At 44.9% G+C, this 52,250-nt stretch overlaps 4 protein-coding genes across 5 annotated transcripts; 3 read left to right on the forward strand and 1 right to left on the reverse strand.

The window, feature by feature from the left end:
• Positions 1 to 3,214: 3,214 nt before the first annotated feature.
• Positions 3,215 to 11,702, reverse strand: tspan12 (tetraspanin 12). Of its 2 annotated transcripts, none has more exons than XM_063500676.1 (8): positions 11,552 to 11,702; positions 9,789 to 10,345; positions 9,252 to 9,334; positions 8,932 to 9,067; positions 7,669 to 7,734; positions 4,813 to 4,920; positions 4,590 to 4,733; positions 3,215 to 4,477 (listed from the first exon to the last, which is right to left on the reverse strand). In XM_063500676.1, exons 2-8 carry the CDS (start codon positions 9,936 to 9,938, stop codon positions 4,145 to 4,147), a joined length of 1,020 nt encoding a protein of 339 aa, XP_063356746.1. In that variant the 5' UTR covers positions 9,939 to 10,345; positions 11,552 to 11,702; the 3' UTR covers positions 3,215 to 4,144. The 2 variants fall into 2 exon arrangements, with proteins under 2 accessions (XP_063356746.1, XP_063356747.1); XM_063500677.1 differs by having other exon boundaries at positions 9,824 to 10,345; positions 11,552 to 11,701.
• ing3 (inhibitor of growth family, member 3) lies at positions 11,443 to 17,972 on the forward strand. Its single transcript, XM_063500675.1, has 12 exons — positions 11,443 to 11,570; positions 11,712 to 11,783; positions 13,762 to 13,862; positions 13,946 to 14,011; positions 14,674 to 14,770; positions 14,858 to 14,929; positions 15,609 to 15,725; positions 15,803 to 15,969; positions 16,511 to 16,704; positions 16,779 to 16,971; positions 17,068 to 17,106; positions 17,196 to 17,972. Exons 1-12 carry the CDS (start codon positions 11,543 to 11,545, stop codon positions 17,310 to 17,312), a joined length of 1,263 nt encoding a protein of 420 aa, XP_063356745.1. The 5' UTR covers positions 11,443 to 11,542; the 3' UTR covers positions 17,313 to 17,972.
• A 2,251-nt stretch (positions 17,973 to 20,223) lies between these two features.
• On the forward strand, positions 20,224 to 43,756 carry cped1 (cadherin-like and PC-esterase domain containing 1). Its single transcript, XM_063460481.1, has 21 exons — positions 20,224 to 20,988; positions 23,852 to 24,026; positions 25,870 to 25,964; positions 26,042 to 26,126; positions 26,314 to 26,383; positions 26,453 to 26,600; positions 26,742 to 26,875; positions 27,180 to 27,252; positions 27,790 to 27,948; positions 28,352 to 28,456; positions 28,537 to 28,640; positions 28,740 to 28,792; positions 29,449 to 29,635; positions 30,266 to 30,434; positions 41,199 to 41,298; positions 41,408 to 41,544; positions 41,652 to 41,872; positions 41,961 to 42,062; positions 42,318 to 42,405; positions 42,480 to 42,626; positions 42,716 to 43,756. The coding sequence occupies exons 1-21, from the start codon at positions 20,794 to 20,796 to the stop codon at positions 42,935 to 42,937; spliced, it is 2,769 nt and encodes a 922-aa protein (XP_063316551.1). The 5' UTR covers positions 20,224 to 20,793; the 3' UTR covers positions 42,938 to 43,756.
• A 739-nt stretch (positions 43,757 to 44,495) lies between these two features.
• On the forward strand, positions 44,496 to 50,350 carry wnt16 (wingless-type MMTV integration site family, member 16). The gene is made up of 4 exons (XM_063501012.1): positions 44,496 to 44,820; positions 45,795 to 46,021; positions 48,442 to 48,731; positions 48,810 to 50,350. The coding sequence occupies exons 1-4, from the start codon at positions 44,729 to 44,731 to the stop codon at positions 49,266 to 49,268; spliced, it is 1,068 nt and encodes a 355-aa protein (XP_063357082.1). The 5' UTR covers positions 44,496 to 44,728; the 3' UTR covers positions 49,269 to 50,350.
• The last annotated feature ends 1,900 nt before the right edge of the window (positions 50,351 to 52,250 follow it).

The following is a 52,250-nucleotide window of genomic DNA, read 5'->3' on the forward strand; positions in this document are numbered from 1 at the left end:
AGAGAGCAGGAAGCCGTCCAGGCTTTACTTCCTCCCAGCATCAACAAATGAGTTTTCTGGTTGTGCTGGAGACCTTTGTTTACCCCGCTGGGAGTCAGAGAGGAACACCATGTTGGAAAGTTACAGAGAAGCAGCTGAATCATGTTTCTGTCTGCAGCCCGAACCCTGCAGAGGATCTCTGAAGAATAAATATTATCAGATTCATACAACACATCATCTACTGAGCAAAGCTTTTATGTTCTCTCATGCACATCATCAGTCACTCAGTTTCTGTCTGCAGAAACCATCAGCATCACATACAAAAACTTATTATCTGTGCAAATTAGAGTTGATGCTTCAAACTGAACCTAAAGAAACCGTAAAAGTATTTGCAAATCTCAAACTCAAATTGTATTCACTCCAGAACATAGAAAACATATTTAAACATTAAATAAACGTTTAAACTGAAAAAGGTGGATACTGAAAAAATGCTGGAGGAACATTGTGTAACTAATCAGGTTAGTTGGCAGCAGGCCTGTAACATGACTCGGTCTAAAGGGCATCTTGGAGAGGCAGAGGATCACACATGTACGAAAAAATCTATGGAACATTTTCAGAATAATGTTTCTCACTGTGTACATCCTCTAGAACACTACATGACAACATCACAAGATTCAGATCATCTGGAGAAATCTCCTTGTGCAACTCAGTTCACCGTGCCTTCCACACATGCAGGTTAAAGCACCATCATGGCTCCATCATCAGTGCCTATGAGGCTGGCAGCTAGCACATCTGGAAAGGCTCCATCAGACCAGAACAGGTGCTCTCCTCAGCTGACAAACCATCACAGACTGATGTTAGAGAGGAAACATAGACCCGTCCTACTTCACAGATGTGTCGCTGCCATGAGACTCAACACAAGCTAATATTTTAATTAAAATGGTTCCTTTTCTCAGTTTAAACGTGTGATGTTTCTGTGTTGTGAATAAAATGAGTTCATGAGGTTTGAAAACCATCACATTCTGTTTGTATTTATGATTTAGACAGAAATACAAACAGACAGCATCCCAGCTGTTTGGAACTGGGGTCGAATAAATACATAAATGAAGCACGAACACTAACAGTGTGAGCGCTGCATACAGACTGTATGTAAACACATGGCTCCAGAGATCATGTGACACTGTACTCCCATGCAGAGTCAGAGAGCAGGAATCCAGAATATGTCCAGCTGTGGGAGGTCTGGGAACGACTCCCAAACATGGACAGCTGGGAAAGGTCATTTCTGTGACATCCTGTTTCTGCCATATCAGTAACATCAGTGCTGGAAGTGTAACTATCCGATCCTACCAACCAGAACTTAAACAGCATAAAAACCAAATTCCTCACACTGTGTTAGACTTCAGGGCCTGGTTTTTCTGAGTCCCAGTGTTTCCACTGCTGCTGTTCTACATCTGAAGCTGAGCTGAGTCACTGCGTCAAACCTAAATTAAATTTGAATAATAAATGATGTGCTGCCAGAGTTCCATTCTTAATATGGAACATCTTAAAAAAATCAAACATAATTTAGTGTTATTCAAAGTAACCATGACTATACAAGGCAGATGAGTGCAGGTTAAACAGGTGGGTGTGCGATGGACAGGTACAGAGCAGGTGATGGTTGGATTCAGCACCACATCACTTTTATACCAGCTTCAGACTGTCTGCAGCTGCAAACCAGCCACCACTGGAGCAACTGCTCCTCTATGAGCATCAGTTGCTCCACCCCAGCAGATCCTGTTCCCCCTGGAACTCACAGTCAGTCGTTACTGTGATGGCCAGCAGCAGCTGGAGGCTTCCTGAGGTTCAGACCAACCAGTTGTTTATTCAGTAATATTGAAAATCACAAAACTCTCTTACACTCAGGTGGCACATGGCCCCATATTAAACTAAACATAGAATCTAAAATGAGAGGCGATATTGCTATCCATCCCGTGGTGCCCCTGGAACCTTTAAAAAGGTACTCAGGATGCTGGGAGACTCTTTTGGCCTGAACACCTAGAGGAGATCTTCACTGAGGACTAAACACAGAAAATGATAAAAGATGACGGACGTCTCTGTGAGCGTGTTCTTTTATACAAACACTGAGTGATGCGTGTGTGCACGTGTACGGTTTAAAACAGGACCTGACGCATTTCTGAGTCTTCACACTGCACTGCTGACAATACTGCCTGCCCCTCAGAGCGACCCCTGCATTGTGTTGGAGGGACCCCTGCGTGGGGTCGGGATGCTTCTGCTGTCATATGTCCATAAATGCGCTGACTCAAGCTCCAGATATGAAGAGCTCCATGGTCATGGCCATCATGTCTGTGTGGTCACATGACCAAGTGTGAAAGGAACAGCTCTCCAGATGTGCCTTTCACACTTGGTCATGTGACCACACTGACACAAATGCTAGCCTATCCACAGCCTCACAGCAGGTTGTGAAACACACTGAATATAACCCACAGATTATTTCTCAGGGCCACAGGACAGACTGAATGATTTATGAGCCGGGCTTGTCTCTGTTTGAAGGGACAGGCTTGGGTTCAGGTGCGTAGGTTTGTGAGTAAATAGCTCAGACAAAGATGAAGTTCAGTTTGTCACACGCTGAATCACACGACTCATCAAACACAAGGAAACACGAGTTTGACGTGGTTTTGATCTGAGAGCGGTGTTCGATCCGAGACAGTCTCAGAGGACTGTGCGATAAGTGAAATGCTGTGAAACTACACAATGATCAGATGAGTGTACGATAAGCCGTGTGATATAAAAATAGACGTGGCGAGTAAAATGAGCCGGTCTGCCCTCACAGACGCTGGCAGCCTGAATGAAACAGCGCTGGAGAGTTGAGGCCAGAGCGCCGAGACTCAGCGACCTATTAATAAAGCATACAGTGGTAGTAGAGGTAGGATTTCATGCTCGCTGGATGTGGAGAGCTTTTCACTGCAAGCAGCTGACGCCCTGTATCCGTGTTACTGTCTCCGCTTTCTCCCAGCAGCTGCAGGAATGTCACAGGTTTCACTCCAAATCCAGAAGCTCCTCCCACATCGCCCCATCTCAATAATCTGAAATATCATCACAGCAAACAGTTTGTGAGAGTTAGGTCGTCCACAGATGCCCTCACCTGAGAATCAGAACAAAGCTGTGAGGTCATTTTAGTCCCAGCTGTTACAGTAAGGAGCCATTAAAGTGCAGAGGAGAAGCCATCCGTCTCAAACAGCTTTAATATTTTGTTTTATTCCAGTGAAAACGCTGTAATAACAAACAATAAATATCCAACACCATGCACAGACTCTCACACTTCCTGTGGGTGTACAGTCTCTCAGAGAGCTCCATAAATAATCCAATTCAAAAGTCATCTAATGTTCCAGTGGCTCCTGACACAGCTGTCAGGAAAACATCTGGAGTCCGTCTCCAGCCGGCTGTGTCCATATGTTTGGTCTCATTAGAGGCAGGGAGTCCAAACAGGAGGAAGTCTGTTCTCTAACATGTTCTCTGACTTCATCATCCCGAAGAACAAAATCAGCTCCTTTAGAGTTCACGATGTCTGACAGGAGCAGTCTCCTCTCTTCCTCACCTGTCTCACTTGTCTCCTCCAGACCTGCAGTAAGCCACCATTGAGTCCATCCTCAGTTTACAGTCTGTTCTTCAGATGACTCACAGTTCACAGAGAGAAGCACGAACAGAGCAGCAGCTACACCCATCACCATCATCATCAGATCAGCTGTCAGACTGTCAGAGTGGGAACGCCTTCACTCTGACCAACAGGAAGCTGAGAGGCTGCACACATGTACATCTGATATCAAACAATAATCCAGTGGTGCGGTTTAGAGGATGTGATAGAGCAAGACTGTAAAAATAAAAGATTATTTTCCTGTTTTCCTGTAGAAAAAGCACATGACCTGCCTTATTTAAACAGGAAGTCCAGAGTTTAACTTCCGGACTTCTTAAATTTTAACATAAAACTGATGATGCGTCCTCTCTATCAGCTACAGGCACGCGCTGACAAGCATTTTGTTCTGTGATGATTGGAGCTGCAGTGATGTCAGGAGGTCATCGGGGGGTGTGGCTTTGCTCTGACGCTGCCGGTGCTCGTGTTCTCACTGAGTAAAGGTTGTCTGGTGTTGGACAAGCCGGACGAAGCTTTTCAGGCGGCGGCGTGAAGTCGCTCCATCTCAAACTGATGTTTCGGTGTGGTGGCAGCCATGTTGGTGCAGCCTTTATTTGAGCGGCTGCAGCCCGACTTTAAAGCGTCCGCCGAGGCTGCCTGTACTGCTGTGTCAGGGTCGGGGTCATCCGGTGGCGGCAGTGTGGGCGAGTCCGGCTCTGGAGACTTCCGTCCATAATAAAGCGCCCAGAGGAGTGTGAGAGTGAGCGCCATGGCGATGATCTGAGCCACACCGATGGACACGCCCAGGAAACGCAACACCTGCAGCTGCTTCGTCCCACGGATGAAGGTGTAGATCTTTGGACCGCAGCCCTAAAACAAACACACAACACACATGTAAGAGGAGGAGGATTTAAGAGCAGCTGGGTCATCAGAGGGCGTGTCCTCTGATGTTTCTGTCCAGTGAGAAGCCGCTGTGGCTCACCTCTTGGTGGAGGTCGCTAAGGTCGTGGTAGTGGGCATGGCGAGCACAGCCTGGATACTGATTGGAGCAGCAGGAGTCAGGTGGCCACTCCATCTCAGTCATCTCCAGCCAATCAGTGAAGTAAATGACACCGCAGCATTTAAACTGAGGCCAGGTGAAGAAACATCTGTCAGTACACAGGTCACATGACCACACCGTGTGTGTGTGTGTGTGTGTGTGTTACCTCAGTCTGAAAGCTGTTCCAGGTGTGTGTGAGCCACTGGTAACGCTGCAGACCGTAGTTTGGCATTCGAGACTTCAGGCTGATCATGTCAGAGCGCTGCACTGAGGGCTACGCACACACACACACACATGCACACACACATGCATACACACACACACGCATACACACACACCATGTCAATTACAGTGAAACAAAAGTAAAAATAAGATCTTAAACGGGTGTAGCTCACTGCTGGAAACATTACAGCTTGTTCCTGATGGAGAAACATGAGTCACACAGCCGTGGCTCCTGATTGGTCAAAAACAGGAAACTGAAGTTCAGGTTTCTGAGGATCATGATGAAGGAAACAGAGCTGCGGTGTATTCTCCATCACGCTCCTTTCATAACATATGAACATATGTCAGCTGGTCATTCTGGGTTTGGACCCAGGCTTTGTGGTGGTCTTTGAAACAGTATTTAATGTTCTGTTGGTTGTCAGTTGGATCAGTGTGGTTCACTGCTGTGCTGAGCAAGCTAGAGTTTGGTTGTTTTCAGTGTTGGGGCCTATCGGAATGCCTGTACTGGTGTTACATATTTAAAATACAAAATATGAGTAACTGTATTCCATTACAGTTACCGTTTATATAGGTAATGATTAGAATACAGTTACGTTGTTTCATATGTTAGGCTATCCCCTCTTTATCCACTCTCTAATTTTGGTAATTAAACGCATTGCCAGAAAGGAGGCTCTAAGAGGCTCTAATGTAAGCGTCCTGTTAATGTTGGTGGTGTCACTGACACAATGGTCCCAGAGCAAGCACAACAGAGCCAGCAGTGCATGGGCAGAATGCATTTCTTACTTTGAAATTCCGACACCACTTCACATTTAAAGAAGAAAGGGATGGGCGAAATCTGACCGTGCAATGCAAACTCTATTTGCCAGCAACCAAGCTACTCTCAGTGTCAAAAGACTCCCCCTCCAACCTAAAGAAACATCCGGAAGTAAGTTCTTTTTTAAAAACTAACCTTAGCCTACTGCAACTACCTTGTTTTAGATGCGGTAGCTACCTGGGTTATGTGCCACTTCAGTATCTTCGATGCACTATTGCTGTGTGATTTATTACTTTACTGAAGGCTGCATTACAACTTGCTAGATGCTAATAATCATGTGCAGTTTTGAAAGCAGACAGAAAGAAAACATATTAGTCATACAGAAATAGTTTTCTACACGACATCCCTGCAAAAAGTGCAGCCTTACCTAATCTCCACCCTACTGTTACTCATTTTATACTAAGATTTAAAAATCTAGTTGGTATTGCTTTCAGAACTGCACATGATTATTTGCAGCTACCAGGTTGCTAATGCTATCCATCAAGTCTAACAGTCTGCAGTCTATGAACTAACCTCAGCTAACGCCAGCTAAGAATGTTAGCTCAGTGGCGAGTAGCCTTCAGTAATAGTAATAAATCACACAGCAACAGTACATTCATGTAGTTGTAAAAAGAATGACAATATATCAAGTAATCTAAGGTATTCAGAATACGTTACTCACATTGAGTAACTTAACAAAATACGTTACAAACTACATTTTGGGCCTATATTCTGTAATTTGTACTGGAATACATTTTACATGTAACCTTCCCAACACTGGCTGTTGTGTAGTTTATTCCTATGTGTACCCCGCTGTCTGAGCTATTTCACTTTTGTATGTGTGAGTCTGTCGCCTGTTTACTCGTTTTATCTTTGGTAGTCTGTTGTCAGCTGTGCTTTGTATTTACTTCCCCTGCCTCGTCCTGTGATTACTGCCAGCTGTTCCTTCTGCTGGCCTCATTACCTCCGGTATTTATCATCTCAGTCTACTCGTGTCCTTTGTCCAGTTCTTCTGCACTGTTTTGGCTTTTGTTTCGTTCTGATTTTACCTTCCTCCTCCTCTATACTGCAAAAATTCCAGCCACTTTCCACACGACAAACCCAAAACACACTACAGTGAGCCCGAGGCCTCACACACTCAGGACTTCAGGTTTTTACTGCAACCCCCCAAACAGGGACCAACCTGAGGTCCATGTGTGAGTGTCTGCTCGACTGATAAAGAAAAAAGAAAAACCTTCACTACGATACCCACAACCCCCTGCAGGCAGCTGATGCAGAGATAAACTGAGCATGAGGTCAGAGTTCAAAGCCTGGCTCAAACTGCTGTGCTTCAAAGACAGCATTCAAAATGAAACTTTATAAACAACAAACTAAAGAACATATTCTGTCACCCCTAAAATCTGATTGGGCTCATTTGAAAATGTTTGGAGATCACCTGAAACTTTGAGAACTTTGAGAAATCAGCAGGAAAAGCTCAGGCTGTAAGAAATGAGTCAGAAAGCGCTGCTCGAGGCTCTCTGAGCTCTCCCAGAGGAGCAAGCCTCCAATATTTATTTTGTTATCGTTAGCGTGAGTCTGACACTCACTGAAACTACGAACTACTGCAGGTAATGTACCCTGCAGTACTGGAGTAGATGTATTCGAGTACTTTGCAGGTGGGTGTGAGGTGACGGGCGTGTTGCGGCAGCGCTGAAAGAGGAGCCGGACAAGTCTGAGATTCCTGATTATTATTAGAGACAAGCCTGGAGTCCAGCCGGTGCATGAGGTGAGAAATGTTCCGTTTAGGACAGAAACACTTGCATGTGTGCGACACCACCGTAACTCCATACTGACAAACTCGTTACCATCACGATCAGTCAGTGAGAAAAAGCTGCAGAATTTCACATGAACAGAGGCTCAGTTATGAAACACGATTATAATTTTACCTGCTCTGATGGTTTGTTGGTTAAACACATTCACGTCTGACTACATGACACGTTCAGGGATTCAAAGCTTCAATGTTCTCACCTCCTCGTAGGTCCACACAGCACTGGCCAGCTCCACACAGAAGATCACCAACAGACTGCCGAAGTACTGAAACACAGGCGGAGACGAGTTTAGTCTGATAATCAACCTAAAACCTTTCTGTCAAAAAGGCATGAAGCTGACCTCGTCCTCTCCCTCAGTGACAGCCCCGAGGTGTCTGCAGCTCTTAACTCTGAGCAGCACAGTAATGTGTGATGTCTGAAGCTGGTTTTATCTCCTTGTCCACCTGAATAACCTACTCACTCACAAACATGAGAGACTTCTACTGTTATGTAATCTCACAGCTAACTGAGGTGTGTGTGTGTGTTGGAACTGGCTGAACGGGTTCCCATCATGCCCTGGGGCAGTCCCTGTAGCAGACTGAAGCTCCTCTCAGCAGCTCATCTTTCGGAGACAATCTTATCACCTGTTGGGAACAATGGGGCACCCAACACCTGGCCCCGCCTAATCAGAGCACAGAAAACAGGTGGTGTAGCTCAAACACACAGTTAGGTGGACAGTGTGACCTCTGTGGGCTCTACCTGAGAGTCCAGAGTAGGCTGTGTGTGTGACATCATACACCTGCACACCTGCTGACAGTGGTGGACTCTGGACTGAGCTCAATCCTCCCATATGGAAGTGTGTGAGGCGGGTGGAGCGTGTGGAGGTGGAGGCTGACCTCTTCACCTTGTTTAGCAGCTGGTGAGCAGATGATGCTCTGATAGGCTGCAGCAGAACCAGTTGATAAGAGATCAGTCTACCTGAGGAGTGTGTCATTATGATGAAGCTCAGGTGAGTCTGCCTCAGTGCTCATAGGGCTTCAGGTTCAGAGACATCAGCTCCAGGTTTCTGATGTTCCCACTTCACTGTGTACGCAAAATGCCACTGAACCTTAACCCCGCCACAGGAAGGTGGGAGCCACGGGTGCTTGTGTGATGATATCAGTCTCAGTGTAGACCTGTCACAGCTAACACACTGATCAACAGTCACGCCAACACACACTGACCAACAGTCATGCTAACATACAGGTAACACACTGACCAACAGTCAGAGCAGCTAACAATGTTTCCTCTGCTGGCTGACTCAAAACAGAGACGTCATCTGTGCTTTTCCAAATGTGTCAGAGCACTCAGAGACTGTTTCCTGTTAAATGTCAGCTGAATCCAGGACATGGACTTCCTGCTTCTGATTGTAAAATCTGAGATAAATGTCGTCTTTGGTTAAAGTAAAAATCCTGTCTGAAGTGTGTGATGTGAGCATTCGTACCCAGGAGAGCAGCAGCAGGTCACACCTGAGTGTGCCGCAGTACCCCACCATTGCCACGATGATGAGAAAGCAGCACACGGCAACAATGACGGGGTGAACAGCTGGAGAGTACGTGAGGACGGCAGCTTCCTCCAACCTGCATATACACACACACACACACGAATTAGCCTCCATGCTCCGAGCTTCACAAAAGCAGCTGTTTAGTTCACATCTGGTTCATCTATCAGAGACAAGGTGTGTCAGATAAAGATGATTAAAACTTTCAGGTGCTGTCACCTGGTTGGCTCTGATACCTGAGCTGCAAGCCAGGCCAGACTCACCTGGTGTGGGCCGTCAGGGTGAGGACAGTGTTGAGAGAGTCACGGATCCACGCTGCCACTCCCAGCACACATGCTGACATCAGCTGGACACACAGAAATAAACACATGGATATGTTTCTGCTGCCTATAATAACATCTGAGAATGTGAAGCAGGCAGCGAGGAACACCCGGCCTGCTTCACCCCAGCGCCGCCTGTCCCTGTACACAGAACTACCACTAAACACAGTACTCTGTACACAGAACTACCACTAAACATAATATTCTGTACACAAACTTGCCCCTAAACACAGCACTCTGTACACAGAACTACCACTAAACACAGTACTCTGTACACAGAACTACCACTAAACATAATATTCTGTACACAAACTTGCCCCTAAACACAGCACTCTGTACACAGAACTACCACTAAACACAGTACTCCATACAAAGAACTACCACTAGACACAGTACCTACAGTTACTACAGTAAAATACTGCATTGTTTGACTGCTTTAGTATAATGACTCAAACACACTGATCATGAAAGGGCAATTACACTCTTGTAGTCGTGCGCGTGCCCGCTCCTCTCACCCAGAACAGCAGGTTGAGCGCGTACAGCAGGCAGCGCAGACACCTCACCGCGTCCTCGCGAGCCATCCCGACCGGAGCTCCTCCGCGTGCCGCTCATCTGAGCCCGGGGCACCATGGCAACATGCTCGCTGCACGCACACTGCACGGAGCGCTCAGGAACTGCGCGTGCTCCGTGCGTGAAACCCGCATTCCGTCCCCGCGCGCCCTGGCCCGCTCGGTGACCAGCAGCAGGTGGTCCTCACTGCGCACGCTCCGAACCGGTCACCGCTGTCCGCACACCTCCGCACAGATCCAGACTGTCACCGGATACACGGATACACACACGCACACACAGCTCCGGCAGTCTGCTGCGTAACAATCCGAACCGTCCGCTCCTCTGCTCCTCCTGCTGCTCTTCTTCACTAATTAAAGCAGCAGCAGCTCCGCCTCCTCTCTCACAGCGTCCGGGGGGAGGACAGAGGAATGTGTCCGCCTCCAGCCGCACAACCGTGGGGTCAGCAGGCCGAGATTGAGAGGATGAAGCTGCAGGAAACACACACAGCGCTTGGAGTGTTTGTCCACATAGTTCTGGTCATAAACTCTTTGCAGTAGCACTTTTTGTCCCGAAATTATGTGGAAACTTACTTTAGGCTACCTTGTAATTATTTTCCACATACTTTCTGACTATTTGCACATATATTATTATGTTACACACGGGACTGCCGGACAGTGAACATAAACTCGTAGAAAGAAAAATGTATGACAAAAGAATGTGGACATAAACTTCCACGGAAATACAGTAAGACATGTCGTTTGTGTCTACATAATTTTGGCCATTTAGGCTGCTTGTTTGTTTTTCTGCTCACACTTGTGATCAAAATAATGTGAACGCATGTGACTGGCTATCTAAATGGTAAATGGATGGTTCTTATAACACTAATCTAAAGCAATATATATACCCCAAAGTATATAGACTAACACGTGCACTCATTTTACAGTTATTAAAATCACTGATAAGAACTTATAATTAATATATGATCATTAAAATAGAATCACTGCTCGGTTCATGAATAACTATAGTCACATGAAGTGGGATATGTTTAATTAACAGCTGAACATGTGTGAAAACACAAGCGTATGTGGACAGAAGTTACCACACAGCTTATATTGTTTGTCCACATACTTTAAATGTGTTAAATTAGTACCACAACGCACAAATCTAATATTTAATACATTAGCAAACATATCTGAACAGAAATGGTGAGATGGATATATTCTTGCTATCTCTTTAGTTGTTTCTGTCCACATATTCTTGTAGAAAAGTAAATATAATTTTCAGCTGGTCATTAATGCAATTTTTCAGGTAAAAAAATGTCCAAAAGCTTTGTGTAAATGTGCAGTCGAAATTAAATATTTTACAAGGCTTGATAAAAACAACCCTCTTGCTTTTTATTTCCAAATAAATAAATAAATAAATAAATAAATAAATAAATAAATAAATGATTACTATAGTGCATAAAAGACGTAAATAAGTGTAAATACAAATACAATTCCCATGATGCATCTGTCCTGTCAACGCCTGCCTGTATGTGAACCAATCAGAGCGCGGGCAGACGTTTGCGTCAGCATCCGTGACCTCCTTTTTTCTGGGTATTTTTTCTGAGCAGACGTTGGCAGGCGGCGCCATATTGAAAGCAGAGAATTGTCGGCGAAAACGACTGAAAGCTTAAATTAAACACGATGTTGTACCTGGAGGACTACCTGGAGAGTGAGTATGGGACTGCACCGAAGCGGCAGCGGTGTCACAGGGCTTTGCTGCGCGTTAAATAGGTGTTATTTTCCGGCCAGGTCGGCTCCGGCAGTTAGCCTAGCCGTGCTAGCAGGTAACCGCCTTTTCTTCTCCTGGCAGTGATCGAGCAGCTACCCATGGATCTCCGCGACAGGTTTACGGAAATGAGGGAGATGGACCTGCAGGTTCAGAGTACGTACAACCCCGCCGCCAACGGCGCCACACACCGGGGACACGCGCGCTGCGGCATGCACACATAGCGGCAGCCCTGCTGGGACTGTCCAAGCAACAGAGCCGCGTCCCGGCGCCGATGACCGCCCGATGGCGCTTACTTAATTAGCACATGTTAGCAGAGGCGGCTAACGGGCTGAAACCCAGTAGATACCAGCACGATACTGCAGCGCAGCATCCACCTGCAGGGTCACATCCACCCACAGGGCCCCCTCCCCTTTATTACTGCCGATCCGAAAGTTCACATTCATGCACATTAAAAGTCATGTTGCTAATAAAGCAACTTTAAAATGATTATCGCTGTTAGACGCTCACAGGAGGTCCTAATCACCATTTTAGCACTTTATAAATAAAAAATAATCAGTTTTCTTTGGTCTAAACTGAGATTATTTAATAGGATTTCTGTAAATATCTATTTTTTTTAGTTTAAATTAAAAAAAAGGTTTTAGTAAAATATGTTTTGATAAATTATGAAGTTGCTGAACAAACGAAATAATTTTGAACTGAAACTTAAAATGAAGGATTATTATAATAGTAATCATTTCCTCTAAAATATTTTGTTTCAATCACTGACACAAATTTAATTGGACTTAGAGTTAGATAAATTAAACCACTTTCTAAACGCTTGTGTGTGCAGCCAGAAAAAGAACAATGTTGTAACAATGGTATAAACGCGACTCTGAAAGGTGTAATAATAAATCAGTGTTAGGGATACTCTGAATGAGCCTGTGCTGGGCGCTAGTGCTGTGTGATACTGCAGATTTAAGTATTGATCCGATACCAAATAAATACAGGGCCAGTATTGCTGGACACTTTGCTGTCATTTTTCTATCTGTTTAAACCTCAGGATATTAACCCTTTAAGACCTACCATAGAACCAAGTCCGCCAGAGCTTATCTATATATTTTTAGATGGTGTAGTGCCATTTTTTGGGAGTATTTCAAGTTGCTATAGTAACTACATGAATTGCAAAAAAGTTCAATAAACTACAAAAAAAAAATGTAACATTGTTTTGGTTTTTTTTGTTTGTTTGTTTTTTACACATATTTCTAGTTAGAGAAATTTCAGGGGTATATCCCTCATAACTGTAAATGCAAAAAAGTTGCGCAAAATAGGTTCCAACCACAGGAAATCTATTTTGAGTGTATTCATAGTTTTATTTTTGACATACACAAATTTTTATATACTGTAGGAAAAATGAAAATAAATATTGTAATGCAAATTTGCAAAAAACAGCATGTACATCAACATGAACTATTTCCAGCAGTGTAATTTGAGTTCTAAGCATCCCAGAAACTGTACAGAAAGCCATAAACTTAAAAATGAATTTTAAAAACCACCAGCATATTCTATAGGAAAAAACTACATTTTCTGCGAAGATGACGCCACCTCCGGTTTCGGGCAGGTAATGGCGGATGCGCTGATTGGAATTAGCAAAGCATGTTTCTGGAATACTATGTTTTTGTTGCTGCAAATAGATGATGAAACCACTTCAGTTTTAGTCACATTGGTTCAGAGGCACAGATCTGTGACATAACAGGAGCACTCACTGAGTGAGAGCTGGGGAAATAAAGTTTTAATCAAACTTTATTTATACTGCACATTTATACTGCAGAGCGTATCCAATCACTAATCAACAAAATCTAACAAATATTATCCACACATGGCACACTTACTGCTGCAGGTTTCAGCTGGCAGGAAACACTCAGAAACAAATGACCTGAGGGAGTCACACTCAGGTTAGTGTGGACCAGGTGAGTCCTCAGCTCTGATTTCATTACAACTACAGTCCAAAGGTGATCCCCAGGCTCAGAATAAGTCTGCAGTTCACCAACAGAGAGGAAACACCTGAGGGAGGGCCGCAGTCAGACTTTACACACGTGATGGTAAAACGCTGAGTGCTGCGTTTTCTCACGTCCTTTCCTGTTTGTTCCTTCAGATGCCACGGATCAGCTGGAGCAGAAGGTCATCGAGTTCTTCGTCAACGCCAAGAAGAACAAACCAGAGTGGAGAGAGGAGCAGATGGAGGTCATTAAAAAGGTCAGAGGTGGCGGATTCTTCTTGTTTCAGTGTGTGTGTGTGTGTGTGTATCTATCTTGGGTTAAACCTGCGTGTGTTCTTAGGATTACTACAAAGCTCTGGAAGATGCAGATGAGAAAGTCCAGCTGGCCAATCAGATCTATGACCTGGTGAGTAAAGGTTTCCTTCAGGTGTCACTCAGGTGATCACAGAATGGTAAAGGTGCACATTTAGGCTTAAACGGCTTTAACGTGTAGAAATCTCAGAGGAACCCTCAGTTATTCCACACAGCCGCCACTAGATGGCAGAAAGAACCTTGAAGAGCCACTAAAAAAGCACAAGGAGTTACTTTTCCTGCAGTCTGAGAGCATGGTCCCTATCACTGAATGATACCAGCTAAACTCAGACCCTTCACTTATAAATCACTGATTGGTTAGATCGATCACTCATCTGTGAGATTTGATCAGTCAATGTTGATCAATGGTTATGAGAATTTGCATATTAATGGCCAAGGAACTGACCTTCCAGCCCATTGTTCCTTGAGTGGTGTTAGTTTCAGTCATAATGCAAATGTACTGTTTATGAGATTGGGGAAACCTGCAGTCAGCTGAGACTGAAGAAGTCACTTGAATGAGTGACGAAACATTTCTCCCATTGAAAATGCTACATCCAGATGAAAAGAATCAACTTTTGGGGGCATCTGTGAGATTATTAACACATCCAGACATCCATCAGCCCAACACTTAAAGATTCTTCATGTGTCACAGAAAAGCTGCTTGATTGGTTTAAAATTGGGTTTCGTTGTTGACCTCATTGATCCTCTGTGTCTCAGGTGGACCGACACCTGCGTAAACTGGACCAGGAACTGGCCAAGTTCAAGATGGAGCTGGAGGCTGACAACGCTGGCATCACTGAGATCCTTGAGAGACGTGAGTAGCTCTTTGGTTGTATTCGGCAGGGGAATGTTAGACTTCCTGTCACGTGTGCCTGACTTCCTGTCACATATCTGTGCTCAGGATCGTTGGAGATGGACAGCCCGTCTCAGCCTGTCAACAACCACCACGTTCACTCACACGCCGCCACAGAGAGTGAGTACACACCAACACCAGATCTGTTTGTTGTCTGCTGTCTGGATCAGCGCCTGCATCTTTCCTGATCCATACTGATTGACCACCTAATCCATGCACATGAATCCCTGAAAGTGTCTTCAGAGGCGTGTAGTCGTTCATCTGAGAAATAAAAATATTTTTTTGAGGATGATTAACAGTTGTTAAAATGTTAGAATACAGAAACATGCAGCGGTCATGCTGACGTAAACGAGGTGGGAGGTGTTCCCAATTGCTGATGTCACACATCACGCATCAACCTGAACTGCAGTGATAACCCGGGTCTTAGACCACACTAACCTCATTCTCTGGCTTCGTCCTCGTGCTGTTGTTAGCAACTTTTAAAAGTTTAGCGTCACGATACTTGTTCTCGTTAGACCTTACCTGCTGAGGTCATTCGGGATCATTTGAGTTGACGCAGGAGCTGTGACATAAGCACAGTGAGCCTCTCTGAGTCGTCCACACTGATTTAACCGACTGAAATCACCCACTCTTGGCCACACCACTGTTCACCATGGTAACAGCAGCAAACATAAACATGGTGTCAGATCCAAGCAGTGTGAACCTCAGATGAATTTGGGGCGAGACATGGTGATGGTATTGTGTTGTTTTCAGTTTGAAACAGGAAGTGTCATCTAACCGCATGTTTGTGTGCTCTCAGAGAGAAAATATAGCGCTCCGAGCCACCACACCACAGAACACGTCCCAGAGAAGAAGTTCAAGTCTGAAGCTCTGCTGTCCACGCTCACATCAGACGCCTCCAAAGAGAACACGCCAGGTAAGAGCCACGACCCTCACTAGAGCACTCTGACCGCCTGCCATGTGTTGCCTGTCTCACCTGTGTGTCCTCGGCAGGCTGCCGTACCAACAGCACGTCCTCGTCCACCAACAATGCGTACAGCGTCAACTCCTCCCAGCCTATGGCCTACAACCTGAGCTCGCTGTCCTCAGGGCCCGGAGCTGGAGCTGGAGCCGGCGCCATCACCATGGCTGCTGCCCAGGCGGTGCAGGCCACAGCTCAGGTGAGAGAACATCCAGTTAGAGAAGGGGTGGAGTTTCTCAGGTGTTTACACCTGCAGGCCAAACTTGTCATTTTGGATCAGTTAAAATCTTTTAAAGGTTCTTTGAAAAAAGCGACAGCGTCCAGAAACGTTTGTTCCACAGAGAACACATTCACAGCATGAGCAGCTGATCCGTCTCCATCACCTCTGAAGTCATCTGCAGACATCCTGTTCATCATCATCAGTGCCTCAGCTCTGCTGCTTTGCTGTGTTAGTTGGGTTTCTGGTATAACTCAAACCTGAAGTTTCAAGTAACTGTCAGTCTGAGATGAGCAGGTCAAAGAATTTTTAAATCAGACATCTTGAATCACATTTGGTTAGTTCAAGGACTGAAGGATGGTAGAAAATCTGACATCTGGCTACCGGATGTGCTTGTCTGTGTTACTGACAAACAAACAAAACAAACAAGCTTTATTATTTGTCACATACAGTATCATACAGAGTACAACATGCATGCATGCATGACCTAAACGTTTTACTGCTGATGTATCCATGTGAGCAGATGAAGGAGGGCCGGCGGACGTCCAGCCTCAAAGCGAGCTATGAGGCCATAAAAAACAACGACTTCCAGCTGGGCAGGGACTTCGCTCTGTCCCGGGACAGCACTGCCGGATACTCCTCCTCCGCCCTCGCCTCCACCCTCACCCAGACCCTCACCCCCAGCACCACCTCCGACTCTCGAGGACGCAAGTCCAAGTAAGACCACCATCTTGGCTGCTTGCCTCCAGCGCTCAGCATGGATAAACACTCATTCTTCTTCTGTTTTACAGGAGCAGCATTAAGTCTTCCAACCATCAGTCGTCTTCGTCGTCGTCCTCCTCCTCACTGTCGTCCTGTTCTTCGTCATCGGCGCTCGCTCAGGAGCTCTCCCAGCAGGCATCGGTGCTGCCCGAAGCCGAGGCCAACAGTCAGGTGGACTGGACCTACGACCCCAACGAGCCCCGATACTGCATCTGTAACCAGGTACACACACACATACACGCACACATCAGGTTCGCTGATGGACCAATCACTGACGAGGCCTCATAGACTGATGGTGACTCCTCTTCTGTGTTTCAGGTTTCTTATGGAGAGATGGTCGGCTGTGACAACACAGACGTGAGTCTTTTACCTTCAGGTTCTGACCCGTTTCCCATGGAAACGTGTGTCTGTGTGTATGTGCTGACCGTGTCTGTGTATGTCCTCAGTGTCCGATCGAGTGGTTCCACTACGGCTGTGTTGGCCTGACGGAGGCGCCGAAGGGGAAGTGGTACTGCCCTCAGTGCACAGCGGCCATGAAGAGGAGGGGCAGCCGCCACAAATAGACACACCTCCTTGTAACCTTCATTAGAGGCGGCTGAGGTCAGAGGTCACCAACAGCAAACTGCTGATCATCAGACACTGAGGATTTAAAGCCGTGTGGAGGAAGTGATGTCAGCTCTGAGAGAAATAAAACCTGGGTTCAGTCTAAGCCTAAAAACAACCACAGTCTCTGCCAAAACTAGTCTTTGTTATTCAGACTCAGTGAAGTTAATCCTGACATTTTAAACTGGTCAGAATAATTAATGAGTCTTTCTGTCAGAGCACAGATACTAACCCAGGTTTTATATTTGGTTAATCTGGGATTATACTTGGAATAGCCAAGTTTGTAAACCAGGTCTTTTTGTCTCCTTCCATTATATGCAGATTTTTCCCAGAGCTGAAATTATTTCCCATGAGGCCATGCTCCCCTCTCACTCATTTAAAACTACAAACAGGATGGGTTGTTGGACTACAACTATGGATGCCTGTTGGAGCCAAATTAGATGAGTCTCATTTGACCTCCATAGAAAGCCAGAATGTATTTTGTGTGTGTGTGTGTTGGTTTGTGTTGTGTTGTTTTGAGTGTGTGTGTGTGTGTGTGTGTGTTGGTTTGTGCCGTGTTGGTTTGCGTGTGTGTGACAAATGTTAAAATGAAGAGTCCAATAAAGCGATGTTTTGGTAAATCAGCTGGTGCGTTGTTGTTATTTGACCTAATGGGATCAACAGGAAGCGTTGATGGAAACAGTTTTCCTCTATTTTTGCTATGAGCGGCTGTCACAACTGTAAACATCTGGTGGGTGAGAACTTCAGGCTGCCACGTAGTGCCGTTTATTCACTAAATCTGTGTGTCTCTGAAGTCAGTGTACAAAGATTATCCGCAAGTTTCTAAGCCTGAAGACCAGAGGTGGGTCGAGTATCCAATAATTGTACTCAAGTAAGAGTAGCATTACTTTAAAATATTATTACTCAAGTAAAAGTGAAAAGTAGTCTTCAAAAAAGTTACTCAAGAGTAAAACAGTACTTGGTGAAAAGACTACTCAAGTAGCGAGTAACTGTTTGAAATGTCTGATTTATTTTTTAAATAAATGCTATCAGACAAAAATAAATATACAGATTTTAGTATTTTCAACAGGAATATATGTAAAAAGATCAACAAAATAAGGCACAACAATTCTAATTTCCAGATTTCAGTTTTTCACAGCATAAAGCTTTTTTCACCAATACCTACAGTAAATAATACAAATATATAAATGGTGCAAACAGTTTCCAGTGACAAGATATGCTGTGAACTTTATATTCATTTTTGCTCGAAATGGCACAGCAGCCTCAGAGAAAACAGAACGAGGCATCTTCAACATATGTACATACAAGGGAGCTCAGTTTACCATAAATTGTATGGGTGTGCATTTATTTCTGCATATTTAGCAAAAACGTGCCATTTCTTCACTCAGTGAAGTGATGGTAAGCTTCAGCAGCAGTTTGCTCTCAAGGTTCTTTCTGTGAAGCTGTAACTGTTTAGCAGTGAACAGGAGTCCTTCACAAGCTCCAGATGCAGGAAGAGCTGTATTGATTTTGATCGACAGCTTCTTGATGTGAGGAACGCCATGCAATAGATCCACACCTCCAGTGAATGGACATGAAAGGTACCTCTCCAGTTCCCCTGCTTCTGGCTTTCCTGACCCCATGGATCCATCATCTTAGTCGGTTAGGCTGCTGTTTGTGCTGGCCTCATCCAGCTCTGAGTCTAGGTGATGTCTGATGAAGTTGAGACCTGTGGAAAGATATATGGTTTTCAAAAGAATTAGGTCTGGTCATTATAGTGCTGTATACACTGCCAAGCTGCAGATGTTTGGCAAGAAGATTTGATCACACTGGAGATGTTTTACTAACTCTTGTAGAAAAACAAAATCTTGTCATTCATATCCCGCACAAACAGTTTGCAATGAATTCCAGATTAAGTTTAAAATAAGAATGCGTGCAAGGCTAAGTAGTGCTAGCCAATGGATCCTCCTGTTTGGCTGTTACTCTGGGAAAAGACGAGAAAGACAGTGATGGAAGCCGTGACTGGAGCTGCGATGTAGCCTATATAATATTTATATTGTACGAACGTGATAATTATGTATATTGTAATAACGTGATATTATATTGTTCAAACGTGAAAGGTATATTGTACTAACATGAAAAATATATTGTTAGAACAATATACTTTTCTATTTTTCTTTTGCCTGGGTGGCATTATTTTTTAAAAAGTAACGAGTCGAATTTTGCAAATGTAGCGGAGTAAAAGTACCGTTTCTTCTTCACAAATGTACTCAAGTAAAAGTAAAAAGTATTGTGCAAAAAAGGTACTTTAAAAGTACATTTTTTTCAAAAACTTACTCAGGTAAATGTAACGGAGTAAATGTAACTCGTTACTACCCACCTCTGCTGAAGACCACAGAGCCAGTTCACATCATTGCTTTATAGTTTGTTTTTATTAGTTGATGTAGCTGCAGTTCCTCTACCGTCCGGCAGAGGTCAGCCAGGAGACTCCCGGGTCAAAATAGCAGATAAATATGTTTACAGTTCTGCTCTCTGTGGATAATTTCCCTTTAATAGCTCTGGGGGTGGGGGATGGGGGTCCAGTTGGAATAGGAACGTTTAGCCAGCTGTAGTTCTGGGCCAGCCAGTCTTCCAGATTTTAGAGTAGAAAGATGCAGTTTGAAAGTTGTTGGTCAGCAGAAACAGTGAGAGCTTTTTAACTCACATAGTCACACATGTTCGCGCGCACGCACGCACGCACGCACGCATATATATATATATATATATATATATATATATATATATATATATATATATATATATATATATATATATATATGTGTGTGTGTGTGTGTGTATATATGTATATATATATATATATGTATATATCTCACACACGTACGTGGAGTGCGCGCGCCTGAAATATCTGGACTCGGAGTAGCTGACCTCCTGCAGACTCCTGGCAGAGAGGAGGAAAAGCAGCTTCCTCCTGTTTGTGTGCAGAAAAGTTGGAGGAGAGGACGGACCGAGGACCTGAAACCTGACCACGGAGCCTCCTCCTCCTGCTGCTGGCTTTAACTCAAACCAGATGGTGTCCCGCTACTCCACAGCAGCTCCAGCCTGATGCGTGGCTCCAGCACAGGAGGTAAAGCAGTTTAGACGGAGTAGGAGAAGCTAATGAGGGGAGGACGGCGCAGATTTGACTTCGAGGAGTCATACGGTGTCCATTTAAAGGAGTGAGCTCGGAGTTTGCGGAGTTCGTGGCTCCTCCGTCTGATCTCAGGTCCGCGCACGGCTCAGCAGCACGGCAGTCACGGCCTCTCTTGCGCGCGCACCCGTGTCTTCGGGACACGTAAAAGCAGGACTTTATTTTCTAATGAAGGCTTCAAACTGCGCATGCTCTGTGCTGACCTAAGCGGGCTCAGATGGAGCTGACGGAGGTGATGGAGGTGACGGAGGTACGGTGAAGCTCGCGCTCCGGTGATGCGGTGCGTCCTGCTGCTCCGCCGGCGCTCCGGCCCGCCCCTGCTGCTGCTCGCGCTCCTGCTCGCACTCTGTGTGTACCTGATGGTGGGGGACGAGCCGGTGCGGTCAGATGTGTGCTACAAGGTACCCTCGCTCCAGATGTTGACCCGCAGGTTCGTGTGCACTCTGGAGGCTCTGCAGAGACACGCACAGGTGAGCATACCTGCGTCACACCATGACGTCATTCTGAGTGGCCCACAGTGACCCCCACCAGCATCAGTTTAGTAAAGCTGCTCACCAAACTCAATTTAAAAAAAAAGCAAACATTTAAGGAGCAGCTGCACTGAGCCAGTGAGGGTCAGGCACCTGAGGGCTCCGCCCCACTATCCCATCACCAAACATCAGGCTGTTTTTATTATTTCCAGAGTCTTAGATGACCGTCACCTTTCAAACACTATATTTTTCACTCCAGTTAAACTCTGTCAAACTGTACTCCACTTTATCATGTGTCAGAGTTTAGTGAAAATCATATTGCTTTAAAACTTCCTCAAATGTGTTTCATGTTTAGATCTCTCCTAAGGCACTTTATTACTGTACTGTCTCATTGGTTCCACATAAACTTTATTATTGAACCCAAAATGACCCCAAAGCTCTGTTTTAACTAAAACACTTCAAATACATGTGAACGACCCTGAGACAGCAGAGTGGAGTGAACTCTTCTTAAAACGTTTTGATTTCTGAATGGACTTCTGAATGCATCCACTGGAGGAGGATTCCTGCTGGGCCGAGGCTCCTTCTGTCTCATTGTTGCTATATTTTTAGACACAGACGGATGAACGACTGTGAGCACAAGGGTTTTATTTTACCACGGGGTGACTGACAGCTGCATGGACCAATCAGAGCCAGCCAATCCAGTCGGCATGTGTTCTGGGTATTTTAAGTGTGTCCTGGTGCTTGGTGTCCCGATAGAAATATTTCTGCCACGAGGATCCAGTTTCTGACAGATAACAAGAGTGTAAACATACACACACACTCGCATGCACACACACACACACACGCACACACTCACAGTGTTTGGTTTGTTTTATGAGGGCTGTAAACTCCTGTCTGCTCATCTTTCACCTTTTACTGAGTGTCGTGTTCAGAGCTTAGAGGTCAGAGTTGGAGTAACGCTGAGGCTTTAATGAGCTTTCATTCCATCTTCATCTGAAAACTTGATAATGAGTTTAGATTTACACCACTCAAGAAGAGCTGTAACATCTTCATAATGCTGTGGCTCAGTAAAACTTTATCGATAAAGCATTTTGCCGACCCACAGGACGTGAACAGCTGAGAAGGAATTTATTATTGAGTCTTTATGCATGAAGACAAACAAACTTCATCAATACATCTGAACGGTCTTTATTAGCGTGTAAGACGTAAAAAAAAATCCTTTAAATAAAGGTTTGAATGTTGTATTTCTGCTGTGTGTGTTGTTCGACCTCCGCAGAATTAAAGCGACAGCAGGGGAGGGCTCACCGTGCAGGTCACCCTGAACACAATGGTCTCCACAGACTTCAGGGTACTTCTGAGTGTTCTTGCAGGGTTCCTGCTCTTTCAGAGTATTTTGGGGTCTTTCTCAGTCTCTCAGGAGGGTTCTGGGTCTTTCCTGAGTCTTTCAGGTTTTTCTGAATGCTACAGGTATTTTGTGGTATGTACTGGTGTCTGGGTGATGCAGGGCCTGATTATTCCACCTCTAGGAAATTTTAGGCTCTGTCTTTGTGTCTTCAGGGTTCTTTGGTGTGTCTGATGTTTGAGAGGCCGTCCCTGGTGTCTTCATGTGTTATGAAACCTTTTAAGGTCTTTTGGGAAGTTTCTGGGCTTTTCTTTGACCATTCTTCAGGGTCAGAGGTCGATGTTGTTCTCGTGTCAGCTGACTCTCAGCTGTTGGCCATCAGCTGTTCACTTCTCTGGTTCCTCCCCACAGCTTCCAGTCAGACGTGAGGATTTACTGCTGGGAGCAAATTCTCAACATCTATTTTAATCCAGTCTGACAGGAGCAGAGGACCAGGGCCATGACAAGAACACCATGTTACCTCATGAGCTCTCAGAGGTTTGAAAAGACTGACTAACCAGAAAATACAGTCCAGTCCATGGGTGATGGTCAGTGGGTCCTGAACGGGTTAACGTAATTGAAACAGTCTGATCCATCAGCTGGACTCTGATTGGCCGTTCGGACAGGTTAATTAAAAATGTGTGTTTGTTGTTTGGTTTAATATTTGCTATAATGACATAATTCAAACATATTTATGTGTAAAATCATTTCTCTCATTTCTCATCCTGTAGCAGTGAACACGCTGGGATCACAGATCACGTTAAACTGAGTGAGACATTAAAACCGGGGAGGGGGGTGTGATGAGGGTGTTTTGGGTCATGTGACTCGGTCCATCAGTCTGGAATGTGGGCTGGATGGTCTGATGGTGATCCTCCTGCTGAGTTAATCTGGAATTTTCTCTGTAAAAATCCCAGTTGATAAAGAACTGTCTGTGATCGATCTGTCTGGAGTCCAGACAGTGGAGCGTTGCTGCCTTGTTGTGTCAGCTGACAGGAAGCTGAAGGTGTTAGATTAAGCATAACAGGAAGCAGTGTGAGGCTGACATCACAGCCACTGACCCGACAGGAAAACAGCATCCCAGCCTCAGAGCTGCAGGCCTGAGCTGACTGCATTTATTCTTCTTTGGTGAGAAGAAACACCTGACAGGCTGAACGTGTGCAGACAGCCATCATCAGAGCGACAAGCTAACCTTAGTCTGAGGGCTAACACAGCTTCATGGTTTGAATGTTCATCTCTGAGTGCTCCATGAACTGGAGCTCCACCATGCCGGGTGTCATTCAGCTGTGTCAAACTCTCTTAAAGCTATCTCAAAAATGTTCTCCAAACCAATTTGTACATTTGTAAACTCTGTAACATTGTATTATTTAAAGAGTTTAGTCTGTTACTGTCTTGAAGCAACTGTAACCCACATAATTTCCTTAGGGATTAATAAAGTATTCTGATTCGCATTCTGATTCACACGAACTCCTGCCGCCCCCTCAGTTGCAGCTCTCGTCTCAGAGGACCCCCCACCGGTGCCGGGCCGTGGTTCTGACGGGGCGACACCCGACCTCAGACACCGAGGTCCAGCTGTACCAGAGAGTCCTGCAGCAGATGGACTACGAGGTCCACCTGTCCAGATACGCCGAGACCAGCAGCTTCCTGAGGAGCACGCAGGGTAAATATACATCTGAGGGGGTGCTGTGCTGGCTTCAGGTGCTGCTGGGAAAATAAACACTCACACACACACACACACACACACACACACACACACACACACACACACACACACACACACACACACACACACACACACACACACACACACACACACACACACACACACAGTCTCTGTATATCAAGCATGTAAACAGTGTGAGCCGCTCAGACGGCCCCGCCCTGCTGGAGCTTTAAACAGCGACATGAGCGAGCAGAGGTCAGGGTTTCCTGTGGGTGGAGGAGGGTGGAGACTTCCTGTGAAAGCAGATGGACCTCAGCGAGTGTTTGTGGAAAATCACTTCAGTAGTGCATGCCACGGCAGAGAATCATGAGCACACACAAGACCGAAAAATGGCCTCCATCTGTGTTACCACAGAGGGGCTTCCATGCTTCCTGTCACTCTGGGTTTAACCCCGCCCACTTAGCCTCAAAAAAAACAGACCAGAGGGTCATCCAGCTGCTGATGTCAAATTCAGAGATGATTTATCGACAGCACTGAACATCATGAACAATTCAGGGAGATGTGAGGGTAGCAATAATAATGCAGATTTATTCACATGTTCATTACCACATCAACTGAATCCTGTGGAGGCAAAGAGATCTGAACCTCTGATTGGATGATTCTATCAGAACACCCTTCATCAAAGATTCATCACCATGTTTCCTTTCATTACACTATATGTTTGTTGTAAGGTCAGTGTTAGGAAACATTATATCAGTATCATCAGAGGCCTTGTTTACACCATCTCTGTAAGAATATGTTGGCTTTAGTCATGTGTTATTATTTATTAATTACATAATAACCTAGCCTCTACCTGAACCTGTAGATCAGAGTAATAAAGGCTTCACTGATTGGCTTATGTGATCAGTGGCAGGTACATTATTGTGTTGTCTGTGTCCCCCTATGTTTGAGGAGCAGTGAGACAGTAAAGCTTGAGGTTTAAGGAGAAGCTGAGAGAAACCTGAGAACACGAAGTGAAGCTTTCTGCAGACCGAGGACGACAGGAAGCTGGAACGGGAAGTTCCTTTAGCTCATGTTTGGTCATAAAACAACAGAGAAAGAGATGAAGCAGAAGCTCAACTCGTCTTCACTGTAGGGGGATGGATGGATGGATGGACGAATGGATGGATAGACAGAAGGACAGATGGAGGGATGGATGGATGGATGGATGGATGGATGGATGGATGGATGCATCCATCCATCCATCCATCCATCCCCCTACAGTGAAGACGAGTCTTCTGCTTCGTCTCTTTCTCTGTTGTTTTATGACCAAACATGGATGGATGGACAGATGGACAGATGGATGGACGAATGGATGGATAGACAGAAGGACAGATGGATGGATGGATGGATGGACCTACACTTTACATCATGTTTAAATCTGTGTGTTATTGGTTCACAGCCTGAGGATGGTCCCACTGTTGAAGTAAAGTTGTCTGTGTTGAACATCCTGCTTCGTTCTCTTTCTGCTGAAACCAAACAGCTCCAGCCAAAAGCCCACCGCAGAGCGTTTCCTGTCAACAATCACTTCCACATGTTCCCGTTTTCTTTGTGTAAAACAAGTAGAAAAGGCCTCCGGTGGTTTTGGATTCTGTGGTCTTTCACAGTTAAAGGTGCAGAGTTTGGGGCGAGCTGGGACTCGTGCAGGTGGCTCTTTTATTTTCTCTGAAAGTGTGAAGAAGACGATGTCCCTCACAGGCTGCCGTTGATCTGAGTCTACCTGACTGACGTGATTTGTCGCTTTGTGAATAAAACTCCACTGAACTACAGGTGAGGCTTTTGTGTGTTTCCATGGTTACAGGCATTGGTGGGTGGAGCCTCCTGCTGTGCCTCAGCACGTCAGAGCAGAGCTGTCTGAGGAGGATCTCCTTCTCTCACCTGCAGCGTCATCAGACGGTGAGCTTCTCCTGTCCTGTCTGTGTCAACTGACGGCATGTTTGATGACATAACAGCTAAACTGTGTGTGTGCTCAGGTGAACCTGCTGCCCGGGCTGATAGAGGCATTTTCAAACGTAGGTGGAGGTCTGTGTCACTTCTATACACACTTCCAGCTGACAGGTAAGTCTGCAGCAGGTAAATCAAATCAGCTTATTGAGCTTGATTAAATGTGATAGATCAGCTGATTGTGGCCTAAGTCGCATGATCTGTGCTCATCCAACATTAGACATTACTGCCAAATAAGAGCACTGCCTGGAACTGAGCTTTAATGTGAAGGTCTCAGCTAACCTCTTACTGTTTCTCTCAGAGTCTAGTTTACCCATGAACCCTCATGCCTGTGGATCGACCAATCAGAAGGTGCAGATTCCTCGTGACAGGTTTGTATGTGACCAGCTGACAGGAAGTTGTCTGAGTTCTGTGAGGTAACGTTTCTTGTTTCTCTAAAGTTTCCCTGACAGCCAAGCCCCGCCTCCTGCTCTGGTTGCCATGGTGAATGTTTATGTCCTGGTAACCTCAGTGACCCCGCTGACTTCTTTCCTGCATGACATCAGCGTGGTAATGACCATTCAGCATCCGAGGGGCCGACCTGTGAAGGTAAAACATGTTCCTGTGTAGGACTTGCTAACACTTCACTGCTAACACATCCTCTTTCACTTGCAAATCAGTTTCCCATTGGGGACGATAAATTATCATTGACCACTGCTGTTAGCCTTTAGCTCCTCCTCTTCCTGTCAGCTCAGGGACTTCCTGCTGCAGCACCTCGATCCAGCAGCCTCCCATCAGGCTTTGAGGCAGGTGAAGCAGGTGATAAGTAAAGTGCTGCAGGCGGCTGCAGCGTCGACCAATAAGAAGCAGCGAACCATAAGCAGGTGAATTCTAAGCTGAAACTCTTAACTTTACTTCCTGTTTCACAATCCAGATTCAGTACACACCTGTCTGTCTGCAATTGCTTCAAACTGCAGCTAAAAGTAGGAAGGTAGAAAGAAATGAAGGTAGAAAAGTAGGGAGCAAGTAAGAAAATGAGGTGGGTAGAAAGGATGGTGCAGTGTCTGGGTGTCTGTTTTGGTTTCAGCTGAAGACTTGAAAATGCCTCAGACTGGATCTGTCATGTCTACTGAGCGTGTGCAGTCTGCGCCCACTGGTGGCTCACATTGTCACTACTGTGTGTTTCAGGTGTGTGTTGTGCTTCCAGCTGCTCACCTTTACTTTGTTCTTCAGCGGCTCTGTCACACCTGTGGTAGTCCAGGTAAGAGTTTGACCATTAACTTTTCAAGTTCAGCTCAGCCTTCCAGCTGGTCTTCAGAGAAGTTCTGCCTCCTCTGGGTGAAAGGGCTCAAACTCATGAAGAAGAGAAGAAGCTTCAAGCTGCTGAGACACCTGGAGGTTGAGTTACATCAGGGGTGGGCCACTCCAGGCCTTGAGGGCTAGTGTCCTTCAGGTTTTAGATGTGTCCTTGATCCAACACAGCTGATTTAAATGGCTAAATGACCTCCTCGACATGTCTTGAAGTTCAGAGGCCTGGTAATGAACTAATCATTTGATTCAGGTGTGTTGATCAAGGGTGATATCTAAAACCTGCAGGACACCGGCCCTCGAGGCCTGGAGTTGCCCACCCTTGAGTTACATGATGACCCAGCAGAGCATCCATCTCTGACTGGACCTGAGAATAACCACACTTTACTGGACCTCAAACATACAACCAGCCTGAGCTGTTCAGGTGAATGACCAGCAGAGGGCGCCTTGACCTCAGCTGCTCTATGATTGGTCTGCCTCTCCTTTTCAGGTGGACACACAGTTAAACGTTTCAGCTCTGAGCAACGATGCCTTCGACCAACAGATCACCAAAGACCTGATCCTGGAGGACATGCTGCACTTCCTGCTGCCGCCGCTCTCATACCTGTCCTCACACACACACCTGTCCTCGGAGAGGGAGGGGAGCCAGGTGAGTAGCGTGTTGTCATTAAAGGAGTAGGAGTTTTCCATGTCAGGAAAAAAATGAATGAATAAGTAATAATTCATGAATAATAAATGCAAAAGATAACAATAAATAATCAATAAATTCTCAATAAAATGTGTAGAAAAAGAATAAATATTTTAATAAACTAATAAAAAGCGTATTTTTTGAATAATTAACCAAAACAAATAAAATGAAATAAATAAAAGCATTAGAAACACTGAGTTTAAAATGAATTAAACCTGATGGACATCCTACAGACATTTATTTGATTCATAAATAAAAAATAAGATTCTGTTTGTTTTTATTAATAAATAAAAAAATTAAATGTCACCCACCTGACTCTGTGTGTGTGTGTGTGTGTGTGTGTGTGTGTGTGTGTGTGTGTCAGTATGGTGGCTGTACAGGGACACTTGGCGTCTGTTTGTCTGAAGACGAGTTTCTTCTTCTGCTGCACTTTCAGTTGCTGATGAAGACCTCATCAGCGTTTCAGCCGGTTAGTTAAGCCCCGCCTCCTTCATCATCTTCTTCTTCAGCAGTGTTAACTGTGTGTGTCTGCCTTGTTTGTCCCCATAGCTCTATCCCAGTGTTTCCTCCTCCTCATCCTTGCCTCGTGGCCTCTCTGACCTCCTGACCCAGATCGAAGGTTTCTACAAGCTGAAAACAAACAGGAGCTGCAGGTAAGAGGCTCACAGGTGTGAGAGGCTCACAGGTGTGAGATGATCCATTGTGTGTGAACTTAGACGTTCACTGAAGGGTTATGTCTGATGTTCCCACAGGACAGACGAACCGCCCAGTCAGCAGCCAGCTCTGTCTTCCTCACAGGACGAAGGTGAGATGTGGATTTTAGACCTGTCCTGACATCTGGAAACACATGTGGTCACATGATGCTGCTCAATCTATACAGCCTGTTCTAGGTGTCACAAGGCAGCAGGCAGGTACACCTGTAGAGGCACGCGGTCTGTCACAGGGCTAACACAGACAGCCATTCACACCTACACCTGTGAGAGAAGCACAGGAAGAATGTGCTCATCGCTGGTCCTGGTACTGCTCATATCTGTCCCACTAATGTAGATATGGACTGACTCACTTGTGCCTCCTGGTGGCGGTAGGACGAATGGCATTTGTTTGCAGATGGAAAAGCATCAGCTCACTGACGGTTATCTGCTTTAACGTACAGGTGGAAGTGAAGCTGTGGTTAGTGGATGCAGTTTGCAGAGGTTTTCTGATCCATGCAGCCAAAGTGTGATCACAGCATCCGCAAAGTTTTTTTCTTTAACGGAGTTCCAGCTTCAGCCTTAGAGGATGATGCTTGGTTTCTACCTGAGGAAACAGGAGATGGTTTTACCCCCAAACAGGTTCAGGGGCTTCCTAGGCGGGATTTGCTCAGTACTCTACTGTGAAAGCTCTGTTCATTGGTGGTGGGTGTCATGGGTGAAGTGAAGTAGAACCTCGAGATCGAACGTCATGCTGATTCTTCTGTTTCAGGTCTCTGTGTGGACCCCCACCTTCGACAGATCTACACAGACCCCGCCCTCATTCTGAACCCCCCGTTCCATCCCCTGGTGAAGGAGTACCGCGCAGAGGTGACCTTTGACACCATGACAGTTCGGATCCGGCCGGAGCCTGTCAGCTCGGCCTGCAGGATCCACCTGGATGAACACCGAGGACCCAGGTGAGACCAGGACTGTAAAAACTAACAGGTTACAGCAGAGAACGTGAAGAACTACAATTGCCAGACTTCCTGGTCCTTAGAAGGTGCAGTCGAGATAGTCCTGAATGAAAGGAACCTCGAAATGTGACATTTGATTGGACAGCATGTTTAAGCAGGAGCCGAGACAACAGATGTACTTCCTTTATTAGATTCTTTATTAGATTCTTTTAACACGTTTCTATTGAAGTAAAATCAGAGCATGAACTGCTTTATAGCATTCGCCATTTTGATTTGGGGCATGAAGCAAGCAGCAGCCTGCTGACAGCAACCAGCTACTACTACTTCTCTTCTGGGCTTTAACTATGCTGCTAACGTCTGCTGGAGTCATGGTTTGGAAACAGGTGCCATCAAGGGAGGACTCCCTGTCGTGCATTAGCATTATGCTGGGCTTTTGTAAGGAAAAAGGAAGGGACACAAGAGTTGTTTTATTTCAGTTTAGATTTGTGATCCATGCTGGATTTATGAAACTCCAATAAAATGTGAATCTGGCTTTGTAGCTCCATTTGCTCCTTTTCACAGAGGATAACCTAAAAGCACCTCCTTGCAGCCACTTTTACAACAGCAGGATTAACAAGAAGTTTCTTCCTTCAGGATGGCGAACTACCCGGTTGGCCTCGGCAACAGCAAGATCAGCATCCTGGTGATGGATAGCAGCAACCCGGAGCCTGTTATCATGTCCATCTACACTGTCCACGTTTACAGGGAGAGTCGGCCCAGTCTTCCCATGTTTGGATATCACGTGATGTGCAGCTTTGTGCAGGTAGGAGCTTTTCTGTTAGCTGGTGGACTTTGCTGTTTCAATGAGGTTGAAGGCATCAGTTATATCCAATGTTCCCTCTAAGCTGCGCGCGTGCGCAATTGCGCACTGCTGGCATGGTCTCTGCGCAGAAAAAATCTGCGTTGCGCACAAAAAAAAATTCTAACCTGAATTGAAATTAAAGTAAATACGTTAACAATTGTGTTTTGCAGTGTTAGTCAGTAAGTGACTGGCTGCTCCCGTATGGGATTAGAACGATGCCACCTTATCCCATAGTTCAGCCAATCACGCGATTCACATTCGTATATACGCAGCTAATCAACGTCGTTGACAGGCTATGACAGCGTCCTTATGCGCCGACACCTGTGTTTTAGCTAGCAAAGCGGCGTGGCTGATGTGGAGTGAAGCCACATTAATGACAACGTGTACAACCATTGGAGATGTGAGCAGGACAGACGGAACAATTGACGGAAAAAGTGTGGACTTTATACTAGTTTTTAAATTGTGTTGATAGGCCACGTAAAACCAGAGTTTTTGCAAATGTTTGGTTTTCTTCCTGAATACTATCGTTGTTTATATTTACTGCGGGAAGAAACGGGAAGAAACGGTAAAAACGGCGTTTTATAAGGAAAACGCTCGAAAGCACTCTCCGCCTGTGAGCAAAGATGAAACCAAAACACCCCCCACCCTTTCCTATTGGTCGAAAAATGTACCATGTCGACCAATCAAAAAATGATATGGCAACATGGCATTTAGTTGTTTAGGAAGGGGGGAAGTTTTAGGAGTGACGGCGGTTTTGAGATGTGAGAGATTTGCGACGTTTAGCGCAAATCTTGTGTAGTTAGTGTGTAGTGTAGTCAATAGTTTTGTTGTGTGTGTCAGAACAATGAGGCGACTGCTGAATGTTACAGGTGTTACAGGAGTGATACATCACCTGTTGTCAGGCCTGCAAGTATCAGGCTGTTGTTCTCCTTTATCTCACAGTGGACAGAAATTATTTTTTGGAGTGGCACAAATAATTTGTGTGGCATCAGATTTGATGCAGAACACCTGATTGTTGTGTAAATAGTTTGAAATGTTTATTTAAAAAAACGCCTTGGCAGCATTTTTAGGTAAACAGCTGCAAAAAACTTTGTTGTTTGCATAACTCAGTAACTTTTTTGAAGAAGTAACTATGTAATTAATTGCCCAACATTGGTCATTATATACTGTATTTCGCAGACAGAGAGTTACAGGACTCTCTCCCAGACCACAGACTCATAATACAAGTCAGAGCTTTATAAAAAAAGAAAGAAAGAAGAAAGTTGTGTTTTCAAAATTGGAGTTCAAGTTATTTTTACTTCCAGTAGTGTTAACATACTACACAGGTCATGAACAAGATTTTTTTTAATTTTCATTGTAATTTGGCTAAAGCAGTTAATTAAAAGTAGTCTAACATAAATGTAAATGCTGTAATTTGATGATTTTAATAAACCATGTAACTTGGATGGATTCGATGCTGGTGTGACCACAGTGCACACGTCTGCTGTTGCTCACAGTGGTCCAAGGGACCGCTCAGGGAGTTTGTGCGTTCGCTCAGACACATGAAAAATTAGAGGGAACATTGGTTATATCATCAGTCTGACCAGGTCTGCTGAAGCTGCTCTCATCACGTTAGTCGCCAAAGATGAAGCTAACAGAGGACACAAAGCTGTTTTCGGACTTCCTGTTTCAGAATCCCGGAAGAGCCCCGAAATGTTACGTTACCCTGAAAAATCCAGACGATAACAATAAGGCCTAATTCCCACCAGGCTTCCCACTCTGTGATAGTTTGATTGAATAATCTCTGAAAGCTAAATGGTGAGAAACACAGCAGCAAGCTCTTCGATGCTGTTGATGGAAATGGAAACAACCAATCAGGAAACTTCAGTAAGCTTTGTAAACAGGATGTTCATCATTTACAGCGAAATGCACAAATTCTGGTCCAATTACAGCAACGTCTTGCCACATTCTGGCTGAAGCAGACTGTGTGGAGTGAGGAGGTGGACCCAAGTGCAGAGAACACAAAGCGTGGAAACAAACTTGATATTAACTGAAAGCGAGCTGTTTGTTAAAGGCTGGTTTTAAAACTACCAAACAAGGGGAAAAGGCAAAACTAAACACTAACCTGAACTGGGTGAACTAAGGCTAAACATTAAAAAACTCTGAACATAAACATGAAAACCTGACATGAAAAACCTTAAACGCGACAACTTGGCATGTAGACCTGGGAACATGGCATGACAGCAGACGATCAGACGAGGAATGAATGAAAACACACACACTAAATGCACACAGGAGGTTATCAGGGGAAGTGGAAACAGATGGGGAAACAGCTGACTGGAATGAACATAATGACAACTAGGGATGGGTACCGGTATCGGTTCTGACATAAACGGTAGTAACCAGACCGAAAAGCAGTGCACATTTCGGTGCTTTATTTCGGTGCTTTTTTTCCTGAGATGTCATACACTTTGGATTCTAGCCAATCATTTTACCTTTCCCAGGATAGTAGGCGGGCCCAGGTACGTATGTTCTTTTAGAGCAGAGCTACAGATTAAAAATGCCCAAGGCGAAGTGGTCAAAAGTCTGGCTGTACTTCACAGCAAAAGATGCACACTCAGCAGCCTGCAACAAGTGCTTTAAGGTGATACTGTGGAAAGGAGGTAATGCCTCGAATCTGATGAAACACCTGGCGATGCATAGCGTTTTTTTAAAAGCCGAGAAATGCACCCTATTTAATAGCTTGCTGCGAGACCTCACACCAAGCACATCTACTGCGGGTGTGGTGCTTGTTATCGGACCCAGAGTTAGCAACATCCCCCAAGAACCCGAAGAGTAGAGTCCTGGCCCCTAGCCCTGCCAGTGTAGCAGAAATGATGACAGATGATGATGTCAGCAGCAGCCGTTCTTCTCTGGGTGAGTAGCTTAATGTTGTTCGTGTGTAATTTACGTTGAGTAGGCTAACCACGTTATTAAATTAATGCACGTAAGGTGAACTAGCAAACACCGTCGTAGTTACATGCGGCTGTCTTCTTGTTTGATAGAGTGAAACCATATATGCCCTATAGCTGCAGAAAAGGCTAACATTGTTATCTTTTTACAAAAAAACAGCTAAACATGAGAGGTTTTAGGACAAAGTTTGTGTTTGCCATTGTTTAAGCACCGGTTCGAGCACCGTTTAAGCACCGGCACCATTTCAAAAGTACCGGTTTGACACAGGTATCGGATAAAACCTAAACGATACCCATCCCTAATGACAACACAGGGGAAGTGAAACTAAACACAATGAACATGGGACACCAGACCTCTTCAAAATAAAACAGGAAACATAATGAGACACAGACACAACACAAGCTTGGACACACAGACATGAAACGCACGAAGGGCGAGGGAAACGTAAACACACCGGGTGAAGACACTAGGGTAATCTAATAAACAATGAACTATAACAGCAACCTAGGCATAATAAAAATGAACTTATATAACCTAATGAACTTAAACATAAACCATAAACATCAAAATATATTAAAACTCAAAATGCTGAGTCAAATGACCCAGGATAGGGACACATGTATTTGTTGTTTATTATTTTGTGTTGATTATTACATCAGCTTCACGGACATATAGAATTCACTGCTGTCTCCATAATTATTTTATTTCATTCTGCCTTCAATGATGCTTCACCCCTCCATTATAAGAATTATATGATTTGGGGGTTTGTCCGGGATTTTGTAAAACAAGGTTGGAACAGGTTTATTTTGTGTGTTACGTTTGATTTCAAACCTTCTGCTTACTCCAGTTACAAATGTGAGTTGTTGCCTGGATGTTTGAGCCCTTTTTGAGTTTCCAGTGTTTGCACAGGTAGGACAGGTGAGTGTCTGCCTGAGCTCTGCTGGGTTGTTTGTAGGCTCTTTTTGTTATCTTTTATCTGGTTTTTAGAGTAAGTCAGGGCACAGATAAGGTGAAGAGATGAGTTTGGCAGGATCTGCTGGTCATTTATTGCTTTTGTAACTATGATTATCAGAGAGCAACACAGCAGAGCAGGCCTGGCACAGAAAACTCTGTCTGTCTTGACATCTGTTTCCTTCACACTTTACTGCTTCAGTAAATCTGATTGAATCTGATCAGCCTGATAAAAAAGCTCTAGTGTTTTCTAATGTCTGCTCCGGGCTTTGCTCCAGCTCTCAGTAAACCATCTTGACGTGACCTCGACACTCTGAGAAGAATGAAATGTTGGCTCCGTTTGTTTCTGCCTTTAAATTCCTCTCACATCCCTTTGCGGTGCTAACAGCTCGACGCCTGCGGCGAAGCGTGAGCAGGCATTTGCAAAGCTGATGCTTCTCCAACATCTGCACTCATTTCCATCAGCTTCTCCTCTGTGACCTCAGATGGATGTTTCTCAGGACTGCACAAGAACATCTGTAGAATGAAGTGAAGTGTGTGAGGAGCTGCTGGTGTTCGGCTCAGGGTGTAGAGGATTCAGGTTTTCTGTCTCTAACGTTCAAATGATGTTCTTCAGGTAACCTGTAAGTCTTTTCTGTCACAGTTAAATCTCCAGTGAGCAAACAGCTCCCAGCTTTCAGTCTGTTCAGGAAGAAGACGGTAATCTGCTTTAATCTGGATCAGTTTCAGGTCCTGAACAGGTGAGCTTACCTGATGCAGGTTAAAGCTGTATGGGGCCCCACGTAGCCCCGATCCCTCTCAGGTTCATGTTTTCATCTGCCCTCCAGCTGCCCCCCTCTCATCCACCTGTGATCCACCTGTGAGCCTCAAAATGAGTTAAAGAGGGCGGAGTTCAGCGGACCTGGTCAGCCCCTGAGAACACAGCGCTCATTGATGCTCAACCAGCAGGCTCATCAGGTCACCAGTAACTTATCCAGGATCAGTAGTCAGAGGTCAGAGTTTGGTCTGAGACTCTGTCTGAGCGTGAGCAGGATGTTCAGCTGAAATATTGCCGAACACAGGAAGTCAGTCTGAGGATGCTTCAGTGTAGATCTGCTGATGTGTGCATGAATGTGAGCTTGTGTTTAGCATGTGTTTTTCATGCATCACACACTCAAAGACTAATAACTAAACTCAGACAGGAAGACATAACGGGAGAAATACTGAAGTGTGATGACTCTGTGGAGTGTTAATGCTCAGGAGTGGGCGTTGGCTGCTTCTCTCTGCAGACGATCTGCAGCTCCAGCAGGTGGGAGCAGAGTCACACTGGAATCAAACCTGTACTCACATTTAACATTAAAACATCGAGTCAGCTGACGAGAACTAAAGATAACACTGCATCAAAGCAAAAACATAAAAACAACAACAATAAAAATAACAAAATTAATAATAATTTTTTATTATTATTACAATAAAAGTTTTGAGGCCTCGGGAGGTTCTGCAGGTTAAACTGAGTGAAGACAAAGACTCACTATAAACACTCCTGCGTATGTGTGTGTGAGTGTATCATGTTACAGTCATGTCTTCATTGGTTATCTGATGGAGCTGCTGAGCTTAATCTTTGTGTCTGTGCTCAGCTGAAGACATGTGACCCTGGATCCTAAGCTGCTGCCAATCAGAGTCCAGAGACGTGTGCTCATTGTGAGGATTGTAGTTGTTGTTTGAAGCTCATTGTGAGTCTGAATAAATCACTTCGAGCTGGTCCCCCCACCCACCCACTCCCTCAGCTCCTCTGTGAGAGCAGTAGCTCAGTCCAGATGTGTCATCCAGATGTTTCATTGTTGCAGATGTTCTCACAGTGTGCTGAGAGGAGAAAGACCTTCATGTCCTGATTGGTCAGCTAAAGACAGACGAACGGTGGCCAGCTCAGAGACAGCAGGGTGGGGGTTCGTTGTTGTATGTGTTTGTGATGCTGGAGCTCTGTGAGGACATCTCACCTGTGAATCTCTCTGAGAACACCTGTGCACACCAGCACGATTTAGACCTCCGGCCTGTCTCTGCAGGCGGGTGAGCCAGAGCTGATGGATCAGTATCAGAAACATCATGCTCTGGAGGCTCCGCCTCCTCCCTCTCTGGACTGTGTGGGATGTGGAGCGCTAGCGTGAAGCAGCTTTTCATTCGTAACCTAAACAGAACAAAATGTTTTGGCTGTGACTCTCTGACCTTTGACCTCCTGTCTGCAGTGTGATCCCATTAGGCCTGTTTGTTTCTGTGGAAACGCAGAGCAGCAGCTTATTTATCAACTTTCAGATGAAGCTGAGCTCAGAGAACGACCACAAAGCCACTCCCAAGCCCTGAGCTGCACCCAGCTCCGCGCTTGCCCTCCACCCTCACCTGTCATGATCCTGGGTTTTGTACCTGGATTTTTTCTGTTTTGGATTTTTGATTTTGGTTTATATAATATTCTGAGGTGAAGGTCCTAGTTTTGGTTATACTTTTGATTTCTGTTTGTATCCCCAGATCTCAGCTTGTTATCGGAGGGTTTTTTTTCATTCCCCGTCCTCTTGTGTCTAGTTTCCTGTCCCAGTGTCCTTCTTTGAACTCAGTCTTGTCTCCATGTTAAGTTGTCTGTTTCCCTGTTATTTCACTGTGTAGCCCAACATGTCTGGTAATTTCTGTTTGTCTCTCTCTCCATCCCTCACTCTCTTTCTCTGTCACTCACTCTTACCTTGGTTTTTACTTTGATAGTCTCCTGGCCTGTGTGCAGGATGTTGTGTTTGGCTTCCCTGTCTTATTAGTTAGACTATGTTTAGCTGTGCTCTGTTCCCTCGTTTGCCTTGTGTATTTAAAGTCTGCATCTTCCACTGCTCGTTGTCGTGATCTTCCTCAATGCCGTGTTCCTCTATCGCCCTCTGCCCTCCACCCGCCTCAGAGCTGATGAGGCTTTTGAAGCGCTGGTCTGAGTCCAGCTGTCTCCACCCACTCATGTCCACCTCTGCTCCAGCTCTGGGTTACAGGCCTGCATGAGCCTCCCCCCTGCATGTGCACTAATGGTTCAGTCCAAGCGTCTTGTGTGAATGCCTCCACACCTCCACCTCTCTGGTTATGAACCCCATCAGCAGGCAGATGTTGCTGCAGATGTTCCTTTAAATGTATTTGGACTGCTGCGTGTGTGTTTGATTCTTCTCAATTGGTTTGGTCAGACCTCCTCCTCTCCCATCTCCACCCACTGCTCTGTTTGGAGGTCTGAGTTTCCCACAGGAGGCGGCGGCGGCTCAGATGATCTAATGAGCGCTGATCCGGATTTACCAAGACTCTCAGACCTGAGATCAGTTCTGCAATCACATGGGAGGATTATCTGAGTGTTTCTGCTCCTCTATGATGGATTCATGCTGACACCACACAAACAGCCCACCCCCACCCACACCTCATTCCTGCAGGCGGAGAAAAAACTCAGAATCCTCTTTTCATGTTCAGCAGTTTGTCTTTTTCTCCTTTATTTATTCACACTCACACACACACACATTCTCACAGGGTTAATACGCGGCATTCCTTTGTTACAACACTACCAGGGTTAGCTGTTAAATAAAAGAAGCAAAAACAGAGAACATGGTGTTGAACTACGACTCAAACACACTGCTGTGTGTAAATTAGTGTACCGTACTAGAACAAACTTTCGTGACAGTATGAATGCTTAAGGAACAGTTACCGTGTGAAAAGCATTTAGGTCTGAAAGCTTTTTTATTATGTGTATAAAAATCAGTGCCAGTGTGTGTGTGTACATTCTTAATCCCTTTCACAGTTATGATAAATGGATGTTGGTTGTCCTGAAGTGCAGATTGGTGCCACGTTATAACACGTTGTCTCAGCAGCGTTAGAGTTTGACACTTCTGTGGCAGGTTTTTCTTCTTTTGCTTCTCTTTGCCTTCATTCCTTACTGGCATATTCTTTCCTGCATTTTTGCTTCTCCTTCCTCGCCTGTCTTTTGAACCTGAAACAAAGAAAGAATAACACTTAATGTACCTTGACACAAAAAGCTTTTCTGTTGCTGAGGCAGCTATGCTAGTATTCTCTGCCTTGTCATCTTGCCTGACGTGGAGTCAGTCCATGACACGGGTCTGCTGCTTGGCTGGTTCTCCTGCGCCTCACAGAAAACTTTATTGCTGCTCCTGTAACCAGTACGGGGAAGATTGTTGTGCCGCTGTTGTGTCAGTGTTTGCAGTGATTTGCAGTATCAGCTCACTGTGTTCCTTTATCACTGATCTGACTGACTCTCTCTTCTTTGAGACCTCCTCAGATGCGTTTTGAAAATATCAGCAGGTACACCTCTCAGTCCATGTTTCCATGTTACAATCCACCCCAGCCCTGTCAGTCATTATTTAGCTAATTGTATTAGGATAGTGGTTTGAAACTAGCAAGTGCTTCACTAAGTACTAATGTATACTAAGTCATATCATATTTAATCTTCAGCTGTGTGAAAAAATTTTTTTCCTGTTGTTGTTTTCTCAGTAATATCTGCATATGCCTGTGACAGCCTCCGTTTAAAATCAGGGATAGAAGTGGGTGAACCCTGATGTCTCATCCCTAATTGGTGCAACTCCTGTCGCTGCAACTCTTCCCATGTTATAACCACACCTGGTCTCCCCTGTTTCTATTCTTGTTTTATTAGAAATTATTTAATAGTAAATAATGTACATCATAAACATCTAGTGTAAATGAACCATAGTCTGATCATTAAAAAAATCAAATATTTATTTACTGAAAATAAAAACTGCACTGATTTCCAAAATGAAGGAAAATATTGTTTACAAACTGATGAAATATCCAAAAAATTAACCTGTTCAGGAATAATAATAAGGTTTAAGCATGAAACAGCACGTCACATTCATTATCAGCAGGAAATTACGGCACTCTGACACATTAAAAAAAACAGCCATTCGCAAAGAGAACACATTCATTTACAAATTCATTTAGTTTTTAATGTTTGACGAGTGTTTCAGACCTGTGATCTGGCGTTTGCTCTGTGGTACTCTATCAGCTCTGTGTGGCTGCACAAATATCAGCTTCATCAACTCAGCACCACCCGTCTGTTTTCACTGAACATGAAAACGTCTGATTACGATTCTGACCTTTGTCATATTAACTATCCTGTGGACACGAGATTTGAAAATGATTTATTATATTTGCATATTTAAACTCCCAGTTGATAGTTTAAAAAATAAAATACAGGTTTTTTTTATCATCCAGGCAAAAAGCAAAAAGCCCTGCCTCTGAAGTTATAAAAATGATTCTGACAAAGCAAATCATTTTTTACTGCACGTCATATCTGACATCATCAGGCTTCAGTAGCTGCTTTTACACAAAAGCTGTCGTCATGGTTAAAGTGACGTCTGCGCTCTCTCGTCGCGTTGTGATGGAGTTTGAAGCAGAAATTAAATTCTGATCAGAAGGAAAGGCTCACATCTCTCACAGTTTTAAAAGCTGTAGTTCTTGTTGCTGTTCTGAGTCCGAGTGAGGAAGAGGAGCGCGTGGCCGCGGCCTCGATGAAGTCAGAGTTGGGGGCGACGTGGCGGCGGCGAGGCCTCAAACGGTCCGCTGCTGCTGGAGGCGGTGTGTTTGGAGCTGATCTCGGAGCAGCGTGTACGCTGAGCACAGGTACGAACAAGAAAATCCCTGTTAAGTTTTCTTGTCGCACTTTGTTGCGAGCTGTGCCGCTGACGTGAGGAATGTGACGCCGCCACGACGAAACCTGCAACAGCAGCAGAAGAAGAAGAGCCAGCGTTTGTGATGGCGGTGGCTGTGAAGTCTGCGCCAGACCTGGAGGCTCCCACGGGGACTCTGAGGTGAGCGTGGATCGCTTTGCTTGACTCCTGACCTCTGAGCAGAGGAGGACGGGGACGGATCCACAGAGGAGGATGAAAGAGAAGCTCTGAGAGAGGAAGCGGCGAGCACATGAAGAAGACGTGGTGTTTGACAGCGAGAAGCTTCAGACCTCAAACAGCAGATTTACTTTCAGAGGCCAAAGCTCACTGGGATGGACGCGACCTCTGACCCTGCAGGGAATCAAACCCAGTGACTAAAACTAAAGATGGTGCAGTCATGTGTTTAAGTTTTTCATGTGTAATTTTCTATGAGTAAAAAACAGAATCTATTCGATTTACCAATGTAACCAGCTGTAAAGTGTTTATTAAACAAAATAGTAAAAACTTGTTTCAGTTTCAGGTTTTAAAGGAAACTTCAGACTGACGCTTCCTCTGAGGGTTCTTTTGTTTCCTCTTCATCTGTGTCCAGAACATCTCAATTCCTCCACTATTACTGTTCTGGGTAGTAAAGTGTATTATTTGGGGTGGCTGTAGCTCAGGTGATAGAGCAGATCACCTACTTATCAGAAAGTTGGTGGTTTGATCCCCATCTGCTCTAGTCTCTGTGCTCTTCGATGCATCCATCGGAGTTTGAATGCGTATGAATGTTAGATAGAAAGTACTTACACAAAAGGGCATCGAAAAAAGTGCTTGTGAATAAGGCAATTTGTGTAAAGTGCTTTGAGTGCTCAGATACAGAAGAAAAATGCTATATAAGAAGTTAATAAAATGTATTTATATAGCGCTTTTCACAGATACAAATCTGTGAAATAAAAATCATAAAGTGCTTAATTTTCACAAAATTAAAAAGAATAAAAATACAGCAAATAACAATATAAAACAATAAAATACAGTATAAAAAAGAACCAGTCCATTTGCCATTTTACCATTTACAGTTCGTAGTATTTGCAGAGTACTACAGTCAGAAATCGCACACAGGAGGTTCAGAACTTCCTGGAAGTGCTGATTGCAAATTTGTCACAGTTTGATGTCCGTTGTTCAGGACTGCGGTCTGCTGGTCCAGCCAGGTCGCCCCTGCGGTCTTCAGCCCCACAGCGGATCCCAGAGTCAACGTAATGCCTGCAGCTCAGGACACGTGTCAGGTCTGAGGTCCTGCTGGTGGACTGCTCCCTTAAGATAATACATCAGATTTAAGTCAAGTTACTTTTTGTTCTCGCTGCCTCACCTGTGTGTGTCTCACCTGACTGACAGGTCGCTGGGTTGTTCCATGCCTCAGCTGTTCTGACAACAGGACGTGCGACTGGAGGGAAGTTTCCTGGCAGCCAGATGGTTGTTATCACCCAATAGTGGACCACCCCCTGCTGCAGGACTGTATGAAGGACAGAAAGGTAAGGTCACCTGATCAGCTGATTTGAACCAGTCCATCTCAGATGTCTCAGTTTGTGGACGGTCGTCCTGATGGAGGTACATCACCAGTTCTCTCATTGCTCCTCAGCTGTTGTTTATCGGGGACTCAACAAATCGTGGGATGATGTACTTCCTGATGGAGAGGGTGAACTCCACCCTGGAGGACTGGGGCAAAGCTCATGACACGCTGGTCTACAGGAACCTGAACAGAGGACGGACTCTGGTCAGCTACTCGTACTATCCTCAGTTCTGGCTGGAGAAGAAGCAGCGACCCACGTTCAGGCAGGCTCTGCAGCAGCTGCTCAACAGGTGAGGTCCTAACAATCCACTTTTGAGGCATGTTACATGAAGCTGTGAGATATTTAACAGGTGACTTTTCTTGTTCTTGTCTATTAAGGTCTCAGCCTCTGGTGAACTCTAACCAAACAGTTCTGGTGGTGGGAGGAGTCCAGTGGCTCAACACCAATCACCTGAGGACAGTCAGTGAAGTGCTGGACAGGTGAGGAGACACAGTGGAACACCACCTACATACAGTATAAACCACAGTGTTATCGCCATATGGGCTTACACTGATCTAAAGAACAGAGGACCTAACACTGATCCCTGAGGTTCACCTGTACTCCAGTCCTGCATTTCCTGTGACATGAGAAACCCTTTCAGTAAAGACACTAATCCGGGGTTTAGCGTTCGGGATTAATGTTATTGAGGACTCTGGTTTCTATGGTAACGTGAGGTTACTTCTGTCCCTCCTCAGTGAATCTCTCAGTAACATCCTGGTGGTGGTGAAGTCTTTAGGGATGGGCTTCCATCTGCCTGTGGACGGGATCAGGTCTCTCAGTCTGGTAGGTTCCTGTTCCTGCTGTCATTCATACCCCTCTATGGGAATTAAAGCTGCTTTCTTTGATCAATATTTCAGACAGAGATACAGGACCTGTACAGGGAGAACGACGACATCATCACCACCGCCAAGCATCATGGGTACGAAGTGATTGACACGTTCAGCATCACGATGGGTCGATACAAAGAGTTCCTGCAGGGACGCTGTGCCTGTCACTTTCACGAGGTAACACAACTTTATTGATCAGCAAACGAAGTGCTTCCAATGGTCAGGGCTGCAGGCCTCACAGCTGATGTTCTGCTCTGTTTTCTCAGGTGGAGAAGTTTTGGTTCACAAAACCTTCCAGTGACAGAACGTCCACCGCGAACACAACCAGAACAGAGAGAACTGTACATACACTCGGCAGCCAATCAATCCTGCCAGACACGGAGCAGGAGGCGGGGTCTCAACCCACAACCTATCGTGTTAGAGGACCAGTGAACCAAGTATACTCTGAGATCCTTCTGAGCCGCCTGTGTCCCATTACCCGAAACTGAACACCTGGGAGGGGCCAGGTGAATCCTGCGGGAGAGTCACCTGTCCCCCTCCAGGACACGGACTTCAGAGAGGGGTGGGGGACTCAAAGGTGGAGGTGGATTATTCAGAATGAAGAGAAGCCTCACTGTGCAGCTCAGGAGCACCAATCCGACGAGACGCTGAGGGTCTCAGACTCAGCTGCTGGCTTCTAATAAGCAGAGGTTACTTGAGATAGCGCTCAGCTGGTTCCTGCTGCTCGCAGGTGTTTAAAGCTTTCAGCATTTCAGTCCCAGCAGCAGGACTGTTAATCTCTGACCTTCTGCTGGGATTTTCCATTTCAGAACCAGAAAAATCCTCTGGCGTAATTCTGCTGACTGCACCAGCTGCTTCTCTCTGGCCCGTGTGTTTGACAGTGATATGAGTTAGCGTGGATTCAAGCAGCTGCTTCCTGATTCAGACTTAGCCTCAGGCCTCACTGATTGATCGATTCTGTATGTCAGACCAGTTTTAGCTCCAAAGACTCGATGAAAGCTCTTCATCACGTGACAGAAGCGTCTTTTATGACTCTGCTTATATTTCTATATTTTTCTACAGATGTATAATGTGTCTTTTCATACGCTGAAAACAGAAGAAATTAATATTTTTATGAATGCTCATTCTGCTCTTCATAAAAAAAACAAAAAGTCAAACAAAAAGGTTTTTAATCCTGAACTGTGAACACATTCATAACCAGAGTGCTTGGTCTTCACAACGTCTTCACTCTAACAGACTCAGTCTTTTAAACACCGTCTCACTTATGGCTTTATAACATTTAATAAAACACCAGTGGACAAAACTCATCTTTTTCTCTTTATTATTATTAGTATTATTATTATTATTATTATTATCATCTCTAGCTTCATCAGGACAGATTTTAGGTTGTTGAATAACGTTTGGAGGTCCACAGAGGAGGCTGAAAGCTCCAGAATTAGGAAATAAATTGTTTTTTATTTATTACACTTTTTGGTCATATTGACAAAAGTTGCTTTAAGAAAGTTTTCTTTACGTTTTTTTGACAAGCATTCTTCAAAAATCCAACAACAGAGTTATTGTTTCCTAAATATTGTTTATTTTTATTTCATTTTGACTTTTTCGTTTTAGTTCAGTTTAGATTCCAGGGAGAATTTACTCGTTTAGTTTTCATTATTTGAAAATGTTTCGTTTTTAATAGTTTCGGTGTTATTAGTTAGTTTTAATCTTTATAATTATTACTGAATGAAGGGAAAATCAGGAAAATCAGTACAGGCACTACAATAGAAACTCTGAACTTTCTGAAAGCAGTGACTCTCAGCGAACACGTTTTCTCATCAGTTGTAATAAAATCTGATCTTAGATATTAAAAGCATATTTCCTCCGTATCGTTTTTGTATTTTGGTTTGCTTTCTAAGTTCACGAAATCGTTTCAGTTTTATCTTTTAAAGTTTTATTTTTATGTAACTAAAATGTTTTCACCAAACCTCATTCAAAAATCAGCCACTTTTAGATTTTTTTTCTGCTGTGTTCCGTCGTTTATTTGCCTTTCGGGGATCAGATGTCAGCACGAAGTTTTTATCATGAAGCCTCTCACCCATCCAGCCAGTTATAGTCCAGCTCTGACGTCAGCTGCTGAGTCCTGAGTTGGTCCAATGAGAACCGTCCGGGACTCGGACTGGTCCAGGGTGCTTCTCCTCTCCTGCAGATCGAGGAGAGCAGACTAGAGGAAGGACTCCTTCAGCGGGATTCAGGAGCCTGCTCCGGGCCGGGTCGCTGTCAGCATGCGGAGCTGAGCAGGGATGGAGGCGCGGAGCTGCGGAGTCCGACACATGAGCGCTCTGAGTCTGCTGCTGGTGTGCGTGTGCCCGCTGTGCTGCAGGGGCAGCTGGATGTAAGTATGTTACAAAATACACACACGCACACAGAGCTCCAAGGACAAACACACACACACACACACACACACACACACACACACACTAAGTTTGAAACACACACACGCGCGCGCGCTAAATAAAAGCCCAAAAGTTTTCTTCAGCTGTCTCGTGCCAAAGCGCGCGCTGGCACGGAGCCGTCAGAGTCATGCGTGAAGACGTTTATGGAGATGAAGCTCCCGGAGGAGCACGCGGAGCCAGCTGGCTGTGAGCTGCAGGGCAGCGGAGAACTTGAGTGCAGAGTCCGCCTGGAAAACAGCGAATTCACCGGCTCAGACTACAGGAGCATTAACGGTGTCGTTAAAGAGCGCCTCTTCTTTCGTGCTCATTAAAAGCTTCTCGCGCTCACAGAACTGCGCGCAGACTCGGTGTGACCCCTCTGTGACCCTCACACACTCAGCTGATGAGGTTTGCATCTCGTTTTTGGCTGAAACGCGCGGATTTTCCACGGTGATGTCCAAGAATCCGAGCTGTGCGCGTGCACAGACCGTTTCTAATCCGCAGCAGCAGCGCACGCGCACAAGAGACCTGATCTGCGCCAAGAACCTGATAAAATGCGCAGATGAGCACCGTTGGGGGGGCACGGAAATCAGATGGGGGGCACACATACACAGCGACCACTTTCTCTAATATGTGTTTTATATTAGTATAAATACAGCAAGTATTTACACGTTTCATATAAACATACTCTCGAAGTTTCTTATGGACTTTGGCCCGAATAACGGAACATCTCAGGTACATACAAGCGTTTATTTAGATGTTACGCTGTATGATAAGCAGCCACGCAGCCAGGAACGCTGCACAACGTGACGTCAGAGTTAGTGCTTCACTTCACACCTGTGCAGGATGGACAGGTAATAAATGAATAAATTAGAGGTGTGCTGTCTGAACTTTTCCTTATTTTAAATAAAGTTTTGCTGATTTCCGTCGACAGGTGGCTCGGTGTGACGTCACCGGGGGTGGTGGAGAAGCTGGGGTGTTCCAACCTGCCTCTGATCCCCCAGCAGCGCGAGCTGTGCAGCAGGAAGTCCATCCTGCTGCCGGGAGTCCAGGAGGGCGCGCGCCTCGGGGTGGCCGAGTGTCAGAGACAGTTCAGGCACGAGCGTTGGAACTGTTCCACCAATCAGGAGGTGCCCGTGTTCGGGCACGAGCTCACGAGCGGTGAGTAAGATCACTTTACAGAGGGGGGGCGCCTCCACCTTTCTGCATGAAATTGACTGACTCCTCCCTCTGATTCACCTGGACTCGTGACTGCTCAGGTGAAGCAGGACCGTCATGGAGCAAATACAGGCTTCACTCATCGACAGAGATGGGCAGTAACGCGTGTTCCGATTACTTTTTTCAAGTAATGATTAAAATAAGGGATTACTATTGTAAAAATATAATTAGATTACTGTTACTTTCCCGTAAGAACGCTGTATTACTGGGTTACTAAACCCTGATTTTGTTTGTCAGTGTCTTATGACAGTGACATACTAGCATGCGACGTACGTGGCAGCAACAGACGTGTGTAGATCAACAGTGCGGGAGAGAGTACGAACATGCAGTGTTTAAAGCTTGGAGGTACTGACATTACTTTGAGTTTGATTCCGTAAAAAGTGTCTGCTGTACACTCTGCGTGTGAAAAAACTTCATTCTACAGCAAAAAATTTAACTTCAAATCATAGCAAGCACCTAGCACGCTGCCACAGGAATGTGAAATTCACAGAGAAATCCCCAGATCCTCCCCACTGACATGACCGCTGCAGTACTGGGCAAACCTGCGATGGCCCCACTCCTGCGAAACAGGTGAAAATAAGATTTAAGAGCGACAGGGCTTAGTGATGCTGAATCTTTGATTTTATTCATTTTTTGCTGTGTTTTACTTGCATCTATTTGGAAGAGTGAGTGTAAACACAAAAAATATTTTATTTTGTATGCTGGAATATGCAGATTGGTTTAAATCTGGTTTTCAAATATGGTTTAAATGTAAAAAGAAATTCTTCCAGTCAGAGACAGTTGCATATAATTAAATTGTTGCTTGATGAAATGTACATAAAGTTAAAAGATTAAAACTAATAAAACAAGTTTTAAAAAGAGAATTTTCAATATTATATGATGGATTATGCAGAAAAAATAGAATTAGGCTGAAAGGTCTATTTCTTTATTACATATTCAGGTTGTGTATCATGTTTTTAAAAAGTAACTAAGTAATAAAGTAACTAATTACTTTTGAAAATAAATAATCACTAAAGTAAAGGGATTTGGAGAAATAAAGTGATTTGGAGAAGTAACTAATTGCTATTTTTAAGTAACTTGACCACCACTGCGCACCGAAACTTTGTTTGTTCCAAAGCTCTCCAAAAGCAGCCACAGAATCCTACTGAGCATGTACAGTGGTCGTTTTAGCTTGCTTCTGATTGGCTGAAATGAATCTGACTGAAATAATGTATTTTTTTCCACTCAGGCGTGTGTTGGCTCAGCTTCTCTGAGAATAGATTAGATTTTTGTATAATGTGCGCCAGGTGAGTTTAATTAGGGGACAAACTCCAGAGCTAATCAGTGGAGAGAAAGTAAAAGAGGAAACAAGATAAGTCTGGTTAGGTGAGGCAGAGTGAGGAAAAGGGTAAATAGAGTAAGAATTCTTACACCATCAAGGGTCACAGTGTGAGAGGTCAGAGGTCGCTGAGAGTAAAATCAGCTTTTACAGTCTGAGGAAAAACCCTGGTTAGCAAACTTCTGTATATCTGTGATGGTCAGACTGCACAGAAACCCATAATGTAGTCACATGACCTCATTTCATTCAATGACTTGTAAATTAAATTCATCACAGAGAGAAATGTTCTCCTTCAGTTTAATATTCAGACTTCAAAGCAGAAAATTCAGGTTTCAGAAATCGTTTAAATCTTTTTCTGCAGTTCCTGTCTCTGCCTGTAGAGGGCAGCGCCCCCTTTAGCACCAATACCAGTCTTAGTGATAAATGATTTCTTCACTTCCTCAATGTGAGCAGAATACTTCAGACAGCACGTCTGAATATGAGACTTTACAGAGACTACAGACTGTGAAACTCAGAGATTGCACTTCAGTCTGAAAAACCCTCCATCCATATATCCATCCATTTTCTTCTTATGATGAAAATGTATGTGAAGTGATGATATGAAATTAAAATGAAAATTAAAGCGTAAATATTAAAACATTCACACAGACTTTAAATATTTTATTTTAATACACTTAAATATAACATCTATTAATTACATATTAAATTGTTAGATAGCTTAAATTGAGTTTCAGCGGTGAGAAACTGAAAGGATGTGGGGCGTTAATTATGAAATGAGCTGAAGTGTAGCAGATAAGAGCAGAAGTGTCGGTCAACTCCAGTGAATTTTAACTGACAGGACTTCGCCTGTCTGCTAACACTGACTGCTTTTAGTTTTGGACTGAAAGATAAAAACAGCTGAAGTGTGACCAGTACAGAGTGGTTCTGCTTTCATTTCTGAGGGGTACTCTGAATCAGGTGAGCGAAGAAGCATCTGAGACGATGAAAGTATACCTCATGAAACCTCCTGAAAGAAGTGTCATGTCTGCCCATTCTGTCACTGCAGGAACCAAAGAGACAGCGTTCATCTATGCGGTGATGGCAGCAGGGCTCGTCCATGCCGTCACGCGCTCCTGCAGCCAGGGAAACATGACGGAGTGTGGCTGCGATGCTCGGCTGCGGGGCGGCGGCTCAGCAACAGAGGGCTGGCACTGGGGCGGCTGTTCAGATCACATCCAGTACGGGACGTGGTTCAGCCGCAAGTTCATGGACCACACCGTGAAGAACATGTCGACGAGCCGCAGCAGCTACACGCTGAGCACCATGAACCAGCACAACAGCGAGGCCGGGCGACAGGTGAACATCGGCGACTCAAACTAAAGCTGAAAGTCTAAAGGTCCAAGGTGTGATTAACTTCCTGTTTGCGTCCTGCAGGCGATCAACAGGACGATGTCCACAGACTGTCGCTGTCACGGTGTTTCTGGCTCCTGCGCGGTGAAGACATGCTGGAGGACGATGGCGCCGTTTGAGCGGGTCGGGACGTATCTGAAGGACAGATACGAGCACAGCGTGCAGGTGATGGAGCGATCCAAGAGGAAGATGAAGCGGAAGGACCAGCGGCGTCTCCATGTGGACAAACACCAGCTCATCTTCCTCAACAAGTCTCCAAACTACTGTCTGGAGGACAGGCGGCGGGGCATCGCGGGCACTAGAGGGCGCCGGTGCAACCGGACGTCCACGGGGCCGGACGGCTGCAACCTGCTGTGCTGCGGCAGAGGATACAACACGCACGTGGTCAGACACGTCCAGCGCTGCGAGTGCAAGTTTGTGTGGTGCTGCTACGTCCACTGCAGGCGCTGCGAGAGCATGAACGACATGCACACCTGTAAGTAACACACCTGGAAACAGAAACATGTGGAACACGTAGTTCACCTTCATTCACCTCAGCATGATACCTGGTAACAGAAGAACACCTGGAATAAAAGAAGGATTTGTGGAAAGAGACAAATTGGACATCTGGATCTGAAAGAGTGTAAACATAGGAAGGACTGAACCTCTCAGGTGAAGACAGATCCTCCTTGGACCAATCTGATCAGGCCTACATGAGAGGTCAGCAGTACTTGGTTCATTTACAGCAGCACATGGCACAGCTTCACCTTCTCTCTTGATAACATCACCATTAGAGTAAACCTGCAGAAGAGTCACAGAAGAAAAGGGTGAGCAGCTGCCTGAGGGCCGAGCAGTGAAGGTGAAGCCTTAAGTTTACCTGTCGATGTGGCGAGGAGCTCAGAGCGGAGCTGCTGCTCCATGTGGAAAGATCCAGGTGAGGCATGTGACAGCCTCCTGCATGCCTCCTGTGTGAGCTTTTTCATGTTCACCTGTGAGCAGCAGACCCAGGACAGGATTTTACTGCCTGAACGTTTTAATGTTTCAGACTGGACAGACTTCTCCAACGTGATTTCTGAAGCATTCAGAGTGCCACCAGGAGGAGGATCAGTGCTGCTGCACACTCAATCTGAAGATCTGAATGACTGAAGCACACCAGATGGACTCCTGATCAGTCTCACCAGTTCTGCAGCCCACAGACTGATTTCATATTTTAAAATAAAGATATTTATGTGTAAATAATTTTTAAAAGTTGATTATTTGGTATGGAATCATATTTTTGTAATTTCTGTCCAAAAAGAATCAAACTGACATCAGAAAGTGAAATGATCCCGTAAACGTGGACGTGAAGAGTTCTTTGTTCAGTTTCTGTTGGCAAACTTTATTAACAAAAACATGAAAACAACAGAACAAAAATCTGTGAGTCTGTTTAAAGGTCCCACACAAATACGGTTTATTATACTTTGACTAATAAAAAATAAAATGCCTGGTAGAGAAAATGTAGACGAGTCTGTGTTAGAGGAGATTTGGTTCAGTTTGTCTTTAACAAACCATAAAACTCCTCACAGGATATTCCAGAAACATTCCCAAAAAGGCATCCTGAAAGAAAGAAACCATGTGAATAATCCAGAAACAGGAAATATTACATTCTAGCTGGAAGTACAGCAGTATAGCTGTACAGGCAGCTGATGAGGTAGAGTAAAACTACTTCATTACATCTGATCACAGAAGGCTCTGCCTGTTCTGCCTCCACCTCACCCAAGAAGAGTCTTCTTTTTGATTTTTTAATAAAAGAATGACTAAAAACACTTCACAGCTGTCTGATGTTAAAATCTGACTGTGTTGATGTCAGAGTGAGTCACTCTTAAATCAAAGACATCAGGAAGATGTAAATATAACAAACATATAACACATATTAAACCTGCACAGCTTTGTTCACATGGATGTGTTTAAATAAAGTTAGGAGAATGTATCCTGTCTGTCAGTCAGTGATGGACGCATCCATCACTTCCTTCATTTGACAGTTTAAACAGCAGGAACAAAAGAACAGCTGATGAAACATCAGACCGTAGAAACAATTTGAGAAACATTCAAACTGATCTGAACTGTGCACAGCTCTCTGAGCTCTGCAGCAGCTTGATTCTTTTCTGTTTCAGCCGTTCAGTTGCAAATTTGCTGCTGTGCTTGGATCTTTGTCCTGTTGATGACCCAGGTTGGTCCCAACTTTATCTGTGGGACAGATGGCTTCATACTGAAGAACCACAAAAGAAGTTCAAGGTGCACTTAGATCATCATCCCTTCTCCACCGTGCTGACACTTGGTCCAAGCTGTTTGCTGTGCATGATGGACAAACATCTACATTTGGTCTCATCTGTCAAAGGATGTTGTTCCTGAAGTCTTTGTTCAGATGCAGCTTTACAAACCTGATCCCTGCTGTTATGTCCTCTTACTGAGAAGAGGCTTTCTCCTCCAGCCCCTCTGAACAGCCATTCCTGTTGTGCCTTTCTCTAACCATGCTGTCATGAACTCTAACCTTTAACCTGCTAACTGAAGCCTGTAGAGTCTGAGATGTAGCTCTTGGGATTTAGTTTTTCATTTTTTTTGATCAGTCTAACCCTGTAAATAATTTACTGTAACATAAACGGCTGAATGGACCACACCTTCAAACTGCTAAAACGTGTCCATTGGTAGAGGAGCTCAGACCGACGATGACGATCAGTTAATCAGTGCATTGATCATCAGCACCTGGATGCAGTAAGGCTGGACTCTGCAACAGACAGACACTACAGTGCCCCGAGTTTTAGGATCTGTGCATTCCCAGAGTGTAAATGAGGGGTGTAACGTCTGTAACATCGAAAAAATGATCGTCCTGCTCAGCTGATCTCTGAGCTCAGTGAACTTCCTCCTGACCAATTTCAGTTCTCACTGAATCCAACATGGAGTTCATTTTGTTCGAGTAGCACAGCAAGGACTGATCGTGTGTACCTCAGATAAACTATTTAAACTTTGTACCTATTCATTATTCTTATATTCAGGCCTTCAAACCTTCAGGCATAGTTGCAGGGTTCAGGTTTGGGTTGAGGCCGCGGTCTCGTTGCATGTTGCTGAGTCAGAGAGGGTCCTCACAAAGACAGGAGTGTGTGTTATCAGCAGTGTGTGATGATGAGGCAGAAAGTTTTGGGGAAAAAGTGAAAACATGTTCTTATTTACACTCCAGGATTTCCTGCCATTCTTACTGCACATCACTGAACAGGGTATACCAGGCAGATCCAGGGGCCCACATGGTCAGGGGTCACACCCAGGCTCCTGTGTGTGATCATCTGCTGCCCTCAGCTTCTCCTCAGAAATCAAACATCTGCATTCCTGCGTGTTCACATTCACACATTTATACACACAGAAACTTTACAGCGAGCACGTCGACCACGGCACTGCTGTTGGTGTGAGGTCAACGCAGGAGTGAAGATTATGGCAACCTGAGACCAACTGAAC

Source organism: Pelmatolapia mariae, linkage group LG17 (assembly GCF_036321145.2).
Source record: "Pelmatolapia mariae isolate MD_Pm_ZW linkage group LG17, Pm_UMD_F_2, whole genome shotgun sequence".
Lineage (NCBI taxonomy): Eukaryota > Metazoa > Chordata > Actinopteri > Cichliformes > Cichlidae > Pelmatolapia > Pelmatolapia mariae.

Coding starts and splice junctions, on each gene's coding strand:
- tspan12 (XM_063500676.1), bottom strand. CDS start 9,938: ATGGTGCCCCGGGCTCAGATGAGCGGCACGCGGAGGAGCTCCGGTCGG. Junction 9,068..9,251: donor ACCCTGACGGCCCACACCAG/GTGAGTCTGGCC, acceptor GTGTATATGCAG/GTTGGAGGAAGCTGCCGTCC. Junction 4,478..4,589: donor TTAGCGACCTCCACCAAGAG/GTGAGCCACAGC, acceptor TGTTTGTTTTAG/GGCTGCGGTCCAAAGATCTA.
- ing3 (XM_063500675.1), top strand. CDS start 11,543: ATGTTGTACCTGGAGGACTACCTGGAGA. Junction 15,726..15,802: donor CTCCAAAGAGAACACGCCAG/GTAAGAGCCACG, acceptor TGTCCTCGGCAG/GCTGCCGTACCAACAGCACG. Junction 16,705..16,778: donor TCTCGAGGACGCAAGTCCAA/GTAAGACCACCA, acceptor TCTGTTTTACAG/GAGCAGCATTAAGTCTTCCA.
- cped1 (XM_063460481.1), top strand. CDS start 20,794: ATGCGGTGCGTCCTGCTGCTCCGCCGGCGCTCCGGCCCGCCCCTGCTG. Junction 28,641..28,739: donor AAAACAAACAGGAGCTGCAG/GTAAGAGGCTCA, acceptor ATGTTCCCACAG/GACAGACGAACCGCCCAGTC. Junction 28,793..29,448: donor GTCTTCCTCACAGGACGAAG/GTGAGATGTGGA, acceptor CTTCTGTTTCAG/GTCTCTGTGTGGACCCCCAC.
- wnt16 (XM_063501012.1), top strand. CDS start 44,729: ATGGAGGCGCGGAGCTGCGGAGTCCGACACATGAGCGCTCTGAGTCTG. Junction 44,821..45,794: donor TGCTGCAGGGGCAGCTGGAT/GTAAGTATGTTA, acceptor TTCCGTCGACAG/GTGGCTCGGTGTGACGTCAC. Junction 46,022..48,441: donor CGGGCACGAGCTCACGAGCG/GTGAGTAAGATC, acceptor CTGTCACTGCAG/GAACCAAAGAGACAGCGTTC.